At 40.1% G+C, this 72,089-nt stretch overlaps 2 protein-coding genes across 3 annotated transcripts; one reads left to right on the top strand and one right to left on the bottom strand.

Annotated features, from left to right (window-relative positions):
- The first annotated feature begins 2,169 nt into the window (after window positions 1–2,169).
- Sh (Potassium voltage-gated channel protein Shaker) lies at window positions 2,170–27,422 on the top strand. The gene is made up of 10 exons (XM_086972752.1): window positions 2,170–2,344; window positions 2,515–2,854; window positions 9,449–9,714; window positions 10,750–10,874; window positions 11,335–11,480; window positions 12,511–12,851; window positions 17,620–17,841; window positions 18,610–18,761; window positions 19,911–20,300; window positions 20,583–27,422. Exons 1-10 carry the CDS (start codon window positions 2,170–2,172, stop codon window positions 20,742–20,744), a joined length of 2,319 nt encoding a protein of 772 aa, XP_086828878.1. The 3' UTR covers window positions 20,745–27,422.
- Window positions 27,423–31,870: 4,448 nt separating this feature from the next.
- LOC111271036 (uncharacterized) lies at window positions 31,871–68,331 on the bottom strand. 2 transcript variants are annotated; one of them, XM_022851567.2, is made up of 5 exons: window positions 68,248–68,331; window positions 45,807–45,890; window positions 42,264–42,456; window positions 36,209–36,321; window positions 31,871–33,203 (listed from the first exon to the last, which is right to left on the bottom strand). In XM_022851567.2, the coding sequence occupies exons 1-5, from the start codon at window positions 68,251–68,253 to the stop codon at window positions 32,337–32,339; spliced, it is 1,263 nt and encodes a 420-aa protein (XP_022707302.1). In that variant the 5' UTR covers window positions 68,254–68,331; the 3' UTR covers window positions 31,871–32,336. The 2 variants fall into 2 exon arrangements, with proteins under 2 accessions (XP_022707302.1, XP_022707303.1); XM_022851568.2 differs by lacking the exon at window positions 68,248–68,331 and adding an exon at window positions 67,927–68,153.
- Window positions 68,332–72,089: the final 3,758 nt, after the last annotated feature.

Raw genomic sequence — 72,089 nt, 5'->3', positions numbered from 1 at the left:
GATGAAGGTATTGCCTGAAGTAAAAGGTAAAAACGCACCACCATCCTTTCATCCAACATTAATCTTTCTGTTGACCAAGCAATTGACAAAAAAACTAAAGAGAAATCGAACCAACTAACCAAAAAGTCAAGCAACGAAACAAGAAAATAAGTCGACAAGAAGAAACCGACTTGAACTTTGCTTGTTTATCGTCCTATGGTGTACTTGAGATTTTCAGTAAGTTTCTGTACAGGTTGCCATTGTCTGGATATATATATATATATATATATATATGTATATATATATATATATGTATATATATACGTATGTATATCTACGACAAACCATATCCCAGCGGTTTCGCGATCGTCTAACGCCGTTGATTCGCGAAATTATACAGTATCTAATTCTTAAGCGAAGTTCGTAGAGGAATTGCAACAGCTGACTGACGTTGTAGCCAATCGAACCGTAACGTCGGCGACGGCGTTCCTTTGTTGTAGTATTCCGCTACTGGTCTCCTATATACCCAGGAGCGAAAACCGTGCGCAAAAAGAACTATCATAGGGAAAGCAGAAATACTAACATACGATGAAAAAAGGACGGAAGAAGGCCGAGAAAGGACAAAGAAGAACAACCAGAAATCTTCGTCAAATAGTAAAGATCGTTGAAGTTAGAGAAATCGAAAATATCTCGAGAAAAGCGTCAATTGCTGATGTAGCAAAATAAAGATCCGCGTCAATAAGGCAAAACAAAGACGTCTGCGGTACACCCGCCGCTAATAAGCGATAGTGGCAGTCGTTATATGGCGCCGTCGTGGGACACCTACCAGTTGCAAAAGACAGAATGGCAAACCCGCCACTCACGATGCAGCTTCGTTAAACTCGCGACAGGTAAGAAGCCAAAGTCAGTTGTATCGAAAGGTGTCATAACATTATAGGAAGGCAGAGGCTTCGCTATAGTTGTTTTTCCCATTTTTTCTTATTTGTATGAAGATTTGAACGATACGATTGCATTGGACGAAGAAGGACACGAGACTGATCGAACTAGTCAATCACCGCACCTAGTGTGAACTATAAGCAAATTTTTCACCGACCAGCTTTTAAGCCACCTGTACACAAGCAGGTGTCTTTCAGCACTTATAATCTTATCGTTGGACTCTAAACACGTAGAGCAACTGTGGGTACGAAGATGCTATCGACCGCACTTAAGTGATAGCCGAAGATACCAAGAAAAAGCAACTAATCGAAAGAAAAGCATCGGGTAAACCAGCTACCATCATTTTGCTCCAGCACTGACACAACCCGAAGCCAGGTTTTAGAAGCTACACTAACGTTCATCGCGAAATAGCTGAAATCATCTTTTGCCCAAACAGAATCCGGAAAAATACACCAGCGGGAAAAGACAGACACTGATTGACGAGCAAGCGAAAGAACTACTGATACTATTTCCATCCCGAGAGAAAGGACGACGTCACCACATTGATATCTTCAGCACATAATTGGTACACGACATTTGTAGTAATATATGAGTATAGTGCCAAGTTGAGGAAATGGAAAAAGAACCTTAAAATTTAGTAAAGGCTACACTTCTAGACGACGGACACCAGAAGTGTCTAGATATATGCGAACGGTCCGCCCGTTGTTCTCTACGGAGTTGGCAGAAGAGGTTGAACCCAGATAGCTATAACGTTACCTCGGACGACACGCGGCGTAGAACTGTACGACCATTCATCGTTTAACCAGACAGAAACACACTGAGCGAACGTCCAATATTCGATTGCTTGATGTTATTGTGGCATAGAGCGTATTGTGCGTACATTAAAAAAATATCAAACGTTGATCATTGAGAAAATTGGAAAAAGAACACGCCAGCAAATAAGAAAGAGGAAAGTTGAAAGACGCCTATAATGATATGCAAATAAAAAAAAAAAAAAAAAAAGATATCAGAACCGTCATTTTGGACAACGGGAGCAAAAGCGGAAGAAGTGGCTTAGAATTAGATAAATGACAGGATCCGATGGGAGGAACTCACAGATGAGAACGAGAAGACACAACAAAAACTGGTCGGCCGATAATGGTAGCCGATACCTTCCGATTACAAGCTCTCCTTGGCCTGCCAGTATTGTTGAAAACTTCCTAACGAAGCCATTGTAAGCAACCAACCCTTGTAGGGTGTCGCTATTCAGCCCCGATGACCGCCCTCGACCGCTCCGGCTTCCAGCGACACCCCCAGAAGCCCAGCAGCACGAATACAAACAACAGCAACAGCAGCAACCTCAACCGCTGCTGTACCAAGCTGTTCAAGTCTATCGACAAACTGGTCGGAAACTCGAACGTTCGTGTATCTGGTGTGGGTGCGCTACAAGGTAGTGCCGCGTGGATGAGCTGAGCGGCCCGCGATCGTCTGGGCGCTCCCCGCGTCGTGTGCAGAGCAACAAACAGCAGCAGCAACAGTAGGACCCGCAGCAGCGGCAGCTGCGTGTCACAATAGTGCAGCAAACGGACGTGCACTGCTCGCGCTAGCTGAGGTCTCCCTAAAGCCTCAAGATAAGCTGGAACGTCGGCAACAACGCGGGCGGGCGGCGGCGAGTGTCGTCCGCCGCCGCTCCATCCGCCAGCCACGGTACATTCGCCGATAAATGGGGACTCACACCCGTACTTAAGCCCAACAGCCAAACAGCGACCCAACCAGCCACAGCAGCAGCAGCAGCAGCAGCTGGTGGTGTAATCGCCGCTGGTGGTGCTGTAGCTGGTGCCGCTTCCCATCAACCCGGCATTCAACAGGCCCAGCAATCCGGCGGCAAAGCCGGAAAGTTACAAGGGCCAACCGTCGTGTTCGTACCCGGCGAAGGCATCAAAACCGTCGAAAGAAATAGGTACGTTATTCTATGTGACTGTGTAATCACCATTTGGTCAGTTTCAACAAGCCTTCATGATTTCCTCCCCCTCCCTCCACATAACCTTTCCCTCTCACACAATTGGTTACCCACCAACTAAGCCCCCACTACTTCGTTACTGTCTTACCTAAAAATACTTCCTTCTGCACAACTAGTAAACCGACCCCAAATATTTTTTAACCACTCAGTTACCAATTTAGCTTAGCCACACATGTTGCCCGCACAGTGACTCACTCACCCATCCCGGGAGCCAGTCAACCTTTTAAGTTCGCCCCACGTTTAGTGCTTGACGCTCCTTGCTGTCGATTCGTGGTTTTCCATTTCCCGCAACCTCAACTTTCCCTTGGTGGCCCTCCTAGCTTTTTTGACCTAACGAGCACAAGATCGCTTTCGATCCCACGTGCTGCAACTATTGCAGCGTTGTGTTGAAGCAAAAGTACATACTACGAAGAAGCGTCTCGTTCGTCGACTGGCATCCAGAAGACGCGCAGTGAGGAGGTTCTGGGAATTGAGAATTCGAAGGTGGAACAGATCGAAAAGGTAAAAGCAGTCTTACACAGCACCGGCTGGGCGCTTCTAAGGTACGGTCGCTAGCGATCGCATGGAGAGAGCTCAAGGCTCCCAAGCTGGAAAGCAGGTAGAAGGCTTTTTCATGGTAGAAGCATCAGAAGCAAAATGCGAATCGGCCGAGGAGAAGCAGTGGCTGGATAACGCTGGCGGTCGGTTTGTCTTTCCCAGAAGAAGTACTCAATAAGATTTGTTTCCCTTCACCTTTATCTTTCCCGGCATTCACAGACGCGGTAAAAATGAACATACTGACGTACAAGAAGAGATTGTCAGATTGGGGATTAGCATCTAGAAAGCAATGAGGTAAAGATTCAATTTCTGAGTATTTCTTCAGCCAACAGGAATTAACCCCGTCCCCTCTTGTCCACCGAGCGCCTGACCGTCCTATTTTCGTTTTGTCCTCTAAAACATCCCTGAGTATTCGAGAAACCATCTTCACGTCCACTGTACTTTTCGAACTGCCCAGCCAATAGCGGCTCCTTCTTATCGATATATGTAGCTTGGTAAATGTCTCCTAACAAGAATTTCCTACAGTGTTTCGTCTATGATTCGACCAGAAGTAAACGCTCAATTTTTACCAGTATACGTGAGGGTCATGGACATACTATATTTTACGTACTTGCTTTATCTGAGTCTCTGGGAATGTTCTCAATGAATGCGAAGCACGTCGGCGTTACGATTATTGCTAGACTTTTCGTGTAAAGAGTCAGAGAGCATGGTACGCTAGGGCTTAATGAACACACCAATAAAAAGGCCACATAGCCTTTAACACGGACTCGAGACGGGTAGAAGTGTCTACTTGATACAAGGAATAGTAAAGCGATCAAAGAGAGCTCAAGAACAAGACGGACAAGCAACAGTAGCAGTATATATCCGGTTGCTAACTTGTCGTGATTGATCGCTAGCCACCGCGTATAGTTGAATACGAAACGAGATGACCATGAATTATGCGGAAGACCATGTCCTTATCCGTCCGTCCACCAGGGTGATCGACGTTTGCGACGACTTCGCCTGTTCACACTTTGCCCTGGTGCCCTAAAACTATCCGGAAATATGCCTGCGTGCGTAGGCAAACACGTAAGGAAATTAGCACCCACTGAAGCAGATAGCACAGTATTAAGTACAAACAAATAGCCTGAACTGAGGGTTTACGATTAGCCTCTTAAACGGTTTTTGGCGAACGATGAAACATAATCAACGGCAGTAGCGCCGTGCAGCATTTAAATCTGGTTGGCGATGTCTCATAATGGAACTGCGGTCAACTTGCAGTTTTTAGAACTCGTAAAACTCCTCTTTATTTTCACACAAACAGCGCTTAGTATAAGACCTTTCGCACTCGCTTTGTGCCCGTTTTATATTAAGTCTTCCCTTTTGTCACACCTGAAAAAAAAAGTCTAATACGAGTTATTTTTTTAAATGAGGCAAAAAAGAAAGTCGTTTACGTAGCGTAAAATGCCATAACTTCTGATCTCGATTTATTAGAAAATGGATATTTTTAACTAAGTTCACGCTCATCTGTGTGCCGATTGAAATAAAAAATTCCAGCTATACCGCCACTCTTTTCTTTTAAATTCTGTAAAAGTCCTAAACAGGTATCTTTGTTTCGAGGCCTGCGAAGGGTTTTCGATTGAAAATTCGGAGATATGCATATTAGCAACCAATAAATATGGCAAATGTATGAACATGTAAAAAAAACAGGATAGAAGCAATAACAGTTTTAATGTAACGTCATCTTTATACTGAAACGGCAGTTAAGGCCTGCAGTTGCTTGGTATATTGTAGGTTATGCTGTCACAACAAGAACTAGCAGCTACTCAACGACGTAATATAATAAAAAAGAGACATGACCGCGCAAAACTGCCCGTACAATATATTGTTGCTGACCCACAATTGCTATCATTATCAATAACTCAGTTGCGAATTGCAGCTTCAGGACACGATGTTAAGTTAGGCTGTTGGGTCAAGCGGGTCACTGGTGAAAAGCTATCCCACTCCAAACATATTACCGCTGACTAAAATGCTAATTTATAGTGTTGTTGTTGTTGTTCCTGCTGTTGGTATTTAACATCTGCTGTGTCTTTTCCCCTTGCGCAAGTCACAGCATCGGCTGCCTATTGTATACCGATAGAGTCCCGGACCTGTGGCTGCTGCTGACTTTATGGTGCTATGTGTCTATGATGAGCAATATAAAAGACCTTTAAAAATTAGCTCAAAGAGCCATCGACCACGCCAGCCACAACTACAGTACGCGTTGTGTGTTTGTGCATGTTATGAGGCTAGCCTAAGCGGCTTGCTTAGCGCCTGTCTACTTTGTCTGACTGGATACTCTCATACGATTGCCATTGCGCGATGACAACGAGACAGAACCGGCGTCAAAGAGCGTACCCGCGCACAGTAGCTGCTGCTGGGAAAGAGGCGGGCTGGCCCTTAGCAGGCCGGGGTAAATGGCTGGTCACTTGTTCAGGCAACGGCGGTCGACAACAGGAAAAAAGCAACAGTAAAGCGCAGGGCCCCCGATGAAATCGCAACAGAAGCAGTTGGTACCACTACGAGCATCGTTATCGTCTATGACCACGCTGCTAACGCTGAAGGCCACCGAATGCGCGGGCCCTTCTCCAAAAAGGCTATGAAACAACGTGTTTTGCCCCTCTCCGGCGCATGCTGCGCTGCTGCCTGGTCGCACGCCAGCACCACTACGAGCGTCATCGTAGCGAGAATAACAAAAGTATCGCCGCCACCATCTTCTTTTTCTGTGTGGTGTTTTTGTTGTCGTACGGGCAGAAGAAAGGAATAATAGACATAACGAGGAAAATGCCAACGACGATTGCAACAAGAGGAAAGGAACGTTGCCAGCATGAAGGAAGGACAATAACAAGCAATAGGACGCACAAAATCACAATCCTAACATAGCCTTCTTATTTGCCTGGTCGGGATTCACAAATGTTTCCACTTGAACCAGCTCGAGGGGCGGGCGGCACCTGCGTGCGATTGGATGAATTTGATATTGAATACATGTGCAAACATTTCGGCATATGCAACATGTGAACAATGTGGCAATCACGTCAACAAAAACAACAAGAACCTTTACTCGAAAGACTTGTGTGGTGCTGGGTAGTAGACGGAAGCTCATGTTTGGGGTGACACCGACTTTCACTGCGATCATTCCTTAGGTTCTTCAAATTGATTTTCCTCGTGCTTTCATAGAACTGCGTTTGGATACTTTTTATCTATTCTCGTTCGCCTTTATCATCACGTAATGTGTCTACTTTTAAAGCTATCATTGACGGTGAAACGCTTTTAGAGAACTAAGCACAGCGTCTGCTTCTAGTCCGAAGTGCTGCCGAAAGCAACTCGTCGTATAGAAGTGGCCGATATTTTCCTGAGTGTTCATATGCAAGGATACGAAAGTGTGAGGAACCGTCCATGTACGTCACGTTACTGCGAAGCTGTTCACCTCGTCGTAGGAGAGTGATGGTGACGGTGACGGTGACGCTGCTGCGTATGGCTTTGTCATAAAGAATTGTGTGCGTTAATCATTTATACCATAAAAGAAATTGACGGAACTGCAGGTCTGTGTTGCGACATAGTGATAGAGACGGGCCACGAGAAGTTATTGACGCCTGTCATAGTTGGGCTGAAAAGGTAGAATTAGTTTTATTTCTAGTATATGCGGGGAAAGTATATGCGGGGAAACAAAGCGGGGAAAGCATTTGTTCGATCGTTACAATGCCGGTGATTCTATAGACTGAACAGGAACGCTGCTTCTTTTACTCAGCGAACATTTTGCTATTGTCTAATTAAATTCATGTTAATTAAATTCAAATTGTTAAATTCAGAACCTGAAAACTCTTCCAAGCCAGTCAGAGATCATAAACAGGCAAAGCCAGAAATCTGCTATATCAATTCCGCAACGATTCGGACATTGATGTAACTATATGTCCATTTGCCAATAACAAACTTATAAGCGCGTTAAGGTCCGCGTACGTAGCGCTCCGCGTGGCAGCATCGAGAGTTGCGCTTATTGAAGTACTCTGTTGCTGCTGCTATGAGGCGGCCGTCGACGTCTGGATGTTCCGCGTTAGCACGGCTTACGGGGGCGGTGGTGGCTCCTCGGAACAGCGTGTCCCGGAGCGTACCAATGTCACGCATCACCTACAAACCAGCTGGTCCGATCACAACAAGAAGTACGTGTGGTCCTGTTTGCTCACATTTTCACGTCTCTGTTCTATAGTGTCCTTATTTTACAAGCGTTTTCTTTCAACAACCCTTACCATTTACCAACCTCTGTGTACCTAAGGAATGTTTACTGGTCCTGAATGATTTACCGATCTTAAATGAGTGTGCTCGCTCGGCATGAACGCTGATATATGTTCGTGTGCATACATCACAGTGCTGCACTATACCCAGTCTGTTATATAAACCGTCACCATAATAGGCTTTTTGAGTTTCTAGCAAAGAACCTAAGCTATGCCCGATAGGAGTAACGGCTAAAAACGATGACTGCAGAGGGCGCGGAATACAAAGAGGGTGAGTGGGAGGTCCTTGATAAAGGGTAGTAAGGTAGGGAACGATTAGAAAAAAAGAAGAGGTCGTGATTTCGAGGGCTCCGTGAATCAGTCGATCTACTGTCTCCTGTTCCATCGTTGTCTCGTTCAGCTCCGCGGGGCGTTCAATTCAAAACAATTCTGAGCAAAGAAATCACATGGCCCTCAACGACGACGCCTCTGCTGCTAGTATCTTTGCTTAGAATAGCTTTTAGGATGTTGTTCGGTTCGACCATGTATTCAGCGTCATGGAAGCTGTTTTTTACATTGTCGACTATCGCTAGTCAGCGTAGAACGGCCACGGACCACATGGCAATTCACTAGGACGCGCGATTCGCGCCATGCGAGGTGTGATGGCCTGATAGCGCCAACCGACGAAATGAGTGTGCAGTTGAGGTTCTGCGCTAATGGAAATAGTTAACGCTGATGGGAGCAGCGTGAACAAGTAACACCTTGTTGCCATCTTTGATTGTATCAAGAATGATGCCAAAGACATTCGTAGACATTCACAGTGATATTTTTAGCTTGTTTATTGAAAAACGTTTTTGGTTAACGACAGATACTCTCAAATTCGTCTCGATTTATGAGACATGTCATCGACTTAATGGAATAAGGAGAAAGGCGCGTCGTTCTCGACGTGATTATGATGATCTATTAATTGAAAATGATGCTACTTGGAGATATTTAGCTTTTCTAATATCTAAGGCGGAGGCAGGCTTAGGGATTAGAAAAAAAAGTCTTTCGTAGTTTACATTAGAAAACAAGCAAGCTTATTGTTACAGTTTAGGCAACTAAAAACGTCAGACCTCGCCTCTGGTAGCTACCAAAAAGTGTTTCTGCTTCAGTCCAAACTTTTTTTTAGCCAAAAGTGGCCTGAAAATGGCACTTGTGACAACTGGCCATAATGGCTTTCAATTCGGCAAGTAATGAGGATGTCGAATGTGTATATAACTGAATTACGTTAGGCCTGATTTTCCCGTTCAGATACCACCAAAAAATTGCGTATGGGCAAGGCGTGATTAATATATTGCCCTTCATTATTAACATAGCAAACCGTTGTTTAGAACGAGGAAAAAGTTTTTTGTTGAGTTCTTCGAATCTACAATATTTTATGATATTATATTGCAATATTTATATGGTTATAATTGAATATAAATAAACTTTCTTTCGGAAACTAGAGTTATGTAATGCTAATATAAAAATCAACTTTAGGACATCGCTTCCTATATATATATATATATATATATATATATATATATATATATATGTTTTCCAGCTTGTCATTATGTATTATAATCACTGCACCTTGGTTCTGTAAAAGCATGATTAATAGACCTTCTTAAAACAACTATACTTAGCCTGCGATTATTTGAATATGTACGACTAGCGTGAATTGCAAGAAAAGATCTTATATAATGAAGAATGGATTTGGTTCGTCTTTCTGCTGAATTTGTTATTATAGGTCGCCGCCCAAAATAGTCGGCTCGACAGAAGGGTGTGACCAGGGCACCGATATCCAAGCGGGCGAAGCGAATCAGGGCTTCTATCAGCAAGCTCCCGGAAACGGAGGAGGCGGGGGCACTGTAGGTACCGGAGGAATCTCAGAAGGCAATTTCGAGCCCATCCCTCACGACCACTCACTTTGCGAGAGGGTCACTATTAACGTATCCGGCCTTCGCTTCGAAACCCAGCTCAGGACTCTAAAACAATTCCCGGACACTCTTTTAGGTAAGTTCTGTGACAGCACACGCCTAATAAGAACCAGCTATTACATGTATTGTACAGTGTATGCTATAAAAATTGGGGTATCTTAGTACCGCCCATTGTGTACCATCTAGTTCTTGTGGGTTTAAGTTAGAAGGGGCATGTGATCGTTTTCGTCTATCTATGACGTGCTATATGCTATATACTAAGGAATACGTCCTTCAGCGCTACAGAAGACTATGCCATCCCAGGTTTAAAACCAACGTCCCCTTGAACGTACTCTTCTTTTTTGACGAGCTTCGTTATCATCTCATTTCCCGATTCCTGCCCTCAGCAGGCATGCAGGCTATTCATCCGCTAGGTAAACCATGGGCCCCATCGGTAATGAACGCCCTTTGGTACACAGGCTCTTCTTGTCAGTAGTTACGTATTCGGGCCCTGGTTAGCCCATACGACCTTTTTAATGCTGTCTTCACGACGCACACTGCTAATTGGGGTGGCGGTATGCCAAACAACAGCACGTATAGGAGCAGTTTACCTCTCAGCAGAGTAGACGACGATCGGGCTTTAAAGCACCTTAAACATTCCATTGAAATGGACGTTGATGGGGATGGAAAATTGTGTAGGGTATATAAGACATAGGTCACGCGATAGTGGCAGCTTTCATACCGTAAAAAGCAGAAAGCGCCTGCCAATGACCGATTTTAGGAATTGATGTTCTTCCATTTTGACCTGGTTTAGCAATGGAAATTTCGACCATCATGGCTTATCTCAATGTGAGGTGAGGCCTCGGTAGAGGTTATCTTTTAAACAATAGCAGTATTCAGCAGATCTTTGACACTCTACAAAGGCCTCGAATATTTGCTAGTTGAAGGACTCATAGATAATAGGATGGCCCTTCCATAATCGCGACGACTACAGGAGTATTCGTATAATTGACTTATCTGGATCACTTGAATCAGCGTTTTTTCTTTTATTCCGAGCGAGTTCACCGCGAACTTAAATGACCAAATGAATGAGTTCACTCCCCGTTCTCATATTCTGAACGAATCTTTTCAGGCGATGCGCGGCGGCGGATTCGCTACTACGATCCGCTACGCAATGAATACTTCTTCGACCGAAATAGGCCATCGTTTGATGCTATCCTGTACTACTACCAAAGCGGCGGTCGGCTCAGAAGGCCGGTACGTATTTTTCTAATTAGTCAACATTGTTTTTTTAAAATTCTTCAAATGGGAAATGGTATTTTGCCTCGGCGTTTATTATTCTGACTAGTAACTTGCAACATTCCGTAAATCAGGAGAGATTATAAACTTCTCCTGACTTACATTATGATCCCCTAGTGCCACTGAATATTATTCAAAGGCAAGTAGCTCGAGTCGTACCCACTGTTTGAGCAAGGATGTTTTAGTCATTGTGAATTAATCAAGAGTTTCAAAGGCGGAATTGTTCGTACCTGTGCCGTTTCTTGGCTCCCTCACCCATCTGCTTCTGGTGCTCCATTGTGATACGGTAAATTAGTATTTTAACGTCCTATGCAGTACGAATATTTCGTTTTCATTGTTCCTTCCTTCAAACTTACGTTTTTGCATTTCTCAGAGAATCCGTTGGACTGAAAGATAGGCAAATGGATATTTGTTTTAGGTGAGTGTGCCGCTGGACGTGTTCGCCGAAGAGATCAAGTTCTACGAGCTCGGGGAGGGAGCGTTCAACAAGTTCCGCGAGGACGAGGGATTCATCAAGGAAGAGGAGCGGCCCCTGCCCGCCAACGAGTTCCAGAGAAAAATGTGGTAAGTTACCGACTCAGATCACAGTGACTATCCACTTGCTGACCCGTGTAGACGGTATTCTGATAGGAGAAGCTGAAGCAGCTGCAACAATTGCAGGCTTCTTTCCTTTCATTACGCATAGTTTAGAAATACGTAGCTGCCACATTCCATGGTTGCTGGGGAAATTCTGCGCGAGCAACGGAGTATCTTTATGAGAATGAATGTGTTGACATGGGCCTTCATCGTTTCTGCCTCTCGGTTTCCTTAAAGTAATGGCCAGCTCCAAAAAATACCGATTTTCTGTTTTATGCCGGTAGCCCCTACCGAATATAGTCTAGCAGAGCATAAACACTGCACTTAAGTGACTCACATAGCCTACAGCTGCTAGATATTCTAACCGTCTTTCCTGGAGTTGTGCTACAGCCAACCACGTCCCGTGTTGATGTTCATGTCTGCTGTCAAATGTTTGCGTCCCTTAAGGTCGGATAACCTGTGCAGATTTATAAAGGCGTGTCTGGCCAAGGCACTTGCGAAATAGGTAGCTAGGAGGGATGACGGAAAAAAGGTGTATAACTCGCCAGTGATAAAAGTCGTCCTAGCAAATATCTTTCCTGCACGTTAAAACATGCATACGAGTGCCCTTGGTCCAGCAGTTTTCTCGTTTACGCAAGCCTATTTCTCTGTGATGGCTTATAGATTCCAATAGATGCGTATTGTAGCTTGAAATGAAGTACATACTTCCGATAATGCCAAGAAAGTCTACACCTATTATTAAATCGTATTTAATAATGTCGTTAACAACCTCTCAGAATAAATTATGCCGTTCAGCGAGAGCAGTCCTAGTTATAGTGGTAACAAACAGCCTTAGCACTGTAGTAACAGTCCGCGATGTGCTAAAATATTATACACATAAGAGCTACTAGCATACTGATAGGACCAAATGAATACATCATAAGGCGATGGCAGTGACGTCGGCCGTTTTCTACCCTGTTTCAATCCTGCGTGTCAGACAATTCTTTCTGTTATTACTGTTTCGTATGTACCCTCCCAGGTTATTATTTGAATATCCAGAGAGCTCACAAGCCGCACGTGTGGTGGCCATCATCTCTGTGGTCGTGATCCTGCTTTCGATCGTCATTTTCTGCCTCGAGACGCTGCCAGAGTTCAAACACTACAGGATGTTCGCCGTCGCCGGAAACAAGACTCGCGTGGTCGAGGACGAAGTACCCAAACTCACCGAGCCATTTTTTCTTATTGAGACATGTTGTATCGTCTGGTTCACATTTGAATTGGCTGTCAGATTCTCCGCCTGCCCGTGCAAGTTCGCGTTCTTCAAAGACGTCATGAACAGCATCGATTTAATTGCCATCATTCCCTACTTTATCACACTAGGTAAGCCGTGGCTTCGATGTATTGCACTTCGGGACAGTATACGAGAGCACTTAGAGCGTACTATGTAATTTCAACATTTTATGAATATTTTCACAGCGTCTTTGAGGGCCCTTCTACAGTACGTCATTCATGCGCTAATACATAGCTTGATTTATCTGTATTTATAATAGCTCATATACTATCTATTTTTCTTAAGGGTATATAATAATATGCGACCTAGTTTTTAAGCTTATATCACAAAGACATTAACCAATGCTAGCGCAACGTTTGCTCCTTAGCTCTCAAAAACGACCATCCTTTTCCACCGAACTGTTAGAAAAATTTTAAATACAATATATAACTAACGTAGACAAAACAGATTAGTAGAGTCATCTGATGATTCACGCGAAGCTAAACATGTTGAGGATTTCATTGGCAACGTCTGAATATCTTATCGTAGGCCAAACGCCGCAATAGCGCCAGTGTTATATTGTATTTATGTTACCTTTTTACGTAGACATTAGCAAAAAGATGCCTTTTTTGTAGTTGCGTTTTGCAATTCTGCCTATGGACGTGAAGTTTCAGAACATACCGCCGTGCTCCTACCAGATCCAGGACACCTGATAAGCACAGTTGTTTTTATAATAGAGTCTATGCTATCTTATTGTTATCGTTATTACTATATGTTGAAAGGGCCGATAATGGCGGTATGCTGCACTTGTGGCTTCAGTGTGCTTCGCATTACATTAGGTCTAGTTTTGATATACATTTCAAGCAGTTTTTATAGGCCATCGATTGTTTGCATTGAACTTCACTTGTTTGCATCGATAATTACGTCTACCCGAAAGCTCTCCAGCTCTGGCGATTGTATTTGGCGCGTACACAAACACAGCAAACGAATGCAACGAGTATAAAAAAAAAATATTTTCTCAAAACTTACATATTATATATTGATCGAAATTTTGAAACTGACAACGCCATTACGTCGGAAATGTTTCGCGTCGGAGACCTTGTATTCAATGTTCGTTCTTATTGCAAGTCTTCATCTTCACACGAATGATAACGAGCTGTTAAGGTCTTCAAGCGGCCATATCTACGCAATTTGCGTTATCGTGATCTGTCCAATTTGTGCGATTTGGATTCCAACTGTCGTCGTCGTCTTTTTATTCATCCATTCCTTTCACTGAATAAGAGTGCAGTCATCATTTTAAAGCAACATTTTTACCCAACTCAAACCTTATTCGTAGCACACGTAACGGATTTGAGTTAATAAAAACCCTTAACACAAATACGTTTGGACCTGTAAATAGGGCAAACCGCGCGGTCCTTTCAGTTATAGTCGACATAAAATACTATTCTAAACGAGTCGTGTCGAGCTCACGTCGATCGATATTACTCGGTTAGTGACTTGGGGATGATCGTGTGCTATATCAATGCGTTGTCCGAGTTTGGCATCAACAGCGGACTTAGTAACGCCGCTGCCTCAAAACGGGCACTTATGTGATCTTGGACTAGCATCGTTGCAGCTCGTTCCAGCGCTTTCCTGTCAGTTTGCCTTTGTCAATGCAAGAAAGCGTATCAAACAGAGACAAGCTTGATAGACGAACAGTAGAGAACAGCCTGACTTATCCATTACTGGCAGGCAAGTAGCAAAGAGCGAACCAACGAATGCCAGTGTAATCTCTAAGGAGGCACTCTGCTAAGATCTGTATTTGCAGACTATAAGGCACCGCTACCGGCCCCGTTTGCGATGCGCGAGGCAACAGTGATACCCAGTAAGACTGGATGAACTGATGTCAGTTTACCAAGGTCCACCTATAGATGGCTGTTGCCAGGTTGCCACTACAGCTCACAGGTGTCAGTAGTAGTAGACAAGCTCAGGTCGCAGGCTAAATAGGTTGAGCACGGAAAACGTTGAATACTGCGGTATTGATAATAGGCCTTCTAGTTTCACCACGTTCAGTTGGCCATCCAGCTGCCATTCGCTTCGCCCTTGCTATCTTTTCTCGCTTTTTTTTTCTTTGCTTTTATTTCATCGCCGATTTTTTCTGTTCTTTTACTTTCCGAAAGACGTACGCATACAGTAATTATGACAGGGAAATATCAGATAGGCAAAAGATTGAATGAGTCTGTGGGCGTGCACCATCGTCTTCGTGAGAAATATGCATTTAAATATATTGCTAAACGTACTGCATTGGCTAAGAGCGACGAAAATATAGGTAACAATCAATCGATCGAATCAGTGGCGATAGAGAATCTACATTACTCTACATAATAAGCTCTATATTTTTATTTTTCGTGCTTAGAGGATTATATTTGGAAGTTGAACGAAGATAGTGTGGTTCCCTTGAAGTAAGTTTAGTGCGATAGAAGCTTAACAATACATTGTATCCACCCTATACACGTTAGCACTTCTATATATGATAATATATGATTACAAAGGTGAAACAATATTAAAGAATATTCTTAGTGTTGTCAACAACTGCAAGGCTACGGGGATACCTACCCTAAAGGATTTAAGAGATTATTCTGTAGTTATTTGTGATGTTTCTTTAATGTAAACAAAATGTACTAAGTCGATAATTCTTGTAACATTATTATCTCAAGTTAGCCGTATATAATCCCCAACATTGTATGTCTGTAAACAACAAATAATTATTTTAAATAAATTTTCTGTGAAAAGCCTAGGTGCACATCTAAATAAACATTTTTTATTCTCAAAATTTTTTTATATATACAAAATGCCTAACCGTTATAACTAAACTGAAAGGGATGGTAATCGTGTAGGCGAGGTCAGCGCTTTGCTTTTGGCTCCTGGCCTAAACCTGAGCTATCCATTGTTTAACTGCATTAAGATAAGACGCGTTGGCAAAACCGCTGCATGATCTTTTCCGTGTTTTTTTTTATGTTCTGGTTATGGTCGTGGCGGTACGTTTCGTGGAACTACCTCGAACTAACACCTATTCTTGGTTGTTCTGCTAACACGTACCCCAATGAGCTCAGTTCTAAACTAGTTTCTTTACCACCTGAAATCTCTACTCGATCGTTAAATTAAGGTTTCGAAGCTCATTACATCAACACGTAGTTTTTTCGATCTAGTATCTCTCTGCTCCATACTGCTTCTGAGTATTTATGCTCAATCAAAGGTTAATATCGTGTAGTAGCTGCGCTGCACACCTCATTCAGCTTTTTCGGTGAAGCTATACAGCCTCAGTGTCGCTGCTCCGTACTGAACGTGCATCATCAGACCTATTAATCCAGTAAAATGTATGCCGTTTCATCTCCGTTTAATTGGCACACTAGTTTTTTGAAAAAGAAGTCCTTCCCGTATCTTCGTATTCTACTCTATCATATCATGTTTTCGATATCTCCAGGTGAAAACTCCCGAACCGCTCATCGTGGCGGTAATGTTTCTAGCAAATTTCTCAATGATATATTGTTACTTTCCTTAGCTTGAAAGCAGAATTCCGTCCTTTTCAATGATCGCTTCGTTCCTCTTTTTTCAACATCAAGTTCGGCGCTGGACGATTCGCAAACGTCGGAACTCGATGTTCTAATTGAGAACAGCGTAATTGTGCTTCTTCAACAATCTTTTTTTCGCGCTTTACTTTGAACTGCCTCAATCAACTCCTATAGAAATTCTTTTGTTGTCAATTGTTAATTTTCTTGTAGTTTGATTTTTTTTAATTGAAAAAAAAAAACCTAGATAGATACTTTCTTCCTCTGACAGCCATCTTCATCGCTGTTTTTTTATTCTTTCACCTAACTTACATACGGTAATTGCACCAGCTAAAGGGGTAATTAGCTTTGGAAGCCAATTCCTACAAGTTCTCGCTTTCGATCACCGATTATAAGCTCCTCTATTAGATACAAGGAAAATGCTAATGGTATTTGTTCTAGCATGTATGCTTTCGGATGTTCTGGCGTCGGAACTAAACGGTTGGTTTTTAGCTGCATCTTAGATGTGTTAATTGTGAGCTCCATTAGAGAAACCAACGTCCGACGGAGTACCCCCAGTGCTTGGACATACGGCTAGGCAGTAGGAAACATTAAGACAGGTAACAATAAGTTCTTGCCTAATGTTATTAAGATACTGTGTAAAGAACGCATATTGACTCTTGTGCGACCGCTTACTGGCTGGAGCCTTTTCTACGTTTCGCTGCGGCCTTCGGTAAGCCGCTGCTAGTGCCCCTAGGTACGATGCTAGTCTTAGATCCTCTTTTGATTGTTGGTCAGACCTCTGACTGGTTCATTTTATTCTATGAACACGACGCCAGTTAACAATTTAATAACAGTGCAGTCACTTCGAGTAGCCATTAAGTAACATTAAACCAGCCAAATTCACTAGAGAGAGAAAGCAAATTTGATATACAATATAAGCGTTAATGGTTATAAATGTAGTACGATGGAACGATCTACATTCATGAAACGCTGTAGAACAAGCTATGTAAACGACTAAATTTTTTATCCGGAGTTAACATGTGTTCAAAAGCAGAGTGCGTGCAGATTGAGGGGTAATGGAATTTGGATGATCGCACTATGCACGACTTTGTGTAGGCGTTGGTACCGCACGTGCTACGTATTTAGATGCAATAGACCCAAATTATTTGACAATGACGTTATCCGGGAACATACATCATACAAACATTTCGTTTTTTAAATCGCCATGCAGACATACTGTGTTGATTTATTACCTTTAATTCCAACTTACAGAAATAGCTGGATTGGGTTTTAGCCTGGTTGTCCTAGCAACTAAGCCAATGTCTGACGTAATGTTCTTCAATTTTAGGTACGGTGATCGCTCGTGAACGGGAAGGTCCCTCACTGCTGCCACCTGGTGACAAGTCGTCAAACCAAGCCATGTCGTTGGCCATCCTTCGGGTTATCCGTCTTGTTCGAGTGTTTCGCATATTCAAACTTTCGCGCCACTCCAAAGGTCTGCAGATCCTGGGCCGGACCCTGAAGGCTTCCATGAGAGAGTTAGGACTACTCATATTTTTCCTATTTATAGGTGAGTACAAGATGTTTTGTTTTCAGTCGAAGATACACAGATTTTGCTTACAAAGAACGCTTTAAGCTTGCTAAGCGTTGCTTTAGTTGCTGAACAATTTCTTTTAAAGAACATTAACTCAAGGACAGCCGAGATCTTTTTGTTTCACGTAAATGGAATAATGTAATTGTAAACTAGGATGATTTGGAGACAGTTCATAACGAACTAGATGTTTCTGCATATTTTTCGGTTTTTGTTTTCTAAATATGGGTAGAGGGCTTTTCTTGTCACGGGTTTTGACCTTATATACGATTGTGCCTGTCTTAAGACTTTCCCATGGATTGGGGTGTCTATGAGCCTCTAAAGTCGTTGCAAATGTCCGCTTCCTATATCGAAGTAACTGTAAGTAGGTTCAGTTTAAGCTTTTCTTAGACCTATTGCTTAAAAACAACAGTGCTAGTTTTTCATTTTATCTTACTCATAGCATGATAAAGTTTGATATCGGCGTTCATATTTGGCCCCACGTTACACATTTTAGCTCTAACTTCAACCAACTCCGTTCTATCATATCAGTACTGTATGACGCACATATATCTTTATTAAGGTAGTTCACAAAATACCTTAACTATTTTTTATCGCAAAAATTAAATTGGAACATTTAAAACAAATTAGGGAATATATATGCATTTTATGTTTAGACTGTTTTGCTACTGTGTGTGAGCCTGAAAAGTATAGGTTCCAGTCACGTTCATATAGGTCGTGATGGGTATCTTGGTCAATCGTTTACAGGTGTAATACTGTTTTCGTCGGCTGTTTACTACGCCGAAGCCGATTCAGAGAGGTCGTACTTTAAGAGCATTCCGGACGCGTTCTGGTGGGCAGTGGTCACAATGACCACAGTGGGATATGGAGATATGAGACCCGTTGGTGTCTGGGGCAAGGTTCGTATGTTTTTCCTTTATAAACAAAAAAGGTAGTAAGTTAGCAAGTTAGCTATTTAGAGCATAATTTCCATAGCTAACCTTCTGGCCGATAGAAAATACTACAGTTAGTCTTCCCAACGACGAGGTTTGAATAATAAGGAAGATTACGACCAAAAACAGACAAGATCCCTTTGACGTTATCTTTCACAATGACCTGGGAAATCTCGAATGTCTTCAACTGACTGTGTAAGTTGATCTTCTGCAATTCATCACAACAACTGTAATCTTATGTAATGATAATAATGAGATAGTATTACAAGTACTTTTTGCGTTGTAAGTTTTGTACGTATGTTGTGTGTCACGGCTATGTCGTGACTTCTACAACCGCATGGACGCATAGATATTTCGTTTAGTGTATATTTAGGCAAGGTATTTAATGGCTCTTACAAATATAATATAGCACTCGCAAACAAATTTAGCTTAAATTTTAAATAAACGATTATTTTAGAAGATAACCAAGTTGCATGAGTCGGAAGAGGGTTAGATAAAGCTATATACGTAGTCAGCAAGTTCGATTTGCAGCGAGGGTTCGCTAGTAGTAATATGGCTAGTAGTAGTGTGGCCCTTTTTCTTCTAGCTTATTCTTATTCTAGCTTATATTAATGTTATAATTCTAGCTCAATAAATAATACAAAGAAGAGGTCCAATAAGTGAGGTTTTTCTTTTTAAGCACCCAATATACCTCAAGCGAGTTGTTTCTTTATAGGGCGACAAAACTCATTGAGGCGTGTCCTTGTCTCTTCGAAACGTATCCCTGCAAAGCTATGATTAAAATACAATTCTTCCAGTGCCGAAAGTGGGGCACTATTGGCTTTCTCGATAAGAGTTCTAATTCTACCAGTAAATAGGGTTATTTGTCATGCTCTGCATCTTAAGCCTATAAAAAAGCGTCAATATATGTGTGTGTGTGTACGATGTGCCGGATTGATCAGAAGCTGACGATACGTTGTCAATGACGGTTTCTGATTTTCCTATCCCAAAGCTATACATCATCTGCAGTTACTAACTGTCTAGAACCCTGAACTTTTTCTGTTCTGTTCATTTTGTTCGCCATACTCATTAATTCCCGCTGCTACGACACGCTCATTATTTGCACCGGCGGAACAGGTGGTGGGTTCACTGTGCGCAATCGCGGGAGTGCTCACAATTGCTCTGCCCGTTCCTGTGATCGTGTCCAACTTCAATTATTTCTACCACCGAGAGACAGACCAAGAGGAGATGCACGGCGCGCACAATTTCTCACACGTCACCTCGTGTCCATATCTGCCCGGGCCGACCGGGTCCGCCGATAAAACGACGGGGGCCACGGACGGGGTGGGCTCCCCCAGTGGAGGTGGTACGGGCGAATCGCCCTCACATCGAGGCTCGCTGCAGCTCCAGCAGCAACACGCGCGGCTGTTCCACCAGGCGAGTGCCACTGCCGCCACGCTCGGCTCCCTCAACAATCCCGACAGTATTGGCCCTACTGCCACCTCGCCTACGAATCGACATCGACTTGTGAGTCTCTTTTCGCGCTAATTTCACATCCGAGTATATACCCCACAAACAAACGTCCCTTCCAGACTATTATCAAACACAAATCAAGCGAAAACACAATGCAGCATTAATTTCGTACTTATGAAATATTTTACTTGGCGTCACTAAACGTGTTAAAGACAAAAAAACAAACAAACATCCTATGCGGTAATTACAACGCCAAAGGTTTTTTGCAGTGTTTAATGTCGACTAGCGTGTCGTTCCCGGTACTAACTGTTCGCTTGCTCTTTGACTTTGTTTTAGGCAAGCATTACTTGTAGGTCGATCGAGGCGGACTGTTGGTCGTGTTCGAGTGCGGGCGATGGTGAGTCGGAGTGTGCGCCCGATCTCAATTCGCTTACCGCGCCACTCACGTTGTCGACGGTGGCGCCCTCGCCCGAAAAACGCATCGAAACAGATGTATGATATTGGCTGCTATACCTGCAACAGCGTTTTGCTATTGCTCGTTATTGCCACCATCTACCTTTGGCGCCCGTCCTTCTATCGTGATAGGATGTTAACAATGATGGCAACAAAGAAATTTCATCTGAGACAGACTTCTAGAACTGACAGTGTAATATGCACTCGAGGTACAAAGAGAAAATACTGCTCGTTAACGGAAGGGAGCACTTCAAATGCAATACAATTAAGACCAATCAGGAACACAAATAGGGTGGAGCAAATGGAAACAAGGACAAATATGCAGCAGCTATATGTCACAATGGGGAGGGGGGGGGGTACAGTAAAAACAGCACCAAGAAGCAATGAAAAGGAGGAGCCTTACCGAACGCGCGTGCGGCGGCTTCGCTGCTCCCTGATCTCCACTCGTTATCGACAGGTTGCTAGTTTAAAGTGATGGCCTGTAAAGTTTCTAGCACAGCAACCGATTTGCTGGCCGTCTGCGGTGCGATCAGTAGATCGTGGCCTGATTGACCTTCAGAATGACGAAATAATGACAAAAAACGCATAAGAGATGAGAGATAACAGAAGATAACAGGATATTAATAAAAACTAGAGCGCAGTATCAAGTTATAAATACACCTTTAAGCGCTACTTAGCCTCTCATGGATCGCAAGTAGTTAGACGACTATTCCATCGATAAGCTGCTGCGTGGCCTACAGACTCCGATTAACAGGTCTGATCAACCCTATCTACATTTATACGCCATATCTGGCATATTTATTGCCGGCTAGTCATCCATTCTCCGATATAAAAATGAAACCTGCGGGAAAAACAACACGGACGGCTATGGGAGACGGAAAGGCGCTTAAAAAATGACGCCCTTAAGCGAGAGCCTTGCTATTTCGCTAGAGTGCTACCGCACCTCGGGTCCTATGCGAACGTACACGGTATCCTCTTTTCTCACACTTTGCACGATTCTCATTGTTTTCACCAAAAAAATCAAAAACAAGGTCATTTGACGCTATTCTAAATATATTAACATAGCTCACAGGTTAAGGGCTCCTACCTGTCTATGGCGGTATGAAAATATACACGATGAGAACTGCAGTAACGTGGACTGTCGCAAATGACCCGGTCGATATCCGTAGTGCGCATTGAATGTCGCCATAGCCCACTTTTTCATGTTAAGATGTGCTCAGATCTGATTGACTCACTACCCGAATGAGTGAGGGTTCAATGAATGAATGAATGAATGAATGAGTGACAGTAGTTATAATAACAGAAAAACAAGCGCGTGACTGATTAAATGCTTTCTCGTTGAAAAATGCTAATAGAGCATTGTGATGACTGCTGAGGATACTTAGCGGTCGCCGAGATGATCTTCATTCGATGATGAAGAAGACGAATCTGTGAGGTTCGCGCATGCTGTATACTTCTAGCCCTACCTTTCCCTTTCCTTCCCGCTCTATAATATTCTCGTTGAATCCCAGTTGTTGCCGATATCGGCGAATCTACTAGATCAATGATTAAAATGATAAAAATAAGAATTATGAAACTAACTGACCACATTAATATCCGCTGTACAGTTCTCCATCATCAGCATGCAGCTGCTTGAGGGGTAATCAATACGACAACTATAATATTGTAACAGGAATCCGTTCATGAGATGATGATGAGAATAATCAAATGGTGACCGCTATTATTTGTACCATACAATTATCACTATCACTATAAGAAATTGTCGGCACACCTTTGGGGATAGCTTAATGCAAGCCCCCCCCTGAGGTAATAACAACTACAACTTCTACTACCGCTGACACGGCACAGAAGCTCCTATAGTCCGTTAATGATCGTGCTGGTAATAAGAACGACGATCAAGTCACCCCTACTACAGTCACAACAACAAATAGACAAAATGTGTATTCTGTAAAAATAACAGATATAGGTTCGAGCGATGGTAGCGTGACAGACAACGGAGAAATGAATACGGAGAAAGAGAAAAGGTTTCATCAAATAGAACACACTATTTGAAATTTATATAAACAACGAAATAGTTACCTTAGAGAACAAAGAACAACCAGTAATTTTTGTTTGACATTATAAATATAACATGTACTACTCATGCCCAGGGCCAATCCGCAACGCAAATGGATAATTACTTCCTTCGTCATGTTTGTGCTGGCGTGCTGATCTGGTAAACAAAGCGTGCGATTGTAAGGAAAAAAATCATAGTATTCTCTATGAACAACAGTAGTATACGGAACTAAGCAAAAAAAAACAGCATGGCTCGCTTCGTTTCGAAATAAATAGTTATATGTTAATTAAATCAGATTTGCTATTAACGATCTGGCGCATTCATTGGCGTCGAACGGTTGTTTTCTGAATACTGCTGATGTTAGCTTTTTTGTAGTGTCCAATATACATAACACGTGAGTGAGTTTAAGTCGCAATTAAATTGCAAGTAAGACAAAATGTTTTAAGGTCCACGCCTGGTACTTCAACCATAATGCTTCAGACGGGTGATAGCTAGCACAAAACAAAAACGGTCTACGTCCGGATTCGAACCTAGACCATCACGCGTCCCTAAATTCCACTTGCACAACTGCTGTAAAGAAAATCGATACTGCCGGCTGTCAGATCACCTGAACACCCCACGGAAATTCGCGTCTATAAATTATTCAACCCGTCATCGTTTCATGCAATCTGACTAGTTAAGCTTACTTGATTTTATACTTAACATCGAACAGTAACTTTTCATTGAGTGGTGCTAACAAACTGCTTGACTTCCAGAAGGGTTTGTGTTGACGTTGTATCTTGCAGTATGACATACTTGCTTAGTTCTTTGCGTTGACTGAATTATGCAGAAGGCATACGCATGATGCACACTATCAAGGTGACTGTTAGAATAATATTATATATCATTATATCTTAACTCGTTGTCGGCATTATAGGTGTGGGCCACTAAATACTAGAATCGTTCGTGGTCGTTATAGCAGCTCACCTATTTCTGAACCGTGTTCTCTCAGTATCTCCTAAAGGCGTGTCGGGTCGGAGCTTAATCGCATCCGAGCGTGATCTTAAAAGGTAAATGCTGCGTTGGTATGAAAGTTAGGGTTTATTGCAGCGCGTCATTGACTAAACACCAGAGGCTCAGCGAGTTACTGAGGTTACTCTGCAGTGTCGGCGACATACATGGTACGGGATCGGGCGTTACCTAACGATATTGGTGGCGATAAAGAATAATTGTCGGACAATCAAAGTAGATTTATAGGTAAGGAAGGTTCGTGGAATGGGAGCCTGACGAAAAATGGCAAGAAATAAAGGGCCACTCCGACACATAGCTATAGTAATATTAATAACAAGGATTATAGTACTATATGGATATATATATATATATATATATATGTTAGATGATGCTGGTGGTATCAAACTTGCCGGTCGTTGGCTCAAATTATATATATGTGTGCATAGCGTCGACGATATAGGGCGGCACGAGCGTTGAACGACAACGACGACGACGACGGTGAGGAGGAAAAGCGAAGATGATGACGAGTTAAATGGGTGGTGATATCAATAGTGATGAAGTGCCCGGTACCGTGCCTCCGACCCGACACTCGCATAATGATTGCACTTCATTCTAATCTTATTCGATGGGAAAGCAAACTAACGGATGACAAGAGACGAAACGGCTCCTAAAACAATACATGTCGTGTTAAATCTATATATCGAGTTCACTATTGCATCAAGTAATGACATCATGATGAAGGTAGATGACAGAGCGATAGTAATAACAAATCATAAAGACAATTTTAGAAACAGCGGCGTTACTGGAACTACAAGGCCAATTAGTGTCTGTAAATCATTTGCTGCTGTTGTATAATGTTGATAAATCAATTGACTGCTGTCTCGCCGATGACATGATTAATATGTGCTGCTAATTCAAACGGGTTACCCTGTATAAGAGTAATGATGAAACACTTGCAATGGAAGAACTATAATATATCTAATAGAAGAAAATGATATTATCCGAATTGCCAGCCAACTGGCTATGGGCTTCACCGCTGGCGCGGTCAGAAAAACGGAACTGCCGAAATTACAACGGCAGTATCTGAAGGTAGCCGTGTGACGTTGAAATGGAGAAGACGGAAGGTTGAAATACTATGAAGCTGCGAGGTCGACAGGTCATGGAAAATCTGAAGGAGTGATTCTAAGTTGCCTTCGTAGAGTTCAGTATGCACAGCGCTTGGAGGAGACAAGGGCTAACCGACTGATAGGCAGGCACGCAAACTAAAAGAACTGAAGAACTTCTCGACACTTTCAGTATGAGCGCGATAAGCACCACTGGGTAATCGGCCTGCAACCAACCGCCAAAGCCTATCCTAATTAAACTCAATTCAAATCGGGTATTTTTTTCCGGTAAAAACCTATGTAGATTAGACTGATGAGCACTCGCCAGATAGTATCTGTCATTTAGTCGCTGGGTGCAACTTCACGATCTAAGTTGTGGATAGTAGCACAATTTTTTACTTGAAGTTGGCATCGTGTTGAGTGACTTCGTTTATAATTGTATACGGTACTTAAGATTCACAACCCAAACGTCCTCTGGAGCCCCTTTACTTCAACAACAGGACATACATTCCTCTGTAGCATATTAATTGCCCGCTTATTTTGTTCGACTCATTCGGATTTACTGATATGTGCCTTTCTCATAGGCTGGTTCGCTGTCTCTATGGGCACCGTTTTGATTCACCTATTACAACCTGATATTTCCATTAAAGCACCCGTATCGGCTGACCTCGTGCCGTCTATGGCCGTAGAGCAACGGTGGTGGGATGAGCTAGCAGAGGTTTGTATAGCCCGGGTTACATCATTGTGTATTTTGTGTATATTGCGTAGCCTTCTATCGTTTGTGAAGCTTTCTAAATTAGGCTACCTGTACGGCAGCGTCCTACTTTCAGACGAAGAAACATTCACTGATATACATTGGATACGTTTGAATATCTCAAACAGAACACACAATTAGATTCACCCCCTTTAACTGAGATAGCATGCGATCTAAATGAAAAGGGGAGCAGTAACACATGGCTATCTATCTGTGAGCGTGGCTAATGTAGAATAGATACAGTATTGTTGTATGCTGGGAGACGAGAAATCGTGAATGGTTAAACGCTGTAGCTGCCGTACTGGGAGTCTGTTGACCCGACATCTGCTGGGCATCGTCAAGGAGGTCGCCTGGTGGATGACTGATTATTGCTATATGGTGATACATTGATGACGATTATACTATGAATGATCATTGTGATGATGTCTATAAAAGTATTCAGATAATAATAAACTGATATGAGTAACCTGAAAGGTTAATGAAAACTGGATCGAAGCAAAATAGATCTTGATGAAACATACAGGATGGGAATTCAGAACTAAAAAAGAAAACAAATTCTGAAAAGTACATTGTCCTAGAAAGGACAGGAGGACGAAACTATAAGGAAAACACAACATCTGTGTATTAATTCTGCTAAAAGTCCAATTATAACAGTCACTGCGGTATATGTAATGATGACGGTGACTGCGCGGCAAGGAGATGGAGGGGTTCATGGTAATAGTAATGATGATCAAATGATTATAAAAACGGACGTACGAAGAATTTGAAAATGGAACAATAAGGGCATGTTACAAATTGGACAAAGAGGGTAAACCTCGGTAAGTATCAACAAGTTACAGAAGAAAAATGACCGATACGTTGATGAGCATCGTGGAGAAGGGAATCGATCTACAATGAAGAATAAGATACACTGGTTAAAAGAAATAATAATCATATATATATATACGTGAATATTACCGATTCTCACAGGCGTGTTTCTTCACCTGCATTTGACACCGGAATAATGTAATACTACTTACGGTCAATCAATATTATTTGAAGAACACAAAGGTAGGTGAAGGTCGCTGTCACATCGCGTATAATGCCGACATTCGTGTCGTATTTGCAGGCCAAGGAATAAGCGCGAATTGTACGAGACCTAAACAGCTTGGCCCAATGCCAAAAACGCGCGCTAGTGCCTGCAGAGCTGTTGCCGCGCACCCCATGATATCGCGAGACGCATCTATCCCAATTAGTGTTATTTCGCGCGTCCGTAAAAACGTTCGAAGCAAAACGTCATTCTAGTAAAGTTGGTTACCGTTATAAGTCATACATGAAATTGTTAGTAGTTATATTACACTACTGAGTCGTTATTTAGTCGAATTAATTAATTGTTGCCCCTGAGAACACAGCGTTTCAACGCAGCCTTGATACTGCTGTCAAAGATAGGGGCAAGAAGTGGAGGCACTAACGCTAATTGTCGCGATGATAACTTGTAAAGGACAATAATAAGAAGCGCAGAAGTCGTAAGGAAAAGTTCTACAGACCACAGTCTGAATGCTCGTGGAGTTGGCCAATTAGGGCAACGCTAATTTTTATTATGGATTTATTGCTATAACATTTATTATGATCAATTGCTCTGATTAGTCGAGAGATGAATGATTGACGAGGTCGGGGTTAACAGGCAAACAAATGCGCAGGACGACAGTGTAGAAACGAAAAAAAAAAAAAAAGAGGACATTGCAGCTGCCATGCCGAAGTAGTTGTTCGAGGGGTTGACGCTTATTGAAGGCATTTGTTATTAGCGTTTTTAATAAACAAAATAATAATAATACAGCACATTAATTGACGTTTTCATTGATTGTTGATCATGGTTTGGTCGAACTTCCATTTTTTTCCAACGGACTTCATCAACGAGTTACTAATATTACTTATTCAGAACTACTCGTGGAAGCATTTATCGGCATCTCCCGAGCTCATTTATAAAAGCTCAACGACCTAAAGTAAAACGGTCCAGTCTCGCATTTGAGTTTTTATATCAGAGCACTGTCGTAGTTTTTTTCTCCATGTACAGGAAGTAGTATATTTGTAGCTGGATTTATTTTTACAATTAATCACATAAGTAGTTAATCCTTGAAGATGTTTGGTTTTCAAGCAAGCTTTACGTAAGTATGAAGTCATTCTTTTGAAGCGACACTGCATACAATAGCGCTCATTCAGTCTTTCTATTGATCCGCTAGCACTAATAACGCTCTTCAAGGTTGTTGTCGACAACCAGTCAGTAATAACGACGCCAACAGGCCAAATAGGCCATATTTCAGCGTATGACCGGAAGGAAGTATAGTAGATATTCTGTGCTATTTCCCTTTATACGGTGATATGAAAGTTACAGTGTTTGCCAGTCGAAGCATTTGTGATCGTTTGTCCAATACCATTTAATTCAATAGCAATGTATTAGAAACTGAATAATCACATTACGTCGTTAAATAAAAAAAAAAATTATGGAAAATTTCAATCAAATCTTATTGTCTATTTCTTGCCACTGTGAGCTTACTTGCCTTTCAGATAGAAGCCATAGTTGATTAAGTCATTATTTGTATTTCCTACATTATTATTATTATTATTGTGAGTGTATCCGCAAACAGGCGAGTCTTCATTCAGACTGAAGTGAGGTGGATACGGTCATATCATCCTATTTTAACAATATTCTCATTTCGCTCAACTTTGTAGCAATCCTTGTATTTTAGTTTATATTTCCGATTAGTTTCCGCCCTTTCGTTATTTCTGCCTTTTTTTTTGTCGTCTTATGACGTTATTTCGGCAATTTAACTATACGCGACTATAAGAAGTTGTGACCGATTGCGTGTTTGTACGGTGCTGCCGTGTACGACCACTTCACTCATCATTAACACATCAAGGTACCATTTCTTTTTTCAAGTAATTTTCGTGACTATGGCTAGCTACAACAGCAATGACGTGTGCTTTGTGTGCGTCAGATAAAAATTTACTTTTAGCTAAAACATTATTTGTTTGTTCTGCTATTCCTCCTCATTGAGTATCATTGTACGCAACAATTATTCATAATAAAAGATTAACTTAATTAATTGACGTCCCATAGATATAGGTGCATCGTATAACTATTGTATAAAAATCTTGCAACGCTCCTGGCTTGAAAATTTCTCATAGTAGTTCGTTCGGTGACGCTTCTAGTTTACTACAATAGACTTACTGCTTTGCGAATCCGTACTACTTGTAAATGAGCAGTGTCGACAAAAGCAATGTATCCTAAAGGCCCTGTTTTAACTTACGTTAAAAATCAGGTCTCGTATAGAACATAATGAACCTGGCTGAGCAGGAACCTACAGGGGCTAGAAGTAGGTCACTCGTTTGTTTCCTATATGGCTCACTTCCTTTCAAACCGTGAGCCTCAGCTTTATGTAGTTTTATTCAACTAATTTTTAGAATTATTTGGATCAACTGAAGTTTTGTTGTAGAGATGAATAGAATATAATAAAGCAAAACAACCAATCGCTTACGGCGCCAACTTGCATGTGCCCCAAGGCACACAAATAACATTTATGCTTTTCCAAAGACTCACCCCTTTTAGAGATACAGAATAGCCTGATTAATCTGGGTAAGGCATATTGCGATTTGAAAAGTGGTTTCAATAGCTAGCCTTTTTCGAGAAGTTTTTTTGACAGCTTTTGATGAAGTGATTTCCTTAAGGCCTTCCATATTCATCTCGCTTCTTAGTCTTCAACGAGAAGGGAAAATATGACTCTAGTTTCAAAGCTTGAAAAAAAAATAGCTGGTCGTGTAAAAGTTACGGTTAAGGAAAATCCAAAAGTACGACAGAGCAATGGAAGAGTTCTTAATTATTAGTTCGCCAAAGATCAGTAGGGCTTCGGGTAAACACTTGAAGTCTACAAGATATATTACAGACAGATTCCGCACTCCCTCACAGAAAAACGAAGAGTAATAGCGTATTTCGTGATGCCAAGAATGGCTCCGTTGAAGTTAAACATGTAGGACAGGACGTTTGTAATAGGTAGCAAGTCCTATATAGCCAGAGCGGGATATTTACCTTTTTCATCCCTTTGGTGAGATGCATACATCAGATATAATGATAATCTATTCCACTTTAGTTCGTTTCGCAAGAGTTACATAGTGTTTTATTAGTTTGTTGTAGTGATTTTTAAAAAAAATGTAACCTATACTCCCAGAGGGTCTGTTTAATATAGTAGCTTGATCCAAGAGGTATAGGCCAGGTGGCTATATGGGTATTTGACGATAGGGCTCCGACTATGGAGATGCAAACAAAAAGACCTAGCGGCTTCATTCAGCTGTGGTGGTTACGTAGCAAAGGGCCCACTTCTGAGACGAACACCGGTCGGTATTTTGTGTTGCATTACTATGTTCCTACTAAGAGTTTCACTTCACAAGCGCAAATTGAAGATTCTATACTTAAAAAATATATATATATATAAAAAGGCAACATGTTCAACTGCTTCTCCATTGACCTAATAGCTCTCCTTTGATCTTCTTGAAGATAACAAGAGAGCAACGTCTTTCAAGAAGACCGGCGTTCGAATATTTGGTTTCGATTCACGAAACTTGATATTGGATTTCAAAAAGAATGCTTTTAAGTATCTATAACAGTGCGAAGAGTTTTCCCGCAAATGCGCGAAGTTCAGAGAATTAATTTTCTTCTATGAAAATAATTAAAAAGGGATAATTAATACCTTCTACTCGAGCTGCCGATGGACTTGAGCCGAATTTTTACCTTGAATTAAACCAATGTTGTCTTTACAGTTTCTGCGCGAGCAGCATATATTGAAACGGATGTATGTTGTTTACACGAAAAGTTCTTCCTTTGGCTATGGGTTTTTATGTTGTTTTTGGGTGTTATGTTTCGAATTTGTTTCAAAATGCTGTGTCAGATTCATTGAAAGTCTTAATGAGACTCAAAAGGTGTATATAGCCCAGACTTTTTAGATAAAAATCAATGGTAACAATCATATGAATTTGCTTTGATATCCCGAATGAACGATTATATTTTACCCACTATTAGTTTCTATTTGCTTCAATGATTTCCCATTTCTAGCCCAAAACAGCTGGCATGACCTTTTCATAAATTCTGGAATACTCGAACATCTTTTTAACAATGACCGCATGTGACGGAATGCATCTCGACAATTGTTGGAGCCTGGCTTGAGCGTACCCTGCACGACGCGTTCAAGTCCAGCACGCACCATCGATATATTCATATGTACCTTCCCGTTCGGGTTGATCCACAACTTACGAAACATTACAAAACGAAACTTACATTGTTACCTGTTCGCCTGTGAAAAGGTGTAGAAGTTTGGAGATTTCACACACAATTAGTGTAAAGGTTATTCAAAAAAACCAAAAAAAGACATGAAAAATACGTAGTTTATTAATAGAGAATTAGGTTTTCAGTTTATTAAAGCTTTAGTGCCAAAAAGACTTCTAGAAGGCTACCTATGAAATACCCTAGAAATTTCTCATACCATAAAACACAAACTTTCTGGAAAATCAGTATTAGTAATTTTTCAAAGAAAATTTTGTCTCTTAGTCAAATGCCTCATCCCTGGAAAAATTTTTACATAGTTTTTCGTGATCTCTAAAAAAAAATTAACAGTTTAGAGTAACTCACATTTAATAGAAGTCGAAGCTTTAACCTGGTCAGTCAACAGAAAGGCTATTTTCTCCTCTCTGTTACATCACTGGTCAAGGTATTGATTTTCCATGCATTTGGCATCACTGTTTGGTCGACCTTCGGCTTAGGGTGCCTCATAAACTCATGTTTTAAATTTTCACGGATACTACCACGGACGCATCAGGTCACGGCCATTATCTTCCTGTGTACATGGGTACTTCCTTTTAAGAAACATCTTTAAAAACCTTTTGTGCAGATGTCAAATTGCTATATTATACCACCTTTGCTAGCTTCTCTGCCATCACCGAAATACCGTTCAATTGTTAAATTTCACAATCTGTTCTGCTATTAAACACTGCTTCGACTGTCTCAGGTCTACCGCCTTTGCTACATGACTCCCGTGGCAGTAAAAATAATCGACTATGCCCCGGTCTTAATTACGGTAAACGATGTCTGGCCGATTCTGGATACTGAAAGATTTGGAAAGAGAGAACTATTTTTAGATTTTAGCTCTTTTTTAAAATCAAAATGTCCTCCTTGAAGAAATTCATGACACACTGATTAATATGAAACCATAAGATTCTAGTATTAAATGAAAACAGCTAACGCTCACTTTAGAGAATTTTATCTTTATTCAGGGAAGTTTCTGAATCTCGATTCTCAATATGGCAACAATGCGAAATTGTAATTTAACGTTTGATATTGATCAGCTATATCCATAGCACTAAGACGATACCTAACACTAAGTATATTGTTGAATTTTCTTAAAAAATGATAATTATTTTATAAAGAATATATTGTATACATGTCAAAAAGAAACTGGCCATAACTCTCTAAGCCATAAATAAAACACAGATGATAATTTCCAAGTAATTAATGACTAAACAGTTCATATATAGTTTGCAATGCTGTACCTAGTTCCTTGACTCGGTAGAGAGTATACCTACTTGCGCTCTTGTACCCGTCGTGAAATATATCAGATGATCTCATTCAGTAACAATGAAATAGTGAATGTAATGTTATGTGATCAACGGAACAGTGGAACTTATGGGGAGCGAGATATTGAGAATGACTGTTAGGCGCGGGCTCGTCGGGAGGGCGGACCAGCTAGAGGAGGGAATGAGCCTGATTTCCTGGTAATGCCACCTGGCTTGATGTACAGAGGTGTGAACTTTGAGATGGCAAGGACGCGTTGGTCGGGCGAGTACGTTACACGGTCACGATGCAGTGGCGGAGCAACGGTAATCGAATCATAATCGTCCTCGAAGTCCTCAAGGGCAGGAGTATACCCAGGTACCCGTTTGGGAGTAAGTTTCGGGAGTTCAGGGGTTTCGTACGATTGCGATGGATCTTCAATGAGTTTCTGAGGTCGGCGTCGAGGGCCTGTGTATGCGGGGGGTGGTGTCACAATAATCTTTTTCTCTTTTAGTGTGACGCGCTGCGCAACGGCAGCCTTCTGCACAACTGGTTCCATTACCGGTCCGGCCAGGACATCAGAGACAGGAACAATGAGTTTTGGTTGCCTGGCAGTACTAAGCGATTCGACGTGCTGGTACGTTTCGATGTTTACTTTGGGCGCGGGCTGAACGAGGGACTGCTGATAAACAACGGTTTTGGGGACTGGAACAAGTCGCGTTATTGGTTGCTGATAAACAAGAGGTTTGTAATGTACGACTGATTGGACAAAAGGCTGAACGATTTGCTTCTGAAGTTGAATCGATTTGGGGGCGGCGTGGACCATGGGCTGGAAGGTCTGGTAAACCTGAAAAGCAGGCCTGACCAAGGGCAGCTGACCTACAACAGTTTTAGCAACGTTAATTGGCTGAACGATGGGCTTAGGCTGCACAGCATCGTAGAGACTTGGCTGCTGATAGATGATAGGCTTGTCAACAGCGACTGGCACCGGAGCAGCAGAAGCCAGCGCGTGAACCGTGGCAAGTTTCTATGGATGCAGACAACATTGCAAATGAACAACAGGCTTACTTGCGAATATAGGATATAAAGTTCTTATAAATAGCACATTTTCAAAATAGACTAAATTTCTTTGAAAAGTTTGTTATAAATGAACACTATCGCTATTGTACAAATGATAAACAATGTCAAGTAAGTTGGCGTGAATCACATAAATTGCGCGTAGATAATATGCAGTACTAAATACAGAGGAAAATTACTTATGTTAAACTGTTTGAATGTGTTGTATGCATTGCACGACTAGCCTAGGTAAGATAGTGGTAAGGTGTATTGTTCCTATAAGTTACTCCATACTGAAAATTATTTTCGTACGCTATTTTTTGGTTTTTTTATAAGTAGCTTTGTAAATTGTATGCCATGTTACAACCAGAAGCGGATAACAATACCACAAAACGATATATCGTAGACATAGTGCTTAGGTTCCATCAGTTGTTTGAGGGTAATGTAAGTCTAATTATTGTTAGGCGTGTTGTCATCGGCTGACTTTAGAGACTTGAGAAATTGACGCAGCTGTTAAACTGTTTTTTCATAGCGGGCATACTTCACACCATAGTCCTACAAAATACTCAAATTATTTAGCTTTACTGAATGTAGCCTACAGAACAGGGCAGTATCCGCAATTTTATACAAGTTATTAAGGGCCGGAGCATTCGGCCAAGTCACCGTAAAGCAAATGTGGTTATTTGAAGGAACAACCTTTTGAAGGAAATCTGAAACAGCGCCACGGATCGTGCTACAGACGCCATGCAGAGTCATTTTATCAAGATGCGTCCAACGTCGGGGACGGGGCGGCCCTGTCTCTTAGCTGTGACCGGAAGCACTGCACAAAACTTAATTAGCGCTAACATCTATACCGGAAGACGACAGGGGCAGTATGAGTGATATAAGCAGAAACCCCGCAGCCTTCCACAATCAATGATCGTCGAAAGACCAATGTTCTCGTTTACTGCTGCTCTTGAAAGCATTCGAGTACTCTGTTGTCCCAGATGAACTTCGAATGATAAAAAATGAAAATAGGAGATTTTCTTTAGGAATCATCTTTGGACATAAGTATTCTGTATATGCGTTAAACCGGAAGGATTATCAAGTCAAAGTGGAAAACGAAATATGTGCTGCAAATATCATACATAAATACACAAAACCTATATGGCGGTAGGATACTAATTTGCTTAATATGGTATGTAACGTGAATTTCTGTGGAGAAAGCGAGGAAACCGATAAAAGTTTGAAAAAATTGTCTGACAAAGGTAACCAAATACGTTATTACTTATTATGCAGAGCGGTTGTTAAGTAGATTGTACATATTACCTAAAAAAAGTATGGCACGAGCATGCTTTATAATGATGTCAATACCTCAAAAGCACAATTCGAAGTTCTTTTATTGAAAGGGATTGCTGTCGCTGGTCGATTGAAAGGAAACGCTAAAAGCCAGAAGACGCGACGAAAGTGTATAATTTTATAGATAAAAACACGGCTCATGACATTCGGAAGTCTTTTAGAGTTCAGAAGTTTGCTTTTGTAGTGAATTATAAATAATCTGATTCTTGAGATAGTTCAAATCGATAGGCTACGTTGACCCTTTCAGCTGTTTCAACACTTCGCAGCATGTTAGTAAGAGATTTACGTCGTCGCTACTTTGTTGACGTTTCAACAGTCCGGGAACCATTTGTTCATTAGTTTATCATTTTTTTTTTTTTTTTTTTTTCAATGTTTAAATCACTGAGATGATTGACGTCAGTGTCGAGTATGTGCGTCCTGTCTTTGGCACCTATTTACTCCCATTGTATAGTCCCATTAATAAGTTTGTCAGTTTTCTTCTCTTGACTTGAGCTGTGTATCGCAATCGAATATTAACATTATCCGAAAATAAGATGCTAGTGCCATACATAATATAGTACGTATACACCAAATATCTTCTTGTGACTCACAATAACCGCATCAGACGGCGTCACGGTTTCAAATCGTACTATAGCAATATGAAGCTAAGCTCTATATCCAGCTAGTGAAGACCTATGAAGGCTACATCTTTTAGATTTATTTGTGTATCTTGAATTGAAATGAATTTTTTATATGTTCAGAGGCTGCCAGTGGATTAGTTGTTCGAAAAGTGTCTTCCCTTCGCCTACCTACATTTCGCTTTATCATTCAGGGGAATCTACCTGAAATAACTAAGTCATCGAGTATTTTGAGGGTAGCAATATACACAATGAACAGGAACAATACTTGCACCTGGATAAAACGGATGGCCGAGGAAGCGCTAAATAATATGCGTCTCTCTTTTTTCATTTCAGCGATACGGATATGGATGGGGTCTTCCGACACTCGCCTATATACCGCATATGACAATAAGGTTTGTTTACACAGGACCAATATAGTCTTGGCCATTATTGCTAGATTTTATCTCAGACTTTCTAATTTAAATGAACTGCCAATACAATACGATGATTGATACTTCATTAATTCTTTCCTCCCTAGTCATTAAAGCATTAATTCTCAGACGTAAGATAAGAATGCCTATCTCTACAACGTCTGATGTAGAAGGAAAAGTTATTTTGTATAGTTTGATATTTTATGGGCACCAATGTGTTGACTAGATAAGTATGTAGTCTGATTAACTTGTGTGTGGATTGTCTGCTGGGTAGTATGTAGTTCAGGAAATATTATCAGACGCTGGTGATAAAAATCCAGTGTTTGGAGGCCAGTTTACTAAAACGTGTGCATATCATTATCATAGAAACGCAGCAGGCCTGTTAATAGAATGCCTATGTTTTCTTAGCAGAATATAATGTCGCAAAGTGCTTGCCGAAATAGCTCGTGGAACCAATGCAGGCCCTATACGCATTTCGACATCTGAGCGTCCATTGATAATCAAATCCATAATACCTATTTGAACTTAGGATTCTTGTATGATACGTACAAATGTATGATACTTAAAAAGTGACGAAATTAATTCAAGCAACGTTAACTTAACAATACCTTCTGCTTGATGACGTGCCCGGTAAGTTGTAAGGCTGGTTGTGAGCTTGTTATGATCTCTTTGACTCCTTTTCGAAGATAGAGGGCGTCCCCATGATAGCCAGGAGCCGTACCTTAATAATATTAAAGGAGTGCAAAATAGACCATAGTTTATGTTTTGCATAAAGAAGGGTCTTGACTATCGGTTGGCAAACTCTTAGTCGTATTGATACATGCATTTGTATTTAACACTTCAGTTATCCTAGTATTGTAATAAAAAATATGAAGAAAAAATAACCAAGCTCGTTAGTTTGGCAGCGATATTTTTTTATAGTTGAAGCTGTGCCGTCTTGTTGCAGAAAGATAATGACTTAACAAAGTTAAATGTAAAAGGTCGAACTTTATTAGAAATAAAATAAGTTTCCCATTGTCGTAGGAACACTGTAGAATGACTCTTTTAAACCCTTTATGGTAACGTATAAATGTATTCTGTAATCGTAAATCTTTGGTAATTTATAATACTTCAAGTAGCCCTTTTCGCTTTAGCTTAACCCTGTATGTAATATGCGATAAGAACGCTCTATGCATTTCACCGTCCTAATCTCGTTGTTTTTGATATTATATATTACCAGACGACCGGCTATCTTACCAAAAACAAAACCCTTAATAGCGAAAATTGAAGCCGAAAACCTATAGGGTCGTTTTAACATTATTATTGCATAAATATACCGGAACAAGAAGAAACTGTAGTCTTAAACTTGTGCAACAACTCTACAGTTGGGTTGCTTACTTTTTTTTTGCAACGAGATATGCATTACCGCTGTGACCTTTTACAAATAATAAAACTTCATTTAAATTTTTACATAGCTCGAAATATCAAAAGGTAAAGGAACCTTTTCAAGACCATTTTAAGTGGGGTTCTAATCCCTGATCTGAACAACGATATGAGGTAAAAGCTGGACGTGCAAGAAACTGAATAAACGATACAATAATGACTCTTAGTCTCGACCCTAGGCAGGTATAACGTTTAAGCACTTGGCCTAAATGCAACTTAACCCGAACGAGCAGATAAACGGGGAAAGGAGCACCGTCCGAGAATGGCGGGATCATGGTTGTTGTTTTGCGCAGGCCCTTCTTTATGGGTTATATTTCGTTTATGAGTCATTAGAAGGGCCTAATTGCTACGGTCGGGTCATAACATCTTCCCTGCATCCTTTATGCTGCCAACAAAAGCTGCAGCCGACACCAGGCCCCGCTGGCAAATTTGCCCACGGCCTGAAGAAATGCCCTAACTAGACTAGAAGAGCACATGTACGCAACTTACCAAAAATGTATTGTTTACTCGAGTCGTTTTACACGCGCCTTATAAACTGCTTCCTAAGAAATAGTAATTAATAAGACACGTGGCTTTGGAACCGTAAGAGGCAAAATAATTCGTATTGTTGTTCGCGTTAATTTGTTGTCATTGCATAGTCCCCATAACTTAATTAGAGTAAACACTTTGCGACATCTGTTTCCAAATTTTAGTTAGACACATCGTCCTCTTGACCGCTTTGAAGAGCCATTACTTTTCTTTCGACAGTTAAGTCTGGAGTACCGTGCGTCGAGGCGATAGATCATTGGCCTATTCGTAGTCGTTTGATTCTGGTCGCCTGTTTCTGTCCATTTGCCTATTTGGCTTAGTAAAATATCAGTAATTATCTGCCGTGACGAAAGGTGAACTCGTTATTATAAATCACAGGACTGGCCTATAATAATTAAAAATAATGGTTTTTCGGTAGAACAGGTGGTGGATCAGGCCTATGGCGTCTTTCCTATTTTGTATATTGTCTTTTAGGTCATCGTCATTTAGATCGTAGACAGCATCCTAAATAGTGCATAAAAATGCTGATAAAGCATGGCACTATGCTATAAACTATAGGCACATATCCATGAAGCATAGTAATGAGTGCTATTGGCTATGAGTCTCACTTGGAAAAAGATAAACTTCACGGTCAATTCACGACCGATCGTGGAGAAGCGACGTTGGCCTACTGATATCAATAGGCTTAGCGTTCTAGGAGCTTTGTAGACGTTCAGATTGATGGCAGACATATATGCTTAGCTTAGTAGCAACAATTGAGTTATAGTTAAGCATTTTTAATAAATAAAATTGATTTATTATTGATTGCTTGAAAGAGTTACTAATAACAATTTTTAGTGATTTTAGGGTGTATTAATAGAGCCAATTCAGCGTGGCAATCGGGCATTGGGACGTTTTAAATTGCTGATTACGAGTGAGGAGATTAGGTAATCTACTTGTAATAGTGGCTGTAAAATTCAAGGTCGCTTTCCTTAGGCACCACAGTTATGTCCTTGCTGGTTAAATTATTCGTGATCAATATTCAACTTCTTAATTTGGCAGACCTCCAGTGTTATGCCGATCCTTCCTGTAGACAAATTCGTCACCCCCCGATAATTCCATAATAAAAGAATATACAGTCATTTTGTTTTATACAGAACTCGGTTCGGCTAAACCTATATCATGTCTTTGAAGCTGGTTAGCTTTCTCGTTATACGGACGGCTTGCACTAACGTCACTAGTGTATTCCCGGCTTATTTTTGAGTCACTTACACGTATCGCTGGTGCATGAGTTACCTTGACGCGCATATGCCTCTAAACGTTTCTAAGGGAAAAGCTAAATATAAAAATGCTTGAAATTCGGAACCCCCGTGCGCACAAAATTAAATTACGCATAGACACTTCTAGTGGTGGCCCCTAAAGTACACCTCAAATGCGTATAAAATATATCGTAGGGACATAAAGCTCGGGTGAATAAACTTATGCACCATTAAGTGCCAACTTCATTTACTAGCAGACGTCACCATTAAATCAGCTATAGAAACAACATCGCCGAAATCATCAGAGGCGTATTGCACAAAGGAACACTTAGGATGTATGCCTATGTAGGATGAACGGTGGCCTATGAAGAATGAACAGAAACACTAATGATGTTGCTCAAGGTGCTTGGCATGAACGCACTCGCTTGAACTAATCTAATTTACTCAATTTATGTTATTTTTTAAAAATAAAACACTAGTTAGTGCGCAACGAATACAAACAATGAACCGCTAAAAAGTCTAATTGTGACCAATGACTAAAGATCCTTGACTACTTCGCTATGGCGAAAGAAACACATAACATAATTAATGGTCGTCTTAGTTAAAGAGACAGTCGAACACAATACAATCCTACTGAAAGCTTAGTTCAATTTCAGGAACCTACTCATTATATATAGGATGTAAGGTATTATTTTTTCACTCACAAAATTGACACCTTCCCCTGTATTTGATTCTGTTGAAGTTCCACTTCAAGCTAGAGCTTCGTGCGACTATATAATGAACTGGTCAACAAACACAAATAATAACCACTCGAAATGGGTTTGTGTATGAAACATATAATGGCGATAAAGATGTACAGTTCTAGATACGAGGTTGAAAATTGAAATAGTATCATTTAAACAGGTAAAATGCTATATTTGATATTACTGCCCTAAGGCTACTAAGTTTTAACAACACACAGTTCGTAATGGCTTCAGTATGAAGTCGTTAAATGAGGTTCGGGTGAAAGCGTCATATGGTAAGTTTTGCATTAAGTGAACGATAAACTTTAACGCTGAACTTTCTCCACAAATATATTAATCACTGGGTTCCTGTGTTTTGAACTAATTAAATTAAATTAGCCATTCCGAGAATAAGGTTATACCTAAAAATTATTACGCATATATAAACGCGTACATACGTAAAGTAATCGCTTCCACTATCTGGTAAGTAATATGCTGTAAAGCAACTACTTTCTGTATGATGACAAATTTATTAATTAAGTTTAGACAATCTGAAACAATTGACATGTTTTATGTCTATTTCATTAGGTACTTTTTGTTGCTAGTCAAAACTTCGCCTTGTCATTCGAAGTTTTGAAAAATCACGATTATTCAGAATCATTATTACATTAGAGCATAATGTAAGACGTCCTTATTGATCGTATGCAATAATTAGTGTGGTAAAATAGGTGTTTTTTTAAAAATTCGGACGATGTGCCTTGCGAAGTTCTATTCTTGTGAGGAACTTATATCGACAGTTCAGCCGTTAAAGAAATTTATTGCAGTGTAACTTCTAACTGTAGACTTTCATGTCAGCACGGATACGCGATGACTGGTGCCTCTGTGAGCCTGTATGTATAGCTAGAAGTTTTCTTGCTTCTCCTTCAACTGCATGTCACGAAAACTCTTTTCCCGTACTGGACAAGTCAGCGTGATTTTCACAATGGGAGGTTAATTTAAATTATACTAGGCCACTAAATGCGTTTATTAGAAATCATGTCCTTTAACAACAAAGTATCTGATATCTTATAGGCAAACTGTGCGACACCGTTCGCATCGAACGCTATGGCGTTCGACACGAATGGACAGCTGCCCCGTCTCTACTGTATAAGATGTTCTTATTCATGTCAAAGATAGTTTTAAACTGTTGTTTTTTGATGTTGGTGCATTGCCAATGAGATTACTTGGCCTGAGAGAGGGGCAAAGAACAATTATTTAAGACCATTTAAGGGTCTTACAAACGAGCGATGCTGATTGAATTTGTCATGTGTAAGCACGTTTCAGTGCACTTGGGCATATGTATTACCGTAGCATTTTCTGAGCTCAACTTGGATACCTCATTTATCGCATACCGTAGTATTTGTTAATTTTTTTATTATGGTGGAAGCTCCCCAGAAAATTGAAGTCAATGTTATCTGCGCATAGCTCTTAGTTGGCTTCTTTCGTTTCAATTTAAGGATTTCTTTTCGAAATAAAGAAACTGTATCCGAAGGAAGATTCCCATGATATGTCTGTGAAATCTCTAAGACACTTGTCGATTTTTACGCAGAAATGCCTGCCTTTGCGACTTGCGATCCATATAGTTTTGCTGTTTTTACCTTATATGTCTTATTTTATCTATATTTTTTTATTATCATATTTTAACTTATCTATATATAGCAAAGGATTCACCCCGTTAAGGTTTGAAAAAATTAAAGCAAACGTAAATTGTTTGGTTCTTACGATTATGTATGTAGGACTCAATGAGCTGGGTGGATATGAGTCTATTTAAAAAATAGGTAATTTATGGAATGGTAAAGGTAGATTATATATTTAAAATATAGTTTGAGTACATTGCCATGGAAACTACCGGTAATGACATTTCGTATATAGTCGATCTGTATATGTCAGAGGTTGAAAGCGCTGCATAATGAAAGTATCAATGCAGGACAGAGTTCCTCGGAAAAAGGTTGGACAAGACCTATTCACTAAATAACGCTAATAGAAATAACAAATAGCTCAAAAATATCGTATAGTAGATGACAAATTTTCACTTCGAGGCTCACATCGAATCCAATATATTTAGTTTTATCAGTTATAGCTATTAGTTTTTAAAAAATAAAAAAAAAAAATGAAAGACAATCCTGAAAAACACAAAAGCTTGACTGGGTCCGAAAAAAACTCAGTCAGTGCCTAGAACCAAGTTTAAATCGAGTTAAAAAAACATTTTGACCCACATCCAATGGCCAAAAATCCAACGTGGGTAAGCTATTAGTAGGAGTAGTACTTGTCGAAGCTTATTAAGCAAAGATTCATATTAGGTGTCATTTGGCAATGAAAATAAATACAACAGAATTATGGAGTTAACTACATGGATTAACAATCAAATGATGATCACTTGTACCATATTTTATGAACCGATGCTGACTGAAGAAATCCGGAAGGAAAAGGACAAAGACATTTCTTTCCAGTTATATAGAACAGGAGAGATGAGCATAACAGTCAACTTATGTTGCTGCTTAAAAAAAATTTATGACACCTTATTTATTCCTAAATACACTTCGAATGGATCAATTGTCACGTCTGTAAGGTACATACGCTTCCACCAACTAGCGGGTATAGGTCCTGAGCAAGAAAATCGTTTGTATATATCAGGACAGCTCTAGAAATGTACTCTGAATTAGCAAGATGTTAGTTTGCGTTTTTTTTTGCCAATAATCCTATATGTCCATTACCGGGCTCGTTGGTCCTTACTACTGCGCGGAATCCAGACTTGTCCGCAACGTACTCAAGATGGCGCACCTTCCCGTCAACATCGGTGATCGAATAGCCTCCCTTACGATTGTTGTAAGCATCAGCTACTTCCCACCTTTTCCGATTCGTATCCCAATCAGTGATGTCGTACCCGAACTGATAGTTGCCCAAAGACTGAAACCGCAATATGTCGAAGATGTCATTCCTACATGATGTATGGAATGAATGACCTTAATTACAGAAAAAATATGATGTAGCGTTCTGGCATTGGTTTTACATAATGAGCCCAAGCAAAGCCTAAGCTATATCTATTCAGGGGAATGAAAGGTTTCTAATTCCAGCGATTTTAAAACGATCTTGGGATTTCATTGTATTTCGACAACGGTGTAGATAAAATATCTTTGCCTCCCCGAGACCCCTTGAAGGCCCACTGAGCTGTGGTGCGCCCGGTATAATTGCATACATAAGTTACCAAATATGAAGATGCAACTTATGTAAGAGGCAACTATTTAGGCAGAGACAGAAATTCGTCGCAACTTGTAGGGGCAATTCGAATACAATGCTGAGTTGACTGATTTGCTGAACTGGTTATCACATAGTGAATTAGAAGCCCCTATGCGGCAAAACTGTAATAATCCAATAAATGCAAAAATTTTTGACTGGGCTTGGTACAGGGTTTGGGTTACAAGCTCACTATTCATCTTCCGATAGAGATTAAGTAAGATTACCTACGTATCATAGTGTAAAATGATGATTTGTCAGAGACGAAAGCTTGCTTTTCAGTATCGACGTTATTAATTAAAATCACAGTCTTTTTAGTCAAAGAAAACTACTTGTAATGAGGTCTATAGTAGTGAGGTGCGCACTTTAGAAACATGAACTACTTTAGCGTAACACACTTAACGATAGGGTATTGCCAAAGGAAACGTGAGATTTATCCTTTCGTAATGTGCAAAAATATCGTACCTTGAATCAATAAATAACATGAAAGTAAGAACGTTAGGGAAAGAATCACGATATATAAAACAATTAGAAGAAAAACGTTGAAGGCGTAATGTGGCAAAAAAGTTACACCATTTGGTATCAACACAGTTCCTCTTCTATTTAGTGGTCTATTGCGCACCCATTTATTGTCCTTCTTACTCACTCACTCCATTCTTCCTTAACTTGAAGTTAACGGAACGGAAATAAATTCTTTGCGACCGGAGAAAGAACCCAGCGTTTGCTCATAGACGGAACGACGAGTGGCAGTAATAGTCGGGGTCGTGCACAGCTGTTAGAAGCGGTAGCAGCAGTGCAGACACTGAAGTAGTTGTCTGTTAAGAGCGAAGTTATTCTTCGCGAATTCCAATGGGGTAGGCATTCAAGGATTTCTCTTTGCGCGCCGGGGCTTTCCTGGTGTCGTGCATGGCAGACGGAGTGAACGCAAAAGAGCCAACCCCCCCTTAAACTCAAATCTCATATTATTTTACAGAGAGGGAAAAGGGTAAACGGCGCGATAAGACGATGACAAGGAAGGCCACCACAGAAAAGAGGCCAGGAAATGGGCCATGAAGGCGAGCAAAGTCGGCAGAAGGGCGGCACATTCATCATCTGCCTGTTAGTAAGCTAGCGGCAAGAAACCGTTTTCCTCGCTCCCTCGAGTAATTGGCGACCAGACTGTTTATGTAGCCCGCATAACTCTGAAGCGAACATTGCAAAATAAAAACTAAATACCCTCATGATTAATCAGTCGTTTCAACAAAAATTCCCAACTCCTCCACAAACGGTTCATTTGGTTTTCATGAGAAATTTTTTCTAGTAAAAATAAAAATATTCAGAGTCGGTTTAAAATAACGATGTGTAGCAACGTGTATATGTATCGTCTCGCAGTTTTGAAGAGGTTGCGCTGGCACACCGGATATAGACTAACAGTAACCTAGGGGAATTCTATGATGATTTGTTAGATTCTCATACCAGCTGAAAGATGGAGGATGGGGACGGTAAAAGTTGATTAAGAGCCTTTCCTCTAATTGCTTCGCCCTCTTGGGGAAGGGGGCACGCAGAAATGGGAATCTGAGACCGCTAGGACCTTTTTTTGTATAATTAGCTATTCTCTCGTAAACGCTAGCATAAACCGCTAGAATAGGGATGCTAAGAGGCTAGATCCACTTGAGGTGGTCTCCAAGACACCAAGGAAACCTTATGGTTATTCTTGTTTAGTCTACGCCATGTTTGTCCGTTACGGGTACAGAGATGAGTGTTTTGTTTGTTACTACAAAGGACACTCGCACACTGCAATTATGGCACTATATAGTATAATATAATGCAGTATATAGGAATCAAATACAAATCAGGCAGCACGTATCACGACCTGTAATAAACTAACTCGCATATACTCAAAATAAGCTGGCTGAATTGAAACAAAAAAATTACAACCCTAATTTAAGTATGGTTATCAAGAGTGTTCTGAGTTTGTCTCGAAAAAGCTACTGCCTCCACAGGTTCCAAGTTGTCTTCACTATGTCATCCCATATGTAGAACAATTCGTAAAAGTTTCTCGTACTAACTTCTGTAAGCAAAGCTAAATTTAATGTAAAATTGCAGCGTTCAAGTCCAATAGTTTTAATTTAAGTTTTTCAATAAACAAGAGCGGGTTCTCACTTTTTAAAATATTGTATTACAGCTGCAAACGAGGGGTAGCCCCCGGAATCTGCTTATTGTTTCTACCTTCTTTTAATTAAGCATAACTGAGTTGGTTTATACAATCTAATGATACTCTAGAACAAACGATTGTTAGGTTAACTGAGTGCCATATATGCAAATGTCATAGACTTTCACTTAGAATATATCGCACTTAATCTACTCCCCGGGAAAGCAACTAAACGCCGCTACTAGCCCATACCGTACTTTCTGTGTTTATTCTCGGCTTGAAAAACGTGCTCTCTTCAGGTATTTCATTTAAACGTGATGGTATACCCTATAGATTATGAGATCCGTAAAGTTTGAGATTACCTGCCAGGACTACTCATGCTGAGGCCAGCTAATACGCCAATCATATTGATAATATGATTGTCTTAGTTCCTAGATATGCGGCATTTTGTTCTCTTCTGGACGATACGAATATGCCTTTAAGAATGGTCTTATCCCAACAAGGGATACATCATTAACATTAGGCTGCCAAATTTGGTTTCTAGCCGTACATATTCCAGGCTGTCACTTATCTAGAACGGACTCATCTAGTTCATAACAGAACACACTTGAAAGTAAAAACTAAACTTAAACGCACGAATGTAAAAGACATGGCCTAAATAAGCAGTAGCTAGATTCTTCAAATAAGGTATCGTATATGTACGGTTATTCTCCATACATTCGTGCAGGATATGCTCAAAAAAAAGGCCTCTTTGTTGTTATTATTATTATTACTCTACATGATATTTGGCGCACAAAACGATTCGACCGAACCAAATTATCAATAGCAACGACATCGAAATACAAAAGCTAAGCATCTTATTTACTGAGTTTGGATATGTCATGAAACATACGTCTTCAGTCCTGGATATGCTAGAAAAGCCGTCGTCTGAACGAGCACGAGCGTTGGCAGCCAGCCAACCAATCACCATGAGAGCCTATGAGAAAACGAAAGAATTATACAGTTCTGTTAGTGACTGGAGCTTGCCCTGCGTAGGACACCGGAATAACGCCTAGTAACATCATACGCAGGCAGCGCTCTTTCTAACTGCTGCGAATTGTTAATTAATATACATTGAAATTCCCTTGGTGGCATGCAAACATATGGTGGCAAATTAGAATTTTCGTGGGAATGATGGTTGGTAACAGGACGTGGTAGAAATTGCCGTTGAGCAATATTCATTATTAAGCCGAGGGCCGCTATTATAGAAATACGTATGCACTGAGTTCGTCTGGAGGAGAAATGACCCTGTCCTGAAAAGTACTATTCATTGTAAACTATACGTTTAATTTTCAAATGTCTTGCTTGTAACTCAAGGTGGAATTTGGTGCTTTGATTTGTTAGGTTAACCTTTTTCACCCCATCCTCGCTGATAGAAATAGCTGAAAACATTGTGACTAAAAAACCAGCCATTCCTTAACCACTGAAAAATTAGAGAAGTGGCTATTTGCTTTTATTGATGGGATGCGATGACGTACTAAGGTTCACACAAAAGGGAATTGAAAAAGGACCGCCTATTTAAAATAAACATCATTATTTTCAACGAAATTAAGTACAACTACATAAGTTGTCAGCATACCGCTAAAAGTGCGCCCGAATTCACTTAAGTTGGCAAAGAAATCTGGGAATAGCTTTTCCTGCGTATTCAAGTTATTCAAGCGAGCATCTGAAGGACAGCAAGATATCCGTGGATAAATCATTCTGCCAATACGACTACGGGCCGTTGAGCTATTTTCTATTACTATATACATATTTGTTTTAAAGTGAGATTCATTTACTTAATTGAAAGAGAATTACTGCCTGGACCGAGAAATAGTTGATTTGAAACGGCTAGATTTTACGGACGGAACTCACGAAGGAAATTTAAGTTAAAGTATTGATCTTCTATTTAAAGCAAATACGAAACGCCAATTAGGCCAGTGATCCCTATAAATAACTAGTTAAAAATTTGAATGCACTGGGTCCGACGCTGAAATTTACAAAGTCACTACTTTCTAACTAAACATGGTCCAGTATAGCATCTTTCCTATGGATTACCTGAACATGAGAGTACATGTCCAGGCGTGCCTCGCCTATACAACCCAAATGGCTATATATATAAATCAATAGTTAATTTTAATCAACTGACCCAACATATGAGTATTATATTTATCGCATATTTGCTTATAAGAGACGGTTACCATAGATATAGTATGGATGAAGTCTTGGCATAAAAATGCACCTGCCATGAAAAGCGCTCGATTAACTTCTACTTAGATATTCATATCCGACACGAACTCAAAACACCATGCTCCCTTATCATTTGCAGAGAAAAATATGTATATTCGACACATATAAGGACGCACTCATAGATAGATATTCTGGAAATGAAAAGACCTACCTATTTGTTACTTCCATCCTTGTTGATTGATTCTATTTTGACGTTTTATTACAATTAGTATACTCGCCCTCTAGCGATTACGTAAGGTGTTTTTTTTTTTAGCTGAGTTGCTTTCCCGGATAGGGAAACGCTGCCAGTTCTTCATTTTTGCCAGCGACCGAATTAGCTCAGGTCACAATATAGACGTCGGACGCCGCACTTTTCTGCGTCGCCGCCCCAAGCGATGCCATCCCGTCACTCTTCACTTCCATTTCTGCATTTTTACCCAATGGTTTTTTGCGTTTTCTCGTTTGTTCTATTTATCTCTTACAAGCGGTCGGTATACCTTGCCATTACGTTATAAATTTGTTCACCTTCTAACGGAATATTATTATGATCGTATTTCGACACTATGGCATTGAATTGTGTTTATTCTATTGGGAAGTATATAACCTAACGTTGGACTTTTTTGCATCTAGAATGGCGTATCACAAACGGTATCCTAAAATGTCCTGTATAGCTTCGAATGCTAGCTCTTTCTAAGTCACATGTCCCTTTATATCGAAATTTGTTATCGTGACAGATTAGCTTCTCTCACCTGTTCCTGCCCTTATTATCTGCCCTCGTTATCATGGGGAAAAGAATTGCGCTTATTTCTAGTCGGCTTTAGAAATGCATAAACCTCTTGGTTATCGTAAGGATATGCCCAAACAAAACTGAATATAGACATGTAGACGTTCTTAATATATTGGGTATGCCGTAACCAGCTTGTACTACTTACGACAAACATGGGTTCAAAAGAGGAATCCTTAATTGAACTGCGCACCTGCACCCTTTCCAGGGGACGACTGGATTAAGCTCCGCACAAGTTTCTTTTAAATCTAGTCGATGACGGTTTTATGTATTTCAGTTTGCTCTCTGCTTACAATAGGAGCCCGTAAAAAGTGATTTTGATAGAAAAACCACCAAGGCAGCCTGTACAAATCTATGTACTTTTACGCAATTGCGTCATTTTGCAATGGGAGCATATCTAAACCAGGATGCCGTGTGATGTCTCGGAATTTCCTCAGGATGTTCGCACAGCAGCTATTTTTTATGAAAAATTTCATCAAGAACAATGGTAGACTTGAAAATCAGTGGTAGTAATTTCGAGCTAGTCCACGCTACTTCTGAATACAGTCATAGCGATCACATGAACATTGGGTTCGTTTGCCGTTAGCTTTGGTAGCTGTTCTTAATACAGCGCCTCTCAGATTTTTTTCAAAAATAATACGGCATTTCCGCGTCAGTTTTATCTTTGCAGCAAGTCTATCGTTGTCTGACCTAAGTAAAATAGATTTCCAGCGAAGTATTTCTGTTCTCTCGAAAGAAGTAATAGAAACTTAAACCTATTTAAACTTAAACAAAAAAAAAACTACAGCTCTAAGGAAAAAGATTTTCGCGAACTTGATAGTTGAAATAGCACGTACTGCACAACTGCAACAACTTGCAACAAAAGCGCACTTATACTTGGTCATCAATTGTCGAAAATATATAAAAAACTACCTAAGTGGAGCTAAAACTGTTATTATTTCAAGCTAGAAACCTAGCTAAGATAACTATTAGATATGAACGCTTATGAAATAACATACTGGTTGTTATTTCGTGCACCAATAAATTCTCAGCCAGTTTTTTACGAATACATGCACGGCCAACGTTATCGTCTCAAATGGTGCTCAATGGCGTTAACATTTATGATCGTTTGCCATTTGGTAGGCAGCTTGTAGATGAGCATGCGCCAGAAAACGAAGTTCGACTCTAGGTCAACATGATCTTCATAGCTAACGGATCTTGCCTCACTTCAAAGGAGAACCTTCATCCTGAACAAGCTATATTTTTTAGAGTACTTCCCATAAGATGATTGCTTGCATCCTTAAAGTGATGTAAAGACAAACGTTCTCATACCGACAAAAAGCCCACGTTTCTATTGTCTATTAAAGGGTATTTTCTTCTCAATTGAGCTATCCAATCTACTCAGCCGATATTCATAACGAAGTTCGGTAAAAATCGTTTTATGACGTTTTAAAAATTTGAAATAAAGAACCTTCATATCCTAACAGAAAAATTTTCTTAGTGAATATCTTTCCCTATTGCGTACAAGTCCGGAAGCTGGTTGTCCGCAGTTAACCCACAACATTCTGCGCTTAGAACTGAAGTAGACAATCCATCCTCTAATACTAATAATACTTTGAAATAACTTAATCAAGCGAGTACAATGCAGTATTCGCGTTTACGTGAGCTTTTCCTGATAGTTTATAAGTAATCCTTTTTCTACCTTTTGCATCTTTTCTACAGTGCATAGACAAGTTGGAATTTGCCATTGAGCCAGCTCTTCTCTTACTGGCTTCAGGTGGAATTTTCGTGCGATAATGGTTAGGAGATATTTTTTCCCTGGAACGTCTCCGAGTATCCAGGTCATAGATTATTATCTACCGAGGAATTTTTTGCACGAAATCCAACAAAGTATTTTTTAGTAGTTGCAACATACACTAAACTATCGATAGAGGGCTGAAGTAATAGATCCTGTTGGCTGAACAGTTTGATTTCCGCTTGAGAATAGGCAGGATACATAGTCTCTATCGATTATACCCGGTTGCTGTAAACAACAAACTACTCACATGTCTCAACCCTAAAAAATGTAGACGCATGTTAAATATCAGAATAAGATCTGTCTCAAAGTTCAAGTATTGAAACATATATGGTTGTACATCTAGGTTAAGTTTGTCCTTAATAAACATAGGGTGAGCTTGATTGATCACAAATGGTGGGCGTTCAGATTCTTTACTCAGGTAAATTGTCTTCGTGTAGACGGACCTTTAAATTTCATAACTACAGACGAGTCCTTTTTGGGACTTGTTTACTTTGCTTATTAGATACGCGATACATATATTGACGTAGTACATCGTTATAGCAACACTAAGCTGGCATTGGCCCTGGCAGACGCAGAAGTAAATAATTCAAATGACTAGGACAAAGATAAGGTTTAAGCTAACAAGACAATAGACCGTTTTTTTTTTCGTCCCAGCTCGTAGTGCGAATACGTGTTGTATCTCAACGAAGAGCTTTCGGTAAGCGGTCGATTATGAGTAGTCCGGTCTTTAACTTTAGCAGTAGCATAGTTATCCAAGCTAAAAACTTACACAGCTTACCAGTACCCCGAAATCAGATAACTTTTTTTAAATATTGATTAATCTCCTTTTAACCTCTGCCGAAATTTTTCGTAGATATGCAGCTTACGGTGGCGGGTAGAATGACTATATGGGAACTAAGTGGAATAATCCTTGGTGGGGAAGCGAAAGAAAAAAAATCAAGGTTTCTCGTCCCGTTCAAGTGACCTCATTGCCTGGATCCAACCTAGATGCAAACATGGCGCTGAACATAGGGCAAAAAAGTATAAAACAAATAAATGCTATTTTTTTTTACACTTTATTTGGATGTATATTCTGTCTCTAGTTTCAACATCGGCACACATGTAGATGCCGTGCGAGAAAGCCCCACAAAATATGTGCGATAATAAACACGAGAAGGAGTCTATTGGCGAAAGGGCTAAAAAGCTTCAACGTGCTTAGAAAATGCAAAAGATCAGTAAGTCATCAACCAAAGAACTTGAGGTTATGCAAATCTCCGATGATAGCCTTGCAAAAGGCATTATATGAAACAGGTTATTTTGAATTGTAAATTAGTTAAATGGAAAACAACGTATCGCCGAAACAAAACGTAGAGTCGTAATCCCGTTTGTCTTCTTTATGGAGAAGAGCAACTATAATAAAGTACAGCGGCAGAATAGTATTTTTCATCCGTTGACAATTGATTGGAATTGTTGTTTGCCGTGTTGTTCCGGTTGTCTGTTCAATTCGATTTACAATCAGCTCTGAGGTACCTTAGCATGTTAGAGTTGAAGTCTGACTATAGACTGGCAGTACCGAAAACGAGCCGAACGCAGTGGTTAAAAGAGAACGGTACGCTCAAGACCGCATGCCTTGCCATACTTCCGCTGTAGTAACGTAAGCACGTGCATTCGTAGAGAGGAACCCATAAAATAGCATAATGGAGGTTTATATATATTATACGTTTAGTTAAAATTTCAATGAATAAACTTTGCGAAAGAGGCTCGATAGTCTTCACTTTTGAACGGATTTACTACTCCCGGTATGACCATAAGTTTTCAGCAAAGCATGTTGGCCAAATTAATGAGATGCGGTAGCAATTCATAGTCTATGCGAAAGGGTTTTCGTTAGATGCAGATCAATAAGGGAGAGACGACATGTTGGAACATAACACAGGTTGTTCATTAGCAGAATGAGGTGCTTCCGTTCTAGTATTCACTTCAAACGCGCACCCGGAAGAAAAAGAATCAACGAAAGGATGACAGGCAGAACCAACGTTCTTCCGGCGACTGGCCAAACGAATGGTGAACGGGTAGAAACACAGTTCTCTCTGTCAATTTTTCTTGTCTCTGTCCAAAGGCAGTCTCTAACTTTCTATGTAGTTTACTGTGTGTACGTCCTTATACAAGTGAATTCATTCCTAAGGTATGGATGGCCGGTTCATGGCTATTAAAGGGTCACGTTTGAAATATACAGGAATTAATGTTGACGTACGAGATGCTAAAAACTTGAAAAAAATATTTCACTCTCAAGGACTTTTCATAGATCAGCCATTATTATTATTATAGCCTCTTTTCCGCGTCCTGAAACACATTTCGATTGGTTCCCTAAACGATATATGTTTAGTCCATCTAAGTACAACAAAGGTTCATTAATTTCTTATTGTGTAAGTTGGATATTCAAAAGTCTAAAGTTGACATGTTTGTTTGATGCAGCCTGTAGTTTATTTTAGACCTTCTTAAAAAATATTTTTCGTTTCGACTTAAAACCCACATCCAGAGAATTCTCAGTCAACGCTACTGTATCTTAGAATCACAGCCCGCTTCTGTTATATTTCTACAGACGTCATGAAGTAAAGTTTGGGTTCTGCGTTCTCTAGGTACAATGATTTTCAACGCAATTGAAGCACGCGGTTTAGCGGATCCGGGTTTCGATATAGCAACTGGAAGCAGGGTCGCAAAATTGACAAAAAACAACTCGGGGAAGCCACAACCACTAAACTGGTAAACCTTGTAAATACTAGTAACAATCGGTAACAGTAAAGAGTATAAACTTTCAATTCATTGCGAATATGTTAGACTATTTTCAAAAACCCTAAATCACACATGCATCGTTCAATATACATATATATATTTGTTTTTCTTATTCAATATTCAAATAATCAACAAGTGAGCGCTATATTCTAACAGTAAAGATGTCGTCTTTGGTTGACTTATTTCATCAAAGGAAAGTTTAGCAAATAGATAAAGAAATGCATCATAATTTTGCTCAGTTGATAGAATGGCCTGAAACGCTGTTACCGGGGAACTGCAGTTATGAAGAAAATTGCCTCATAAACAGCTGAGTCAGATTTCAATAATATTTTCTAGAGAATTAGTTAGCTACCGTGAAGTTGTCGAAAGACTTGAAATTCGCTCATCTCGACCATTTCTAGGCATCATGGCAAACCCCATTAATGCTGCAGTAGTCTAAAAATTGCAGATGTACGTGAATAGCTGCAAAAATACAACTGTTCTTCTACAGCGTTCTACATAACGATTTCGTGACGATGCTGTTGCACAATGGACGTACTTTTAAGCATCATGATCTACCGCAGGCCTTTAAACGAATGGTCACAGTGGCAGCAGTGGTTTAACTGTCGGTACTTGGCGTGCCCGTATTTCTATCGTCGTGTATAAAACTAATATCTTTAAATATATCTTTTACTGATCTTACCCACGCTGTTAGGGGTCGTGAGCTTTCTAAGCTTCTCCCTCACATTTTGCTTCCTCTACAGAGGGAACTGGCCATTCATCTTTAAAATCTCCCTGTAAATAATCAGCGGTTCCTACTAGTAAAAACTAGCACCCAGTAAAGTAGTATTGCCACTACTGTCCAGTGCAGCCATGGTTGGGGATAGCAGCAGATAGAGCGGATCAGCTTTTTCTTGGGCCACAAGCTCTGGTCCTGCCATCCGGTTCGAGAGCCTCAAATTGTTCAATTTATCGCATCTTAGTCGCTGTTTCTAACGCAACATCTTTACGGCTAGCTTCAGGCGTAGAGTTCGATAGATCTAAATTTAAAAGGGGCCACTTTTTAAGTAGAAGTAATCTTTAACACGGGAAAAAAGTTTGAGAAACTGTAGTCTTCAGAGTAAAGTGTGTACTTTTCCAAAAGTGTTCGAGTATGTCTTAGTGGAGCCGTTATAATTAGAGACGATAGTAGCTAAAAAGAGTTACGACGGTTGGGAGCTAGGTAGAGGACTGTTTAGAGAAGTAGCGATGTCGGCTGCGAACGGGGCAATTATTAGCAATGGCACAACAAGACGAAAAGGTCAATGCAACTGGAAATTTTGGCGCACAATTTTTCAAAAAAATTAAAAACTGCTAGAACTGCAAGTAGATTTCGATAGCGTTCGGGTATTAAGGGAATAGCACCTGAATGACTAGAAGAAGTGTACGATGAGACAAGTGCACAAGAAGAGGTGGGCAGCCTATGTCTACACAGAAACACCTATATTGGACTGGAATTTGTCAAGACAAGTTTCACAGCCTCGAATGTGGGCCTCTTACTTCATGGGACAGAAAGACCCAAACAGAAACTTTCTATTTTATCTAGATATCTGTAAAACGACTCGCTCGGATGCAAAGGCTTTAACATTTTAGACCCCTTACCCTTGCTGTTGGTTTTGTTCATAGCGCAGGAAAAACCATTTCGTATATATTACGGATAATTATATACACTCTTATCAGATACGAGTGTTTGCTAAGTTAATATGATGAATGTAAGTTTTTTAAAAAAAATCGGCGAGCCTTAGTTGGGGACGAAATTTGAAGCTGAGCTTTCTCAACGTCAGCCTCAATAAATGCCTCAGGCGACGGTTTATTGGATCACCGCTATTCTAACGGATAATTTGATAGCAAAATTATTTTATGATATATATATGAAACCGCAAATTTTGTGCGCCGACTAAAGGGAACGATAAAGAGGAGCATCTTCAGTGTTTCGAGGCTTCTACAATAATAAGCATATATATTTGCTCCAAAGCAGCTTGAGAGTTCGTTAATTGTCAATTTTTAGGGATGCTTTGTAGAATAAAAATAGTGATCTCGATAAGCGATAGGGAAAATATAGTGTCTCTACACCCGCTAACTAGACAAAGAAAACCCTCTTTCTGGAAAAATAGAATGTGTTATTACTTAAATGCTACACATAAGATGAAATGTCTATTTGCAGTATTGGACCTTGCGGCGCGAAAGCTATTTTATTAATAATACAACAGGTCTGGCGCTTGAAGCTAACGACCTTCTGTCACTCAATGCACCGTCGCTGTTCTGAAACTTGAAGGTCTTACTTCTCTTTTAAAAGAAATTCAAAGCTTGTTGTAAAAAGGCTAACATATCGCACACTTACTGCCCACAAGTACTTTACGTTGTGTCGGATACGTTCCAGACTCATATGACAACTGAAAGCCGTTCAATTAAAAGCTGTTATTTAGATACGTTTATTTCTCTGAAATGGTACGTAAGTGCGTATCACGGGTACTACCAACCAATCCACTTAGGCCTCGCTATCGGTCGTCTTTAATTAGACTACGAAAGCTTAATAAAGACTACTTGCAAATTGCCGTCGGCAATTTAGTTAATGATTTTCGATGGCTTCATCTTCACTGCGACAAAACGCCCTTTTATGGTCGATCACTGCTCTGCTGTAGCTTTTTTATTGCGAACCAACATCATCTCAATATTACCCATTACTATTTTTAGGTAATCAGGACATTTTTCGGGAAATTGCCGATGGCTGCCGGAATTTTTCAACGTTATAATTAAGCTGAAATAATGAGTGACAAGTAGACAAGAAACGGACGTATAGCACTAAGCCAGATATCCATAGCTGAATACATAAATAGTCCTGGTATCCTTCTATGTCTTTGGTGAATCCATATTTCGTAGAGTAATTGGCAAAGTGAAGTATATTAATTTCGTAACTATTGCCAACCGCAGCTATAGCTATAATTATTTCAGTATCACTTATCCTTGTGACGATATTGCAAATCAGATTTAGGATTGGCTGTAAAAATATGCATTGTAAAAAGCATCTGAAAGTTTTACCTTTATATACCCTCGTACATGATATGCTGTAAAGCTGGCTTGCCTTGTCACTCATTTCAGACCTGAGCTGCACTGGAAGGCAGATCAACTAACACAGATCATTCAGTAGCAAAGAAGCTAGCAGTTACCCTTCGATGCTCTTACAGATCGCAAAGATTCGACTATTATTAACGGCCTCTATTAAATTATCGTAGCTAGCCAACGCTCGACTTGAGCTCAACATTGCATTTATTCTGCACCGTTTTTGTCGATCTCAGTCAGCTTTACTATTTGTTCTGACCGCACTCTGACTTCAAGATTGGCTTATCGCACATATCATAAAGTGTGAAGACTCGTGTGCCATTACCAAAGCTCTTATAGCCAGCGAAATTGTCGTATAGGAAAAAAAAGAAAACAAGTACGTCGAAAGCGCAGCAGGTCCTATTTACAATTTTGTTTATACATTATATTTATACTCACTAATTCTTTACTTTAGAAGACTTTTAAGAAAATTCACTAATTATTTACATAAATTCTCAATGGAATGTTGGATTTATTTTGAATTGTTGTTGATTCGTAGTGACTAGGTGGAATGTAGTAAACCTGACCTATAGGTAACTAGGCCCCAACATGTCAGACATTTTTCTATAAATTGAAAACTCCTTAACAAGGCAATGTGCTAACGACGTGCGGTCGTCGCATTACGATATAGAACAGACAGGAGAGCTCACGGAAGCTACAAAAATAGCTACACTCATTTGGTAGGGCCCAATTCACAGTACTTATAAGTTAGAAAACACACTTATATAACAATGTGTTTACCAGCTCCCGATAGAAGCCGGCGCAAAAAAATCCGACCAGGGACTGCACTGGTAATATCAGATCCAATGTGGTTATCAGCGACATCCGGCATAGCCACTGGCAGTCGACTGTAAGATAACCGAAACGACGGTCTGATCACAAACTTATCTCTCAATAATGAATTTAACTAATAGTCTTGTTATTAGTGTACATATGTATAATTGAATTAATAGCAATGGAAAGAGTAAAAGCTTTGTTTGTTGTGGGCGAATCATATAGCCTACAATGAGAGCTCATAACCTGCGGCCGCAACCAAAAAACTCTTCAGCCTCTCGACTCAGTTATTTGGCAAATATTTAACCTGCGGGCGACCTCAACTTACTGCTTACGATCCGTTTCGTACGACGAATCATACGTGCTCGCAACGTGAGGCAATCAACATAACGATTTGATTATGGTCAAACTGGACAAATCCCCTTAGGCGTCCTTACTTTATATCTACATTCGGCTACATCAATAGGATGTACTAACGGTTTTTGATATGCCTATTGAGACGCTCGTTTGACAATAGAGAGCTTCGTTACCAAGCGCAGTATCTTCAAAGAGAAACTGGACTTTAAACGTCTTTGTGATGGATACGCCTTTATAAGACATGAACGGTAAAGTCCAGTTCCATCATCATTCTATCATCGATAGCAGTATCGGCGTCGGGATAGTTTTTGATATTAGTTCCTTTTGGTTCGATTATTCCAAGCATTATGACTGCCTGATATCACTCGGTGTAACTGATGGCGAATCTTATAATTATTGGTGCTGTTTTTTTTTTTCTTTCACCATAAGGAGTCGCACACGACTCGAAGTATTGCTAAACGCCAATGCCGGACGTAAAAGTCAAAACATATAGACATTGCGCACGGCCTTTTTTCGACTTCGTTTAGGGCGGGCTGTGTGTAGAAGAAGTTAGAAGAACCCGACGAGGCCCGCAACTGAAAATATGATTTGATCCGAATAGGTAGGACGTTAATTGATGGCCTCAATTAGGTTCATCGAAACTAAGTGACACCATTTTCTAGCTTTATTTGTTATCCGAAACCCTTTGTCCCCTGACTAAGGTTCGAATGGAGAACGTACCGCTTTTCTAGAACGAATCAGTCATCTGTACTTTGTTTCCCTCAGTGATCCTCAATCGTTACATTTTGATGCTTCGGAAAGCTGAAAAATCACTGTCATCGAAGTAAAGGGTGAGCTAAACAAGCAGAACATCAGCAATTAAGTAGCTTAGAAAGGATAATATTCCTCAACGTGTATACAACAAATACACTCGTTTTTGACTGAACAGATTCAATAATGTGATATTACTAACTTCGATGAGTGAGTTCAATGTCTTTTTTCCCCTTAATTTACATCTGCAGCCTGTTGTAACCTATCGGTTCGTCTTTACTGCGAGATTTTAAAAAGCGAAAATCCTACAAATCCTAGAACATCTGTAATACTTATAGCGTTAGCTTTTCCAATAGTGAACACGCCACCTAGTTCAGACGGAACATATCCAGTGTTCTGCTGCTTAGACTGTATTTCCCGACGCATTATTGCACGCTGTTTCATGTAACGAAAGCATTCGGCACCAGTGTAGAATGAAGTTATCTATAATAACAAGATGGATCCGTTTGTATCCAATAACGGCCATCATCTTACCGAACCTTGTTGAAGAAATGTTTTTGACAACAAACGTTTCTCCGAATTGCGTATCGGCACATAAGGTGAAAGCAGTTAAATTTCAAAGTAGGAGGCGTAAGAATTGATGATAACGTTGTTGATGTCTTCCCCACCCGTCCTTGAAGCATATATAAATCGAAGCTATAACCAATTGTTTAACTACCCAAGGCATGTCCCAGTGGCATGACCACAAGCGCGTAAGCACCCCAACTGGATCAGACCTTATTTATAACTTAGCGTAGCCTGTGGTCACCTCTGTGCTTGTGCTATATAATGTAATGTAATAACTCGCGCACGGTGCCCTATTCAGTGTTAGCGTTTAGATTTGTTGTTCTTATCCTATCTCTTGGCTATCTTATACGATACTAATTTATAGATGACTTTTAGGAAACCTCTTATGACGACTACATTATTGTATCTGCTGAACTGGAGCAATGCGAAAATCATAAAACCTTGTTTAAGGAGAGCTACCATTGTATTTAAGTGAGACATTTTGTATCAATATACGCATGTAACGCATAACGCAATAACTTTGAATTCAAATATGCTCTCATATTCTAACAAGCGTTCGAAGTAGCATGTTCTCTGTGACGAATAGCGTGATTACTTAATTATTTACGGTTAGTGTTTTATATATAGGCTATATGATTCTTGATTTTCTTTGAAATAGGTCTAAATCTAGGCCAGGCGCGTATGTATATTCTTATATATTGTATATACACAATCTGTATCGTATGTGTACTTTTCTGGTATATCGAACTTGCATGAATGGTCACATTTAAATAAAAGGAGAGTTTGTATTTTTAGAATTATTATATATATGTATATATATATTTGTCTTGTGTATCCTTACGTATGACGCTCTTGGAAAGCAAACAACCAATCCTTTAGGACACAATCTAGTCCTATAGGGCGTACCGGACAGTCTAAACTGCTAGTCTGTTCTAGGTCTTTCTTTTGTCCTTTTTTTGGGGGTCATTATTCAGACAACGAAGTGGTCGTATGGTAGCAGAACAACTATATTATTGCCGCAACTTTAACCGTATCGTGTCCGCAAAAGTAAATGACCACACTGCCCAAGGGCATTCTTTGTGGGATTCGATTCTGATCGGAGTAGCGAACGACTGTCACCATCATTCATTTGACTTATATATATATATATATATATATATATATATACGTGTATATATGTATGCGTACGTGCATGCGGGTGTAATGGTCATAATTCATCTATCTTAAGCGTTTTCGTTTCTTTGTACTTGACGAAAATTTAATGACAATACATTATAGTATAAGCGTCTCGACCAAATCGGGAAACCAAGAGCGCCTTTTCTAATTATACACTCTACATTCAATCATGGTTCTCGCTATTAAATTAACCCACCGTATAATACACATTTATTACCACGGTCCGATAATGTGGACCGTTAGTTTCGCAGCAATTATTGCCTAATAGCTTTTACTATTTAGGTTATATACACACCCTGTTTCTGATCTATCACAATCAAAAGACGCAATAGTACGACAATTATAGAGGGGGCAATTTACATTTACTCAATCATCGTGGTCAAGGCTCACGATGTGTCCGGAGGCTATCGAATCATGATGAAGGTCGTCCAAAATCCCCAGGACGCTCTACTCGGCCCACTTCGTTCCTCTTACCTCCCCAAATCTTTTTTCAAGACAAATTGCCTGCTGGTGAACCACGTTTGACTACAGTTGGTCCAATGTGCTGAATTCTTATTTTGCGCCAGGCACGACCATTAAGCAATTGCTTCAGACAGACTGCACCTGCCGCGGTAAGTTATTGCTGTTATCCTGGAAAGTTATGTACAGATCCGCGTACGAGGTATCTATACGCTGAGCTTAAGAACGGCTCTACAAAATACACTTCAATCTTCTTCCTAGCCAACTGGCCTCTTAGCCTAACAGCATTATAAAAATACGCCTGCGATCCGCTAAACATCTCTATTCTATGAAAACAGGAACCCCGCCCAGTGACATGGCACATTAGGGACGTAATATCGCTGGTGGCATAAAATCGATTACCGTTATTGAGCCAAACAAAACCAAATAAATGGCGGTGACGGTGGTAGTATTAAAACCCGCAACAGTTCAAAATAGCACCTCAATGAACGGTACTATAACTGGCAAACTGCCGCAGGGTCTATACGAGACAAACGGGGGTAGCTAACGGTGCGTGAGCACGACTGCCACAGCGACGGTTCCCTCGGGACACATGTCGCTTCGTCTATTATGAAAAAGTCCGGAAAGCTTCGCTGAAAGCAAAATTGTTGCGGTGAAACCAACGCACTACTTACGAGAGAATGTAGCCGTCGGGCATCGGGTTGTTGTTGATTCGGAATAGCAACAATAATGGTAGCAAGATTTCATATATATATGTATATGTATACTTTTTTTTTTATGAAGATCGTTAATATCTTCAAAGGCATTGAAGCCTAACGTCATAGTTTCTAACTTTTAATTTCATATCGGTATACGAATGGAGACGGCGATTTCATTTGTGCGACAGCAACCGCGTCATATTTCGTAAGAACGGACTATAAACGATGCAAAGAGAACGCGTATAGATAAGCTGATTAAGATCTCCCTTTTTGATAGCAGTTAACTACAACTAGCTATTAGGATCACGTGTGATATTCCATTCATAGAATGGATACACACATCTATTCACCATAAATAACAACAGGGTCACCCGTAGAAAAATGTCGTGTTATACCTTTTCTTGTGGTTGCTTTTTACGCATTCTAACATAGTGGCATGGTTGTCAATTTGTTTCGGTAGGCCTGGCCGTGATAATTGAGTTCTCGTTACATGAAGAATCAATACTTACTGCTACTGCTATTGATATGAGCCTTCTGCAAGGAAACCCACACAAGCTCTATATTTGGCTTCGCTTTTCTTCTAAAGCTCGATCAATTACTTATTGTACAGGTAGCCATTAAGTGTGCTGGGATAAGGGGATTTAATTGTCGTCTGAAGTAAGGCAAACACTTGGCTAAGTGCGCTGCGTACGAAGACAAATTTAGAAAGAGATAAAGTCGGACTTACATTTAACACCCATTTCTCATTGAATTGTTCCGTACGGATTCCTCAGTAAAAGGACAAATAAACACTTCAGTTATGAATATATACTACATGAGTTGCTCAAAATTACTTATAGTGTAACACACTGTACCCATTTCACCACGAACTATAGCAAGTGGTTAGAAAAAAAATGGCCTAAAATTAAGCTTCTAAAAATGTTTTTATTTGCCAAACGTTGACCCTCAGGAGCAGAGGCCGAGAAAACATCTAAACAGTTTTCGATCTTTAGGCGCAAGAGCGCATAACAGCTGCAATCAACTGCGTAACTCATTGCGTTCGAGTTCGCTGGTAGAAAGTATGTCGATGTAACCCTAGTTTCAGGCTGGACTTTCTCCAAATCGAGCTCTACTAAACTCTGTACCCAGGCTCACCGAGCAAATACGACGCTTCCCTCTCTGGAGAATTAGACAGAAAAGAGGCAGAGGTAGCACTGTTTCGACGTAGCTCGCAATGACCACACATTCGTCTCTGGGGGCTTGAGGTCGAAACATTAAGAAAAACAGAGGTACCAGTCGTCTATCGACGACCCTCTCTATGCGGTTCATAAACATTATGATCGAAATGGTCGTTAGCTTTGTCATTCCTATTATTATTGCCTATTGCTAAGCTAGATCTGGAATAGGAAACAGCGTTGAAATTCAATACAACAGGGACCACAATTGAATGTAAATCTGTATTAGTCTATGCATGTTGCATATACGTTAGCTACAACGCCACTCGCAAACAGAACCCTAATAAACCAATGATCACTAAACTCGGTTATTGTCGGTCGTCCTTTTATCACCTCTTGGTCTAAAAAAACAATTACCGAATTATATCTTACCCGACATTTATCCCGCTCTACATGAATAGTTTAACTGCAAAATTTTAGGAGAGAGAATCATGTGAACTTAAGCACAAATACGTAATAATTACAAGTCTGCTATTGATGTCGATTCCCATTTAACTACTCGTCTGAATGAAGTTATAGATAATTTGCAGAATCGTGTTTCTTCGATTGTGTCGTGTAATCTTTACGGAGCTCTTCTGCTGACAGGAAGGCAATGGCTCGGTTGGTTTGTAAGTTAATGCATGACTGGCTGAGTGGAAGTTGAAGCGGCATAATGAAGGGGGGAAATGCGGCGAAGTTACGTCAAGGCTATTTTCTCGACAGAGCTTCAGAATAAAAGTAGCAAGAGGATGTTAGCTATGGAAATGGGGGTGGTGGTGGTGGTGGTGATGAAGACGTTCCTGCAAACGACGTAGTTGTTTGCTCTACCCGTAAACTAGTAGTAGCATGTCATGTACAACTCGCCTCAAACTACAAGGCTATCTGCGAGGCGTGTTTTACGTCCGGCACTGGCATAACATTTAGCTACGGTCGACTAGGCACGCGTACATCCCCAGAATTTATCTAAGTCTAGCAGATACCTTTATCCGATCTGACTATATTTCCTCCAAGTGTTGGGAAATGAAAATAAGTAGATGTCGATAATTCCTTTTTATCTATATATTCGGCAGTTCAATCTAATACGATTCGTTTTAGATGAACGAAAAAAACACTACATTTGCCCTTTTCGAAAGTGTGCCCGATGAAAGTATTACCCACATGTTTGGTCTTCAGATTCTTTTCCTTCGGTCGTATCGTGCTGATTCGAACCCACCATGTATCATTTCAATGTGTGTGCGTATAGAGGAGGATTATAAACAAAACTACCGAGTGTAAGTCAGGAAATGCCTGTGCCGCTGAACTGAATTTGCAAATATCTTTCGGGAAGTTGCTCTGTTGGAAACCGCTGATGCTAAATACTTCAATTTGTCCTTCTTACTTACACAAATATCAATTCAAGATTATTGTTATTATTCTGTGTCAATGTCCCATTCGTAATTTTTTCTATGCCTTATTTTGTGCATTCTCACACCTGACACTCAAACGCTAAAAACTGACTCAAGCAAGTTTTAAGCAAAGGAAACCTGATTTTTTCCAATGATGAGTTTACGCACAGCTTTTTATAATAAAGACCTCTATTTACAAATACCATTTTATACGTTCATAAAATAATAATAATATATTAAAATAAATAATTAAGACTGTGTTGTTTGCCAAAAAGCAGAAAACCAATTCATACGTTAGGGTTGCCCAGGCCCAAAAACTAATTAAAATAGCTTTGGTCAACTTCACCATAACTCCCCAAAATTTTCCAATCGCCTTCTCAATAGCCACAAAGCAGATTTATAAATTTTCAACTATATTCTTTTATTTTGAACAGGGGAATAATGTCATCGGCGTGCGGCACTCTTTAGCTCTCTCTACCTCTCTCAGGGGAATAATGTCATCGGCGTGCGGCACTCTTTAGCTCTCTCTACCTCTCTCAGTAGAATAAAGTATATTCAATTTTTGTCTCTTGTTAGCCAATTCACGAGTGATTGGAAACTCTTTTCGTTAGGATATTGAGATAGTTACCGACAAATCCCAACGAAAACCTAACAAGACGAAAATCAAACTTGATCGTTTGGAGAATGTTACTTCCGCTTAAATTTGATTTTACCTGTTTTAATTTAAGTAAAATTATTTACTTGCAGTTATTGTTAATTTATATTCTTGTTCAATTACAAATAAATGACGTTCTTACATTAACAAAACACAGGAGACAAAGAGGTATAACTCGCCTCACCCAACTCTAGCGGCACCGTTAGTATTGCAGTATCGAACAAAACGAGTTCGTATCAGAACATGCACACACAATGGCGGCGGGGCGATCCTCTGTAGATTACACTAAAATACTTGACACAAATACTGTCTCACAATGTATATTTTATAAAATAATTAACAAAATAGGTATAGGTCCAAATATTGATTAGCCTTTAGCATAACACTCCAACACCACCGCATCTATGTATTCGTGACTTCGCAGCGTCAGAAAGAAGGCTCCCTGTCTTCAGTAGCGCCTGCAATTTCCTGCCGTTAGCGGTTTATTGCCAGCCGTATGGACTGAAAAAATTGACTTCGAGTAAAAAAAAACTTTGTTTCTACAATTTTTTTAGAATATTCTGTAAGGTACGAAATTCAGATAACGGACCGATAGTTGCCGAAGTCGTCTTTCTCTGCTTTGAGATTATACAGCGATATCGGCTATTCTAACTTAAGTCTCCTCGAGAAATAACCGGCCTTTATGGAGGACTCTAATATAATACATAGGCAAAATTATAACCCAAAATATTTGAGTTATTCTTTCTGCTCTTGGATACAGCAAATAAAAGCTCCTTTAGGGAGGAAGCTGAGGTTAACTTGAAGGAAGGTATGAGCTAGTAAACTATCCTTGATAACTTGTTAACCGGGTACAAGTATCAGTGTTATCGCCTAATAAGTGAAGTAGGTTAGGTTTTCGCCTCCCCCTCTTCCTCTCACCAAGCGACCCCAGAAAACGTTATTTTAAAAAAAGTAATAATTTTAATCGACAACGGAGCATAGAAACAATGGCACAAATGAGATTATTTCATAAAATGTTTTAGTCAATTTCCCCTTCTCCACGAATTTATGAGGAGCTATTTTCAAATGCTGTGTTTGAACAGCTGCGAACACCAAAAAACGTTACTCTCAATGAGTTACGATTAGGGATTAAGTTTCGTGCCACTCAACGACAGACGAGTTCGCCCTTAATTCAGGCTTTGAGCTGCCACAACTTTAGGCTCTCTGGAACGCTAGTCGGTGAGCTGTTGAGCCTTGGATTGTTGCCTCCCTCTAGACGTTTCTGACTCCTTTCTACTATCATTGCCAGCTTTAAAAGAACGACGCACATTATTCAGTGCTGTCTGAGAAGGGGCGTTCATCCCTTGAATGTATCCTAACCGGAGATGTGCCAACCGTCGGTCTGTCTTTCGCTAGCCCACGACCCTGATGCTACTAAGGGACTTACATACACACAGCTACGGCTACTATCAGTACAAGCACTACACACGTAGTATACATACTTGGCAGATTACAAAAGATGGACACTAGAAAGGAAATTGAACCTAGGGTCCGTACGCGAAGGAGTTAAAAAATCTTTAGCCAAACCGCACTTGCATTGACCTTAATCTTGATTTAACATTCTGTTGCCTTCTCGTTTTACGTTTTAGATTAGCAGAGACCGTTCGGTACGATGTTATGTGGCAAAAAATTGCTCGTACCAAGTTACACAGGCAAAATTTATGTTGGCCCTTCACCGCGTCCCCGAATTTCTTTTATGCCCTTTTGACGTTTTTGCTGAGAGATCCGCATATTAGTCACTCAGATTCGCTTTCTATGTAGAGGACTGGAAGGTGCGTGAAGCTAGACTAGCAGGCAAGAATCGTGCCTAAGCGGGAAAATTGACATTCCCAGATGGACCAGAGTTTGAGTAACGAGTATATTCTCCTTGCGTAAGAGGTGTACGTTTAGAGGCAATAAATAAAATAAGCAGAAGATGCTCATCAAAGTGAATACTTCTACGATAAACTTTTTCTTTCATCATATGCCGCTTTTGGATTTTGTCGTTTAGTTGCAGATGTAAGGGCGCCTAGTCGTCTCGAACACTGCTCGGCGTCACTGCTCCTGCTTGCCCTCCGCCGACATCCTTGTCCTTAATCGAGTCTATGGTTCGAAGCCCAAACAGAACTATGAAGAGCGTTTTGGAGGTCGCTCTGCTTAACTTGTCTTTAGCACTACGCTTGGGCTGCTATTGGACGATTCCCGGCGTCCGCGGTCACTTTTTTATTTCGGATTCTATGCTTACATTCAGATACGCAACTATAAGACATTGACAAACGTTTTTCACAGTCATTTATGTAGCCATTATGGTTATGTTCGTATGGAGGACGGAGGCATGAGGACATGCATGAGGCGTTGTATGTGCGTAGTTTGACAAGTAGAGTTCCGTCTCGAGAGTAAAAGGTGTCGCTTGGAATGAGCCGATACGGTTCTTCATAAGTCTTTGGGACAAATACTATGTCTGTGTGTGTGTGTGTGTGTGTGTCTTCGATTTCTACGAAGCGAATGAAACGGACTTGAATAATTTTTACGATACAGCGTGCCAGGAAAACTAATAGGAAAAGGTTATTTCAGCACATGTCTGTAATGCTGTTCCTATCTCACCATAATCATTTGCTTCTTCTGCTCATCGAAGCTCACAAATCTGTGGCTGGCGCCTTTCAAATGCTGTGTTCGAACAACTGGGCTTACCAGCGGCGTCAGGCAGAGCAGTTTGGCTTTACAATGCCATGGATATATCTAGCGTCTTAATGAGTGTATCAATATAAGTTGACGCTTCATCTGGCGGTACAATCTATGCACAAGAAGCATTAGAACATAATAAAATTTTATCAGGCCAATTTTAATTCTTCAACGAAGAGTGTAAGATGGAGCTTAGGATTTGAGTTCTTATTACTTGCATCAAATTGTCGTTAAAATGATTTTGGTCGTGATCTCGAAATCTTTTTAAGCGGGCGTAAATTACTGAAGGTGCTAGACGAAGTACTTATCCTGAAACGATGAGGTCTGTTTTCGATGAGCGGCCGCTTGTGCCAGACAATCCAATACGTTAGTAACAACACGCAACTCTCAAACTTTGGTGAAATGATAGAACCGCTTGCTCGCTGGGATGTCAATAGGTTTAAGCCGTATCACAAACGTACGAGAGAACCGTAGAAATACAGAGATTTGAAAAAGGCTTCAAGATATATGCGTTGAAGTACGGACAAGCTACTGCCAATATAATTTGCTGTACAGCATACGTAGATACTTCTAATTATCAGTTGAGAAAGGTGTGTGCAGTCTGTATGTTGACGAAGATTTGCCATATTGCGAGTGGCCTATTTGGGTCGCGTATTTGAAGCCATTTACGTATGCTGGAAATTAATTCACCTTTAGTCAGACAATAGCACGGGTTTAACTGAGGTTGTGCTATATGTGGAGTAATTCAGCGGTGGTCAGGGTATAAATTAAAGATTATTGACGTAGCATAAAAAGTAGCATTTTATAAACGTCGATCATTCATGTTCATGATTCAGTAGATTTTTACAAGGGACAAATTATCACAAGGGTAATTTGAATGTCCGATTGACTTTCACACATCTTGCTATAGTACTGACATACGAGTATTGCGTGTTCAAACTAAATCAGCTTGTAAATGGGCACCAGCTGATAAAGGAATACTCTACTCAATTCGTGCTCGAATTGATAGATAACGAACGAGCCAACTACCAAATTCATTTAGACATTGAACATTGTATTTAGAATTTAGGTAGGTATATCGTTAAATACTGCCTGTAGCCCATTAAAAGAAAAAGACGTATCGTTCATAACAAACGTTACTTTGAATTCAAGTTATCTTGCTAGAAGTGGAGCAAGCTAGGGAAAAAAAAAAAAAAAAGAGAGAAAGGCGAGACATCATGTCTAAGATGCTATCGCAGTGATAATTTTCATCCAATTTCTTCGTCGGATACGGTTAACACGATCATCAAAAATGAATTCGAGCTAGCCGGGTCTATAACATCAAAGCTCAGCTACACGTGTTAGCTGTCCGACTTCCCCGCAATGACCTACGAGAATATGTCTCTCAAGGAGTACCTGTGTAATTCAAAGACTGCCCCATATAGATAGCAACAATTTCAAGACGTCATCCCTTCCATAGAGGTTGGAGATTGCAAATAATCTTCCTCAAGTCCTCTAGAGAATAACGGATAAAAAAGAGCAACCGATTGTGACTGATTGAAAGCTTAGTCAATATAATCAGTTATAAATGTTACTTTATAGAATAAAAAAAAAATTAGCCCAACCTTTAGTCGGTGTTACCAAGGAACGCTTTGTTTTTCTCGTTTGTTTTCTCGTCTCGTTAAACACTGTGATTTATACTATCACATAACAAAGGATGTACTCCAGAAACACAAACTGGTCACTGCATCACACGGTGATGTTAGTACTGCTCCGTTCTGTCAGGACAGCGTTGCTTCCATACTAAGTTGTACCTTATTTAATATTTTTTTATCACAGAAGGTCCTCCATATGTATCAGTATACGGTATGTTGTGTAGCTAGGTATAAAGAACAGTTAATGCAAAGAGATTCCTCATGCATTGACCTACTATGTGTTCACGGTACCTTCATGTCGGCGTTGTGTTGGTCTGATGCGTTCACTGAAGAGTGATCGACGAACCCCCTTATATAGTTAACCTACGCATAAGGCTTCTCTTCACTCACCAGCTAGCGCGTTTTTATTTCTCAATATGTGTGCGTATGTATGTATGTATGCGCTTGTATACACACCTATTAAAATATAACTTATGTACTGTACACGCAGGCATCTCCAAAGTGTCCCTGTCATACCAAAAATAACGTGCGTATGAGCAGGTATAGCAGGGCGGGTTGCAGAACTGACCAGAAGAAGAAATATCCAATCTATAGCTTGCCATCTACAGCGACGGCCACCGCATGGCCGGTTAAAGACGGTGGGAAGGGGGCTTTCAGTGTTACTGCCTGACCGTCCGTTTCTTCAGCTTTGGTAAATGTACTGAATAAGCCGGCTACTGTTTCTGCTGAGGATAGCATTTCACGCTGCAATGCCTCTATGGCTGCCCTTGTATAACGATTGACAGTCCGTTTGCTCATTCGACCCGTCCGTTCCCCACAAGTCTCGAATACAATGATGGCAATAACGGCCCAACAAGTAACAGTAGTTCCCACTGGTGTAAGGAATAGGGAGTCTTGCCTTTAAAAGGTTGATGACTCACTTCTTCGAAAACTGAAGAATATATTGCAGAGCTGTAGATGTCAGCTGCCTGATTCCATTTACTAGCCCTTCATAGAACAATTCCTCGAGGGCATGAAAAAAAGTGTGTACAAATTAGCCCTTAATAACTTTTAAATAGGCAGCTGCTTGTCTTCCATCCGCAGCTGTGTACGTACGTACGTACTGCCTTGGTGTCTGTTACTAACACTGCTATAACCTATTAATTCGGCTGTATTAGAACTGGTTAAAATAAGTCGATTTCTTGGGTATATAAAAACAAGATTGTCGTGCCCAGGTCGGGAATGTTCGCAGTTTGTATCAACAAGAATTGGAATAACTCAAATCTTATACTGTTTCTGAGCTTCTCATCTTTTTGAAGTCTTATTAAGCCCTTTAAAAATGTTTTTTGGACTTAACACTGGATGGGCCTGCGGGGTCTTTTGATTTAACTAATTTGATCCATTATTGTCATATCCAGCTTACCTTAAACCACGGTACACATTTACAGTTATTCCATGACGATTACCTCACTTTATCTAGCCCGTCACCCTCTGGCAGTTATTTTATCAACTTATTCTAATATGACTGAAATTTCGATTGATAACACAGATATCCACGTGAAATATTTCCGTTTATGTCGCCTAACCTTTTTGGCTTTTTGGCTTTTTTTTGGTCTTAAATAACCATTTTAACTATAAAAAGCTGTATTTATATACATGCATAATCTAAAATACCAATAGTGAATAAAAATGAGCCACAGTGGATACTTGGGGCTAAAAAGCAAATGCAGTAACTTTTTCGCTTATATATATATATATATATATATATATATATATATATATATATATGAGAAAAATGAACAAAATTCTTAGTAATATAAATGAGTGCGTCTTAATAGAGAATTCAGTCACGCTTCGTTTTGAAAATTGCGTTTACGATGTACAGAATTAATAATAAAACGATTCAACTGCAAGCAAGTAACAGTGCGTCAAGGGAGATTGGTAAAAGCTAACCCGCAACGTACACGGAGCTTTCTTGGAATTTAATGTTAAGTCAATAGCAGGCCAAGGGAAAAAAACGCTAGGCGCATCATAAATGACATTTTGACACGATTTCAAGTGCTCCCAGCTCAAGTTAACGTAGACCGTCCAGCGCGTAGAGGTTAGTTTATCTTTGTTCAACGATGTACTATTGCTGAATGGAACAACCAGCCCGCCAAATAGAACGCTCTATATATGATGGATAAATACTAATACATAGTTGTCGAGCTTCGCGCGCCGTCTCTTTCGCTATTAAATACATTCTATCGTAACTGTGTAGCATTAAAAAAAGATCTAGGTAACGTCGAATAGCGATACCTATCTATCTATCTAGTAATACATTTTTCCACCATATAGCTTAATTTATAAAAATACAACGCCTAATCATGCGATGCAAGTTTTTTTTTCACAAAAATATATATATATATATATATATTCGTACGTTTGATAATAGATCCATGCAGATTATGCCGACGGTCGCATTGATACATTAATATTAGTTACAAAACTATGCTCTATTGAAAAAAAAACTTCGAGGAACAAAAGTATTTGCCTAATCGGCTATACTTTCCGCATAGCTCCTTCCGGAACGAAACTTCACGATGCACCAAAAATCTGCCATAAAAACTCTGCGGCCCTAAACTGTTAGTAGCATAATAGATAGGCAGTATCAATACCCTCAGACTTTATTTTTATCATACGATGGACGATGACACCTTAAGTTTATTGTACTGGTTTCTATCATTTTTATTATTAACACTACACTAACTGATAACATGTAAGACATTGCATATTACGGTACGTCTTTGCTTCAGTCCCTGTCGAAAGCGAAACGTTTAAGCACACCCAGTAATCATTATTTGTATGCACCCGGATATGATGTAGAAACATTTTATACATAGACCTATTTTATTCCAATAGAATATGCGATTAAGTAACAAAAAAAAAAAAAAATCCTCTTCTTTTTCCCAACTAAAAGGTCATCATTTTTTCTATTCAAAAACCCACATCTTGCAAGAATAAATTATCTCTTTTCACATCTTATATTACTCACAGACACAAGTATCAGCCGCAGATCAAATATATAAAACAGGATTACCTGATACGCAGTATTTCACGAACATTTCGTTTGGCCAAAGTTGCATTGAGTTAGTTGTTTGTAACTAAAAGACGTACAAAAGAACGATACGCATGGATGCTTCGGAGTTTTCCTCTGATCGTATAGACGAGTGCATATTCGCGTTGGGGATTACTATATCGTATAATAAATATCTTACATATAGAGAGATCTTTTATTAAGCTTAGTCTACGCGAGTCGTTTGCTTGGGATTTTAAACTTGCAGTGGTATAAATTTACAAGTGAGATTAAAGATAATCAACGATATAAGTAACTTTTTTTTTTATTGACACAATAGGGAATAATATAATTGGTGACTTCATTAGGAACTAGCATTGAATGCTTTAATAGATTAGCCTAAACAACGAGTATCAAAGTATTAACTCATTCAGACTGGATTTCAAGCTTGTAACACTGAAGCTAAGTGATATGGAAAATTAAAAACCACATTAGGTTTACTCGTACAAACTTTCAAATACCCTCTTCTGGTTCGAGTTTACCATGATCATTGTACCGTCTTACCGCATGAAGTTAGATATGATAAAGCAAACATTGCAAAGCACAGCAGTTTCTGGGGCTATCGTCAGACAGAGCGGTGTCCCCTCAGTAGATTCTATGTCTATATGCATAGTCCTATTGCGTATTTTCGCTTCGGTCGCCACCATTTGTCATTCTATCCTATAGCCGTTGCGGCTAGTCCCTATGTTGAGCCTTAACGGCACAGCATTTCTATGTCTGTCTCTTGTATAACCGATTCAAGGAGGTTACCTAAATAGCAAAAGGAACGCAAGTCACGATCGAATGCAGGCCACTTGCACGGAACCGCACTACGGTTTATCGGCTGAGGCCTCAAATATGCCCAGACGAGAATTTCAACGCGAATGTGTTCCTTCATACATGCGCAAGCTACTCGTACATTTCTTCGCTCCTAATAATACAAATGCAGCATAAGCTGCTATTTCTATTCTAACTAAATGTGAGACCCCTTTATGCGATAACTGGGCATGAACTTCCAATTTTCAAGTACCTACGATATGTCATAAAAAATAACAATTTT

The sequence above is a fragment of the Varroa jacobsoni genome, unplaced genomic scaffold, assembly GCF_002532875.2.
Source record: "Varroa jacobsoni isolate VJ856 unplaced genomic scaffold, vjacob_1.0 contig00291, whole genome shotgun sequence".
Taxonomy (NCBI): Eukaryota; Metazoa; Arthropoda; class Arachnida; order Mesostigmata; family Varroidae; genus Varroa; species Varroa jacobsoni.
The sequence above is the reverse complement of the archived record's forward strand: the minus strand, read 5'-3'. Positions and strand labels throughout refer to the sequence as shown.

What these genes read in the sequence shown, in the direction of transcription:
- LOC111271036 (XM_022851567.2), bottom strand. An exon ending in GCATATCCAGGACTGAAGAC is followed by an intron (nt 42,457 to 45,806) that starts GTATGTTTCATG and finishes TTGCGGTTTCAG; the next exon opens with TCTTTGGGCAACTATCAGTT. An exon ending in AGTAAGGACCAACGAGCCCG is followed by an intron (nt 36,322 to 42,263) that starts GTAATGGACATA and finishes AATATTATTAAG; the next exon opens with GTACGGCTCCTGGCTATCAT.
- Sh (XM_086972752.1), top strand. Translation starts at nt 2,170, where the DNA reads ATGACCGCCCTCGACCGCTCCGGCTTCCAGCGACACCCCCAGAAGCCC. An exon ending in TGGTGTGGGTGCGCTACAAG is followed by an intron (nt 2,345 to 2,514) that starts GTAGTGCCGCGT and finishes TGAGGTCTCCCT; the next exon opens with AAAGCCTCAAGATAAGCTGG. An exon ending in GAGTTCCAGAGAAAAATGTG is followed by an intron (nt 11,481 to 12,510) that starts GTAAGTTACCGA and finishes GTACCCTCCCAG; the next exon opens with GTTATTATTTGAATATCCAG.